General features: G+C 37.3%; 4 protein-coding genes across 5 annotated transcripts; 2 read left to right on the forward strand and 2 right to left on the reverse strand.

The window, feature by feature from the left end:
- Window positions 1–546: 546 nt before the first annotated feature.
- Window positions 547–8,474, forward strand: LOC100889962. The gene is made up of 5 exons (XM_003727550.3): window positions 547–1,342; window positions 3,748–3,921; window positions 4,957–5,021; window positions 6,456–6,600; window positions 8,116–8,474. The coding sequence occupies exons 1-5, from the start codon at window positions 566–568 to the stop codon at window positions 8,413–8,415; spliced, it is 1,461 nt and encodes a 486-aa protein (XP_003727598.2). The 5' UTR covers window positions 547–565; the 3' UTR covers window positions 8,416–8,474.
- A 6,313-nt stretch (window positions 8,475–14,787) lies between these two features.
- On the reverse strand, window positions 14,788–16,652 carry LOC115918789 (glycoprotein-N-acetylgalactosamine 3-beta-galactosyltransferase 1-like). Its single transcript, XM_030990644.1, has 2 exons — window positions 16,136–16,652; window positions 14,788–15,657 (listed from the first exon to the last, which is right to left on the reverse strand). The coding sequence occupies exons 1-2, from the start codon at window positions 16,613–16,615 to the stop codon at window positions 15,544–15,546; spliced, it is 594 nt and encodes a 197-aa protein (XP_030846504.1). The 5' UTR covers window positions 16,616–16,652; the 3' UTR covers window positions 14,788–15,543.
- Window positions 16,653–22,412: 5,760 nt separating this feature from the next.
- LOC579824 (carbonyl reductase [NADPH] 1-like) lies at window positions 22,413–32,074 on the reverse strand. The gene is made up of 6 exons (XM_011684821.2): window positions 31,873–32,074; window positions 27,086–27,352; window positions 26,392–26,498; window positions 25,037–25,165; window positions 23,573–23,717; window positions 22,413–22,946 (listed from the first exon to the last, which is right to left on the reverse strand). Exons 1-6 carry the CDS (start codon window positions 31,903–31,905, stop codon window positions 22,740–22,742), a joined length of 888 nt encoding a protein of 295 aa, XP_011683123.2. The 5' UTR covers window positions 31,906–32,074; the 3' UTR covers window positions 22,413–22,739.
- A 4,396-nt stretch (window positions 32,075–36,470) lies between these two features.
- LOC763714 (elongator complex protein 2) lies at window positions 36,471–60,622 on the forward strand. Of its 2 annotated transcripts, none has more exons than XM_030990645.1 (18): window positions 36,471–36,619; window positions 38,400–38,576; window positions 39,350–39,644; window positions 40,615–40,746; window positions 41,820–41,957; window positions 42,715–42,810; window positions 44,419–44,522; window positions 45,880–46,026; window positions 46,833–46,985; window positions 47,830–47,928; window positions 48,663–48,752; window positions 50,181–50,340; window positions 50,908–51,038; window positions 52,572–52,752; window positions 54,516–54,637; window positions 56,160–56,308; window positions 58,742–58,843; window positions 59,275–60,622. In XM_030990645.1, the coding sequence occupies exons 1-18, from the start codon at window positions 36,494–36,496 to the stop codon at window positions 59,420–59,422; spliced, it is 2,550 nt and encodes an 849-aa protein (XP_030846505.1). In that variant the 5' UTR covers window positions 36,471–36,493; the 3' UTR covers window positions 59,423–60,622. The 2 variants fall into 2 exon arrangements, with proteins under 2 accessions (XP_030846505.1, XP_030846506.1); XM_030990646.1 differs by having other exon boundaries at window positions 39,353–39,644.
- Window positions 60,623–64,359: the final 3,737 nt, after the last annotated feature.

Genomic DNA, 64,359 nt, shown 5'->3' on the forward strand with positions numbered 1-64,359 from the left:
TTCCTTTTTTTTCCTCTCTTTTTTTTGGTAATATCAGGGGGGATGATTGTACAGGCCATCCCCCCCTACTTCAAACCAGGGGGGATGCAGCCCCCCCCCCCATCCCCCCCGGGATTTACGCCCCTGGGTGAATGGAATTAATTCATAACGAGGCACTTATTAAATATTTGAGCGTTGAATTTGATTATACATGTATTACGAAAATGACAATTATGTTTGCATGTATTTAACTCGTAAGAAAAAAAATAATGAGAACAGAAAAGATATCATAAATGGCTTTCCATAAGTTTTACTAGTCTATAGCAATAGACCTAAAAATTGATTGTGACTAATACTACTTACATGTTATAATGTAGAAAGCTTTAAAAGATATTCAATACTCCCATTTAATCTTAGATATCAATAAAATAAATTACTTTTATTTTATTTACTTTATTTATGTAAAATCTTCGTTGATTTTTGAAAAGATTTGTTTGTGCAAATAAACTATGGCATTGAATGTGAGACTAGCATACTCAGTAAAACAAATAAATAAATAATGAGGGTCACCGATCGATTTGACAAGATGGCTTACGGAAGATTTCGTGCAAAGTATCTTAAATTCAGCTATTTTAGCACAATAAGCTTTATAATTTTAATGAATGTTTCGATCACATATGAAGCTCTAAGTCCTGATTATTCAAATGTGACAGATTCGATTGAACCTGGCTATTTATTTGCCAAGTTTGCTTCAAAATTATCGGCGCTCAATTTTAGAGTATCCCGCCGCAGCAACCCCAACACACAGCCCGACGGCAGCCGTGTACAGTGCAAGAGCCAGCTCCGTGTGAACATTGCGAAAGAGATCGGACCATGGTCAAGTCGCCCGGAACAGGAGCGAGGCCGAGGCGGCGGTACCCGAGAAGCAGCTAGGGCCTCTGCAGGTCAGCCGACCAGTACCGTGGCGGTTATTCCTTCTTCTGTCTTCAATAATTCACAGTTTCGTCAAATGATCACGTCCCACTGCAAGAGCGAAATCGGATTTCCAGATTGCTATGGGCATAAAGGCAGCAGGATACTCCAGAAGGTTGTGGCAGACTACGAAAACTTTGCGAATGGATGGCTGCCTAATTGCAACATCACGAGAGAATGTGCAAATATGGCAGAGAGAGGGAGGACAGAAAAGTGGTTGAGATCAAGATGGACTCGTATATCTACCAACCGATCGATGAATCTGCCAGTCTGTTATGAAATGGATGATTTGAGAGAGGTATCGCCAGAACGAGTGGATTTTTGGTGGTTTGACTTCTGCTGCTTCACTGGAGCCATTTGTAATCCATTCACTCCTGCAGGGTGGGGCAAGGTAATACAGTTGTTTGTAGTGTGGAGGGTAGAAGCCCTCATAGTAACTCCAGGGAGCTCCGACGCAGTCCGTTGCATTTGGCGTCAGCGTCGGAGCTCCTTGGAGCTACTCATCGTACTAGTAGTTTGAATACACCCGACGGTGCCATGTATTTGTTTTAGCGAAGAAGAAGAAGAAGAAGCATTAATATACTGTAGGAAAACATTTTACGACACCCTCTAGCAAAGTCTAGCTCGGCTTTATTCTTCTAGTTATTCTATAAATGTTTGAATACCAATGGCAATGGTAGGGTGTCTGATCGCACACTTGGATTTGTGTGTTAAAACTCTCCCCAATATAAATTGCAAGCATCCCTATGCAGTCTACGTACATTGCCCACTAATGCAAAATTGGTCAACGTTTTATATTACCAAATTGTGATTCAAACCTTTTTTCACTCGTGATACTGAAGGCTATACACCTATGGGGAATGACATGTAAAAAAAACACCAGAATTAATTTAAAAAGTGGCACTTTAGTGACAATTGATGATGAAGGAGTAGGCTATATCTAGACTAGTCACTAGGACATGAGGCACCATGCCCTGTCTCTTTGGAAGCTCTCGCAATATAAATATAAATGTGAATAGCATTATCCCGAATAACATTTCAAACAAGTCTAAGAATCCCAAAAGGAACCGGTTATGTGTTAAATCTGAAATACATTGCCCTACGTGTTAGTGTCTGTGATATGGTGTAATATTGAAGCCCTAAAAAATTGTGCTTTAGAATTGTCATAAAGTGCCTCAAAAAGTAAAAGTCTTTGAGTAACCGGCTTTTCCTTACTCATTTTCCCCCATTAGACTAGTGTTATAAAAAATGTTACAAAAAATTAAATTTTGATTTCCAATCATAAATATCTTAATAATCAGGCAGGCGATCGGCTTGTAAAAGTCATAGAATTCCTGACTGACCTAAAGGTTTTTAATTATGATTGCAGCATAAGCTAAATCCAGGATTTTGTTTCAGAATCTGAGGCAATGTTACTGAGTCACTTTAAAGCTAGGTAAATACTGCATCCCTTTTGCAGCCAACATCAAATTCTGTAGAACTTTTCAGAAGTTTGCAGGAATTATGAATATGTCACCTGTGTCCTATCTATAAAATTAAATGTTCACATTGTCCTAGTGTTCAAATTATGCAAGAAACCGGTTTACTTTCTAGACTTCACTGTCAGACACTATTGAGTGACTGACTGACTTTATTTTTTCTTTTGTAATAAAATGTTTTTACATGTATACATAAAATGAGCTAAAAAGGGTCCATGAGCATTTGTCTACACCAATAACCCACTTCTTGTAATTGCCAAATTAAACTGATTGACTCTTTGCGCAGCACAAAATGTACACCATTTGATGCAAGGGTCTGAAAATCTGACTATTTACCAAAACATTGCAATCTCTTAAGTCGATTTGATAACTATCGATTGTTTTTTCCCAACAAAAAGACACTTTCAAGCCCTTTTGTTTTGAATTGAATTGAACAAAATATAATATATTTTGGGGCATGCTGCATGTCTAATATAGAACTTCACAGTATAAACAGCACTTGTTAAATCATTGAATTGAGATTAAAGATAAACTTTAGTACTGGTAATGCGATTGCATTGTGAAAGAAAAGGTGCGGAAAGGATCAGAAACAGTTAATCATGTAGCATGTAAGTATTGGTGTGCACTGCAAGGTTCTGGAGTCATCAAAATCATAATAAATTTAACCGAGTCTTGGTAAAGTAACAAGCACTCACATAGAAATCTATATATGGGACAACACACATGGTGTCGGGGCTAGTACTACCTTGATTTCCTTGACTTTCTATGCTCATTACTCAGCCAGTATACATTTTCTTCCAAAATTGTTTGGCACATGTCATTTATTTGTAATCTTGAACATTCAGTGTAAGTTTCGTTGGATTCTGTGAGAATTTTTTTTTTTGTTACCAGTACTGGAGTTTATCTTTAAATTATGTGACTACTTCATCTCACCTGTGATCTAAACTCTTATTCTGTTATCTGAAGTCCTTAGTCTAAATCCTAAACATATTTGGACTATTTTATTAAAAGTCTTTATCGAACAATGTCATATCTGTTATTAACAGATAACTAAATTCACTTTTTATTTGCTATATAAAATGTTTAACTCCAAAATCCAGGCAATTTGCCCTCAAATCTACGGTATGCTTTGAGTACCTACATACGGTACTTGTATACTTAATGTTTTTTTAATGTTATTCCGACAATGCTAGGAGCATCATCTTGATACTCAATGTTACTGCATGTGTAACGCACACTACTTTGGTTGAGGATAGCCTAATTGTACCTGTAAATAAACATATTTTGTTTTTCTTCTTTGAATATTTACCATCTACAGCTGCTGGTGGGGGACCCAGATTCAGCACATCAAGTATCTCAGCATTTGAGTATCCTACATAACTCTACATGCACTACAGAGGGCAGCAGAGCAGCTGGAGAGTTGGGTCTGGAGAGGTGTGTGATTGATACCATCACTGCTTGGAGTGTGCTGAGTGGACCAACCGTGGCAAAGGTATTGTCTGCAAAGATCCTTATCTGGCTAGACTCGCTCACTTCAGCAGTAGAGGTGTCGTAGACGAATGGATACGTCGCCGGACTGTCGATCACAAGGTCCGCGGTTCGAATCCCGTCACGGCACTAATGTCCTTTGGCAAGACATTGATCTACATTTGCCACACTCCGCCCAGGTGAGGTAAATGGGGAACGGTACAGTGGCGGATCCACTGGAGCAGAGGAAGCGCAGTTCGGAGTATGGAACCGCAAAGCCAAGTGGAATGTTACACATCCCATTGCTACGGTTTAGAACTCACAAATGCTTTTGAATAAATTGCAACAGTTTCGCCTCTTTTGTTTCACCTCCCTGTAAAGAGGCAGTGAATGATTTTTTTTCTTCCTTTCTTATATTTTTGGATATGATTGCAAAATGATTTTTGCTGTTGTTGAAACACAATGTTAATCTCCATCACTGTCGCCCATGTCAGGAGAAAAAAAATTTACTCTCTCAGAGAGGGCTAGATTTTTTAACGGATATCTAGTCTAGTATTCTTAACCTAGTAATTTTCATAGGGCATTAAGGCCTGTCATGAAGATGGACGAAAGATTGCAAGTGGTGTGAGGAAGATAAATAAGGTTTAATGAGACAAGGGCATTAGATCGGTGCTTCAGGAGTAGCCCTCTAAAGTAAAAAGCATGAGTGGTATTCTCGAAAGCAGACTAACTTTAGTCCATGGTTTAATCCACCGACTAAGTATGAAATGCCAAGTGTCCATATGAATATGTTTTTAAATAATTTAATCTGTCTCTAAATTAAAATAAAATGTAATAACATAATTAATAAACAACAATATAACTATGATATAATTATGTTATCATGGTAATTTAGGGACATATTAAATTATTCAAAAATATGTTCATATGGACACTTCGCATTCCATACTTAGTCGGTGGATTAAACAATGGACTAAAGTTAGTCTGCTTTCCAGAATACCACCCATGCTTTTAAAGTAGCCCTCCTAAATTTTATTTTATTTTCTGTCTGACCTTGCAGATGCAGTCCGACGCCGTGGCATCACTAGTCCGATGTAGCCCAGACATGTGGATGAGTCCTGTGAGGTAAGAATCTTAGAAGATTCTTTTGTTCAAAATCTTAGTTTAGTGTTGCTTTGTCGCTTTATGTCATTGAGTGTATAATATGTCCTCTGTTCAACATCTTAGTTTGGTGTGAAGAGGGTTGTGTTTGTAACCTTTAATATTTAGATACATGTAAGTGTACAGCAGTTATTCGGTTGAATAAGTTGAAGATCATAGAGCTTTGTAGTTGTACATGTACATGTATGTGTTGATTTTACATGACATTTTGAAATAACATTTGTGGCACATGAGCCGCTGTTCTTAACTAGGGCCTATATTTTTTAAAAATTACTAGTTGTCGAGTAATTACATTGGCTAATAGGTTTCATACATATGGCCCCAGGGGGCTACATGTACACCTGTACAAATATTGTGTAAACCATTCCATAACCCTCCAGATCTATAAAGTGCATGGCAAAATAGAAGTAACAGCTGTCAATTTCAAGGGTGTCAGCTTGTTTGCTTGTTTCTCCTTTTTATGTTTGCTCTTCTAGTACACCAATTGTATTCAAGCTCTGCCCTACCCCTGCCTGCAAGAACACCATGCAATTGAAAATACATAGCTGTTACCGCCTTCCTAGTTAGTTCAGAATCTGGCCTATTAAATTTTGATCTCCACCACACCAATGCAATGCGACCTCCCACTACTTACTTGCTGCCAGCTGAACGGCGTGATCTTTAAATTAGGACGCCCGGTGAAACTGGGGAGCATAATTATGAGTTTGTTGATACTTGATAATGCCATCTTCCACGGCTTGAATCAATGTGTAATGAATACAGAACCGGCCAGATTCTGGACTACTTGTGGGCAGCCAATGATTCATGTTTTGTTTGTAAACAAACATATTCATGTACTGTACATGTGTACCTCCATCAACTTGATTTTCTCAAAATATACATGGGGTAGGGAAATATTTACTTAAAGCAAGCACTTCTGTGTAAAGGACTATTGGATCAATACATCATAGTGTAGATTATTATGCTGTGCCCGTTACACCACTGCTGCTTTCTTTGCCCCACTGCACGGTTTTTTTGCTTGCAATACATGTGTTTTTTATAGACACCGATTGAGGGAAGGATTGCTTTGTGCAACAGAACGGCTCTGCAAAATTATCAGTCTTCCAGTTTTGTATTCCTATCCCCATGGGGATTACTAATCATTTCTGAATAACTATAATCTGAATATCTATAAACAATTTTATAAAATTACTGAGGCTCTCATTACAAGTTTTCATGGACTTTCTGAATGCTTGCTTGCTGTGAAAATCACTGTATTATGCAAGATCAGAAAGTCTTTGATTGCAAAGTACCGGATACTGTTCTAGTTATATATTACCTATAAATGGGTTTTTATTTTGTAAATAGGCATGGGTTTGGAATATTGATAGAGAATTTCTACTGTCCTTGATTTTCCAGTACCTTTGAAGCGATACTGAACAAGCTGACGGCATCAGAGATCCAGACCCTCCATGTCATGTTTGATGCCCATATCACGGCACAGAAGGGCTCAACTTCACAGCAGATAATGAACTCCCATTCCAGTGGTAGTTCTCCTACCATGGTATGTATTTTGTAAACCGAAAGCACCTTTTAAAGATACTACATGTATGTCCCTTTTGCAGCCAACATCAAATTCTGTAGAACTTTACAGGAAATATGAATATGTCATGTACAGTATGTCCAATCTGAGAAACTTAAACATTTGCAGTGTTCAGTATTCAAATTATGCAAGGAAACCCACGAACCTTGTATACTTCACTGTCAGACACTATTAAGTGACTGCCTGACATCTTTTTTCTTTGGTAATAACATATAATGAGCTGTAACAGGTACATGAGCATTTGTCTACATCAATAACCCACTACTTGTAAAGGCCAAAATTAAACTGATTGAAAATCATTGAATCTTTGTGCAGCACAAAACCAATGACCATTCTGTAAAAGGGTCTGAAAATCAGACTATTACTTACTTGTAGGTGATTGCAATAACTTAAGTCAATTCGAGAACTAATGGTCTATTTTTTTTCCCCCACTAAAAGCCATTTTCAAGCCAATTTCAAGCCCTTTCATTTTGAGGGAAGTACTAAATTAGTACTGGTACTGTATTTCAAATGCCGTTGGAATTTAACCTTTTTTTGGGGGGGGGGGGGGGCCTGCAAAAGGGACACATGACCTTTAACACTAACAGCAAAAATGTTAGAAGCTTGAAAAGACGTGTCCGGAATGCAAATGATGTACGTAATAGTAGTGTTTGTAAATTAAAAGTAATATTAAGCCTCATCAATGTAGTACATGCATGTACATGTACACCTGTATGCTCTATATTTAAGTGATGTGGTTGTACATGTACACATGTACCTCTATTCAATAAATATATGATTATATCAAATTATGCACTTTGCATTCTAGACATGTATTTTCATGCCACTACATTTGCTCCTGCAACAATTGCTCTGGACTTTTTTTTGTCAAAGGCATAGGGTTGGGGTAATGATTGCAATTGTGTTTTAGAATAGGTTTAGGGTTAAGCTGTTGGTTGTAAGACTTAGGCCTACAAAAAAAGATGTTGTATTGCCCTTTATGTTAGGTTTAGGTCGGAAATCTTATTTATTTTTTTTCCCCCTCTTTGGGCTGATATATTTTTTTTTTTTTACTTGAATACTTTTTAATTTTATTCATTAAACATTTGTTTTGTTTTTAAACCCGACCATAGATTCCAAAAATTGTGGGTCGGTCGCAAAGGGCAATACAACATCTTTTTTTGTTAAGCCTTAGGGTTAAGTATAGAGTTGGGTCCAGGGATAGAGTTAAGAGTTATATTAGTAAGGAAATAGATGCAGAGCAGTTTTGATTTGATTTGATTTGATTTTCTTCTGCATTCATGTAAGCATACAGTTTTTCGATAACAATAATAATATAAAGTACAATAAGTATTTTTCTGACAATGAATCATAAATAAGCAAGTATATATTGTTGCAGTTGTTGCAGTAGCAAGTGTCATACAACTTAAGGCGTATCTGGTCAACTTTTATCACTACCATAAATATAAACCTCATCTTTTGATCATGTCACTACAGAAGCGGCATGAGTTTGAGATGACCCCCAGGGTGGTGTCTGGCATCGTTGTAGTGATCATCCTCATCTTCCTAAGCATCCTGGTCGGGGCGTGGGCAGTGTACCAGAAGGTCCAGTCCTGGCGACACCCCAGGAACCACATCCAGTACGCCCCCATTGTCATGCAGGATGACTTCCCTGATGGTGTGGGGAGCCAGGAGGAGATGGAGACCATTCATTCCTGGAGTAGGGTGGAGGACCTAGGACCAGACTCTGATACAGAGGCAGGCCGTTGGGGTCGTGAAGGGGGTGGGGCGGGGTAAGGATGAATCCTGGGGGGTGTTTCACAAAGATCCTAAGTCAAACTTAACTCTAAGTTGGACTTAAAAGTTATGGAGAGCCATTTGTAGCCTTACAATATAATGTATTCAAAAGCAAAAAATCAAAGTATTTTAGACTTTTTATAAATTCCACTTCAAGAACATGAAATCTCCTTGATAATAGAAAATATGTATGATTTGAATCAATATTTTATGCCGTTTAAAATAACTTGAACAAAATATTGTCAAATATGCTAACAGCTTTCCATAATTGTTGAGTCCAACTTAGGATCTTTGTGAAACACCCCCCCCCCCCCCCCCCCCCCCTGGAGTGTAATCTGGGCTTGAAGGGACTTGGTAACATTGTTCAGATGAGAGAAAAATGGTGCTGAGGTAGTGACTTCAATGTTGGATGTACATTTAAAGATAATCTGAAAGTTTGAGTGAAAACGGCAGACCATTACTAATGATAGAAATTGGGAAAAACTGATCTGATGGATTCCTTAATTCTCCCAACTACATGTATAATATTACACTTTAATTACATTTTAGGTGAATGTAAATCGTCACAAAGCAATGAATTGGTTCTATATACCATTCCAGACATTTAAGTGTTGACAGATTTTTAAAAGCCTGTCTTACATGTATGTCTTATTTTCATGGAAAAACGGTTGGGAGAATTTAGTGTCAGAGGGTGTCGCACAGTGACGCCTTCAAAGAAAACCATAAACATCTCTGTGGTTTGAGAATTATTTCAGTTTTCTTTGCAAGTTAGAAAAATTAGAATAGTAGGAGGAATATAATAAGTAACATTTCTTACAAATATTGCGCAGTTTTTTCATCAACCTTCAACAATGTTACCGAGTCACTTTAAATGCATGAAAAGTTGCAATTAATCACAGCACCATTTCTCGAAACCATTTGTAATTATAAGTTTACCGGCATCTTACTGAAATGTGTGTAATAGAGAGAATTAGAAAGCATGCAATAAATGGGATGCGTGTTATGTATACATGTACTTACAACAATTTTGAAACAATGCCCACCTATTAGGGCCCTGCTCTATATTTACTTGCGATCGATTCAAATTGGTCACATTTTGACATCGATCTCAGTGCTCTTCTTAACAGAAATGGGGTTTCAGATTTGCAATTCATTTGTGAACAATTTACATCTAGTGAATTAGTGATCAATCTGGATCAAATGTTTTTTTCTAAGGCAAATACCAGAACTCAAATGAAACAGTTGAATATATGTTTTTGATGGAGATAATATAATAGTGACTTTTTTATGATAGTGGGTTCTTGTATGGCATGTCTGTCAGACTTGACACTCCTGGCGCTCCCGATTATAACCCTGGCTTTAGCACGGCTGCCATTACGGCGCTCTAGCATTTCAAGGAATTAATTCCTGCCAGGTACCCATTTACATCACCTGGGTTGAGCGTGGCAAATGTAGATCAATGTCTTGCCGAAGGACATTAGTGCCGCGGCGGGACTCAAACCGCAGACCTTGTGATCGCGAGTCCGGTGACATATCCACTCGAACATGACACCTCTACATAGTCTCTCATGCCTGTCGTACAGTGATGCTGACATATCAGCTAACGTTGTACATGTTCTTCTGGGTAGAGAGTGGCAGATGCAGATGTTTTGGCGAAGGTTGTTAGTTATTGACTAAATTTGAACCATCGATCTCTTGACTGAATTTTAAGAGAATGAACCACTATACCATGCAAAAAGTATGGCTCACTGTAACTTTTTATGTTTTTATAGTTTTGTTTAATTGCAACTTTTCATGCAAGAGGCATCCTGTAAATATACAACATTATATCGTGATGAATGCACGTTTGTACATTTTTTAAAGAATGTTTCACACTTCTGTTAATGTTAACCCTTATTATTACAAAATTATCAGCAACATTTTTATGAAAGAAAATTCATAAATGAAGTAATACAGTTAATAACTCTGCATCAGTCAAATGTGCTGGACTGAAAAAAAATAATTCTAAAGATTTGACTGAGGAAGTGTAAATGACACGTTTTCCATAGCCCCCCCCCCCCCCCCAAAAAAAAAAAATTTGGCTTTAGGGAAAATTAACTTGTGTGACTTTGATTTATGCAGAGTTAACTGTACAGTGTTGCAATTTGATAAGTATCCAGCATAACATTTTGGCAAACCTGGAGCACCTGCAAGTTTGCGAAAGTTTTGATGAGTTCAAAATGTCTGGTATGACTTGACAGTATGGTGTGAAATCCTGCTGGAGTATTTTTACGAATATTTATATTATATTGACCGGGCTTGAGGGGTATATCAGTAATATTGACCAAGCTAAAATCATATTGCCCCGAGCCGAAGACGAGGGCAATATGGTCATATGGTCTGAGCGCGGTCAATATTCCTGATGTACCCCAAAAGAAGCCCTGTCAATATAATTATTATTACCTAAACAAGCCTGCATTTTTTTTACAAATTATTGATATACAACTTTGGTATCAAGCATGATTTTTACTCCCGTCTGCATGCCGGTCCATCTGATTTCAGGTTATTCAGGCAGGTATGTAATTGTGACGTAACAATGATTGTTTCCGCGCGTACACTTTAACGCCTACACAATACAAGCGCACTGACAAGAAAGAATGAAATATGGCTCAATATTGCCCTCTGATTTAGTACAGTGGTCTACAAGGGGAACCTCGAAGAGGGCGATATGGCAAATATTCACCGCTCCGGTTTGATATTCGGAGCAGCATGCAAAATACGACTTTTTATTTAGGAGCTGAAATGCCTTGTATAGGTAATAATAGTTTGTATTACTCTGATTTTTTTATCACATTTGAATATGGAATCACTAAGCTGTATCCCTTCTCAGGTCATGTAAAAATTCAATATTTCAAGGAGGTTCTGTGGATTTTGAGTAAGTATATTTATGAATATTCAAAACAGAAAAATCTTTTGAAGGCGATTTTTGTTTTCATTCAATGTGCATTCCCAAAGGGTATTATATCATGAGTTATCTCAGAGGTTTTGAATTCAACGGGTTAAAGTCAATTAGGCTGAAGTACTTAAGGTTATTAAGCTATGCATTCCATCTTCATTATCTATTGATTCGGATGATATCCCATCAACCAAAAGCAATGAAGTAATTTAAAGGATATCTAAAAACCATTGTATTAAATTGTTTATTTATATATTATTCATGTATATATTATATTTATATGTACATTGTATATATACATTGTATATAGGCCTATGTAGAAAAAGATAAAAGTGCAATATTATCATGTCTTGTGAGAACATGTTTTGAATATTTTTTGTAGGCAAGACCTTTACAAGTTATAAGTTAATTAGTTTATCAAGATCACAATGAATTATGGAAAAAATATAATTCAATTATCCATTTACTGATATGATTTAGCAAGTTCCATAGGTAAATTATGTAAATTCCAAAATCACAGTTTTGTTTGAACAAAGTTTGTATATGAAACATCTTGACACTAAGAAAAATATTTGTCATTATGACTATTGTTCTCACCCTAGAAAAGATTCATGTTACTTAAATTTGTTATAACAATTCTTGCCTAAACGTGGACATGATTTGTTGTGTAAAATAATGATTATGCGAACCGAGATTCATTCAGATAGCTCGAAAGCAGAGAGTATTCCATGGAAATGCTGCATATTTGTTTACTAAATTTGTATTTTTTATAAACATCTATTACATCCATTGGTGTAATGAAAGTTACAGCACAAGGGTCCCCCTTTTTTTTTGGGGGGGGGGGGGGGGTGCAGGTTTGAAGACTTACCAAGCCAGTGAAAAACATTTTTTGATAGGGGTCAAATCATACTCATGACTTAATATCAACATGGTTTGATTTTTTTTAATTGATTTGATTTATTTCTGCATTTTTTCCAAATAAAATATAACTGAATAACAAAGAACATATAAATGTAAGGTATAATACAACATAAACAAACAATATTTTTTTTCATGTCAAAATGTTTTTTTTTTACATAATATATGTATATATAATAACGAAACTTATTATTTCCATAACATATCATCATAAATTTAAAGTATTATCCAAACTATTCTGTTGGAAAAGTGCAGGATACCGTAATCATAAGCAAAGTTGTCAAGGATGGCGGCCTAAAACAAAAACAAAAACCAAAAATCTTAAGGTAAAACTTAAAATGAAAAAAAAAATGATGGTGATACCATGTACATCCCCCACATAAAACGGCCCCCTCCCCGCACCCCCCCCCCTAAAAAAAGAAAAAAGAAAAGGAGAAGACAAACAAAGAACAAAAAATACCCAAGAACAACAAAATCACAGAAAAAAAACAACAGGATACTGCCAGGCAATCAGGTACATGTAGTCTACAGTTTTCAGTTATTGGTGTTATTCATTTCCGTATTCCAGAAACTAGTGAATTTGACTAATGTCTTGCTACATGTAGGTGAAACATTGTTATGTACACAATTGAATGGTTACTGTATATTATGTTTAGGAATTAGGATATTGAAAACAAGTTTCAAACATCATTATTTGCTTGATCATATAGTACTATATTAATATCTGTATAAACATGTGTAATATTTAATTTATATCAGTATTATAATTTGATGAATTGTGTTAAAAAGGCTAGCTTCAGTTTATAGTATTCAATTTGTTGCTCGTGTTTTCTTAAGTGCAAAATATTATCCTAATAACTTTATAAGGTAAACTTATTGTAGGAAAAAGGACAATCTATCGTGTACATTTATCAGACATATATAAGAAAAATGATTTATGTAAATGATTATTTACAGTTGTTTGTGTACCAATTTGAAATTGTGTACTAGTTGATTGCAGTACTTATTTTATAGACAATTTACACAAGTTAAATGTACATGTACAAGGTATTAAATTTGTAATGCACTCGTGGTTTTTTTAGAACAAATAAAAAGACAATCTGCCGTGAAAAAAAGTAAAAATACTGTTGGCATCAGCTATCATTTATTTGATTGTACTTAATGCGCCATCTAGTGCAACAGTCATGACAATTTCTTTTGCATTGTGCAACTATCGTGAATACACTACACTTCATGTACAGTTAACAACTCAATTATTCATACCCCTTGTGAATTGGATGTTTTGTGTGCTTTTCGTAACTTAAGAATGAAAGGTGGACTAGTTGACTTATAGCCTTTGTTGAATACCTTTAGATATGAGCTGTAATATGTCACATTCTCATGAATGAGACAAATAACATTTTCCTCATACTTAAACAAAAATTACAAAACTTGGTAAGGGTACAAATAATTAAGTTGCTAACTGTATATCCAGACGCTGTGTGCCCTGACAGGGAACAAAGTTTACGAGTAATACCTCATAAATCTTATGAGATTTATGTAATTATTATAAAGGACTACTCTTCAAATTACAGTAGTAATATAAGTGCTAATTGATGAATATCTGTTCGTTCAATATGAAGGCAAAAGACCTACATCATAAAGTATGTTCATGCACAACATTATTAGAATAGTCCAGAGTTTGGTGTTATCCCAGGGGGGGGGGGGGAGGGGGTGGGGTGGGTTAGCGGTCATGGCCCTCTGTCTCCCACACTTCTGCCCCTGCTGTGTGTAAAATTGTAGTCATTAAAATAATTAGTCTCTGATGATTGCCTTGTTTGAGTTGAATCCATCTTATCTTATCTTTCATGACAGTTGGACCCTATTATATGCATCAGTCACACAAACGATAGACACAACGATTCACACCGACAACAGACTGATCAAGAATTGCATTAATTAAAAATAATAGTGATAACGTTGTATCATGACAATTTGCAAGTGGATAACACTCCTAGCTTTTTTTAGGAAATTCCTCTTTGGTTATAAAACAAGATGATAATCCTGATGATAAATCACTTCTTTATTATAGATCATGCACAAAAAACCAGGCCCGTCAACACAGTGGGTTAGGCGGCAGGTTATAATCAATAATATATACGATAGTACAGTACAATAACAATAACAATACAAATTACATTGAAATGATATATGTGTTAACAAGGAGCACCGGGATATATATGAAGTTATGTATGTTCATTTTTTTATCTCCCACTTTTACTCAAACCTATTTCTCTAATTTGTCTATGCTAATTATCATTTTTTTTTCACCGAGCGTTTTATCGTATTATAGGATGATAACGCGGATCCTAATCAAATTATTGGTTGAGAGCGTACACGTGGCTAGGCATTTATTTAGCCTAACACGTGACCAGTCATTGGTACATCAACTTATAAAACAAATGATACACATCATTTTGTTCGGGCATTAGTAAAATTACCCATAATATGGCGACTACTGCTTTGTTGGGCAAGCACAAAACAAAAGAATATACGCCATGTTGTGACCCAGTGAAACCAAGTTGGCCAAATTCTGTATGCATGGCTCTGTCATTGCTAAGTGTCCCTTTATAAAGGGACACTATCATACAGCCGTCAATGAAGATCGAAAATGACTGCTACTACTAAATTATTACCCCAGCGTTAGCCGAGCTACTTTGACAAGGCGCTCTGGCATTCTAAGAACGTCCTTCTACCAGGAATGGCCATTTACACCACCTGGGTGGAGAGTGGCAAATTTAGATTTCCTGTCTTGCCAAAGGGTGGCGCAGAGGAACTCAAAACCGCGAATCATGTGATTTAAAGACACATGTAGAAGTCAGCTCTCATGTGGAATTCGACACCTTTCGGGGTTTACCAAATAACAGGAGTTGTCAATCACCAGGATTAGCATTTAGTTTTATGACCAACAGGCTTAATGTAATGCTCTGCTTTTTCCCATATGGGAAAGTAATTATGTGACATTTGCATCATCCGAAGACTCTCCAAGAGACTTGGGGTATTTCTTGATTGGCCTACGTGTTTGCTGTGCGCAGACATGTTCACCCATTAATGGTATTTCTACCAAGTCTGGTGCCAGGGAATTATGACCTTCTGCACATGGAAACTGACGAGTGACTCTATTTAAGATCAGGTGATGTATCCGCTAAACCACGACACCTCTGGATTACAATACATCAGTTGTATAGATCCAGTTAGGATATATAAAATGAGGTTCATGTAAGTATGAGGCCTGTTTATCCATCGAGTAGGCCTACTTTAACATTGTGTATAAGGAAGTCGTAGACGAGCATGTCCCCCGGATTGACATAATGGATGCTTATGAGTGATTCTGAACAACAGTCTTGCCCCTGGAGGAAATTTAAAAGATAACAAAGAATTCATTTTATGATGATTATCATCATCTTCATCATCATCATCATTTTCATCATTGTTATTGTCATTATTATATTATCATTCAAATCGTTATTTTTACTATCATTACTATTATTTTATTAGTAGTAGTATCATCATCATCATCATTATTATCATTTGTATTGTTATCATTATTACCATCATTAATATCGACGTTACTAAGAATATAATTATTTATCATTTTCATAAGCTTTATCTTTACGGTTATCACTATTGTTGTTATTATTATTATTATTATTATTATTATTATTATCATTATTGTCTAGTAATAATGGTAATATCAAAAACAGTAGTAGAAGTAGTAGTAGTAGTAGTAGTAGTAGTAGCAGTAGTAGTAGTAGTAGTAGCAGTTATAGTAGCCCTGGTCCGTGTAGTAACAATATGGCAACAAACATGTACATGTAACATACATACCCTTGTGATGTTGTACTTGGAATATTCATGAAGCCATGTGAGAGGACTCATACCGTCATCCAAAAAATAATGCAGATATATTGGAAGAAAGCGAAATCGTCCATACCGATCGCGATGGTCTTTCGAACGAACACCGAGGCTTTCCATACACATTCCTAGACACAAATCCTCCGGCCAGTCCAGGTGGCTGTCTGGACATTGCCCGGTCCGGTCCTGGAGTCCTACTTCCACAAACCTTCTGAGTGCTTCCCTGCTCATCGCATACCCAGCTCCGCCGCTCATGTAATCCATCTGCCTTGATTCAACCTTAAAATACGGTAGTGTCTTATTAAAACTGAATCCAAAAAAGACCGGTTCCGAGGGATCCTGCCGTGATAAAAACGCCATCAAATTCTCCACGACGACGTACGTGTCATCATCGGCTTTGAAAAACCAATCAGCATCGTTGAAATGTTGCGTGTAAATGTACTCTAAGGACATCCTAGTTTTGTTCCACAAGGCATTTCGACCTTCGGCCACTTCTAGACCGATGACGTTGCCGGGAAAACTGGTACTCTTTTGAGAGCTCATGAAAAGCGTCTGAGAACACTTTTTTGCCCAAGTTCTGGCAACCATCGTCGCTTTTGTTTTCAATGTTTTGGGGGAGGTCAAGACCCAGCACAGCAGGCGGACCTTACGCAGGCGTGTCCGTTGTGTAACATCTGGAGGATGATAATTAACCAAAGTTAACACATTAAAGATACTTTGTTCCTTTTGCAGCCAACATCAATTTTTGTAGAATTTTGCAAGAATGATATATATGTCATTTAATTCCTTTCTGTGAAATTTAAACGTTAGCAGTGTCCTAATATTTAAATTAATATGCACGGAAACCCGATTACTTGCTAGACTTCACTGTCAGACACTTTTGAGTGACTGACTGGCTTTTTCTTCTTTGGGAATAACATACATAAAATGATCTGTAATCTTTGCGCAGCATAAAACGTACGACCATTCGGTACAATGTTCTGAAAACCAGACTATTACTTACTGGCTCTATAGCTGTTAAGTCGATTCGACAACTAATAATCGTTATTTTCCCACTTAAAGACATTTTCAAGCCCCCTATTTTATAGGGAAGTTCTAAATTAGTATTATCTTTCAAATGCCGTGGAAAAAAAGCCTAATGGAATACCTCGTCATCACGAGGTCCCCAGGAAAGAAACATCTGTACATTTGAATGTTAGTGAACAGGTCGTTTAAGAGGACGAAGATGTGATCTGAAACTTTTGATGAACCTATTTACTTACCTGACAACTTCTTTTCAGCAATACCGTTCGACTCAGAATCCGTCACGGTCGTTCTCGGAGCTGCTTTTAAGGCGTGTAAAGATAAAGGGACGGCATTTTTTTGAATTACTGCTTGGTTCCTGGTGGTCAAAGTCGAATGGGGATGTCTCTGGAAGGCGAAGATTTGTTGGTTCATCATAGTCAAGGTAAACAACATAAATATAGCACCGGATATGAAAGCCAAAAAGACTCTGAGCTGTGAAAAACCCATGTCTCTTGTAATTCCCTCCGATCCACTTTGAGGAGTCACTAATCTTCTACTTGCGAATCCGTATGATAATGTTCATCAACACCTTTTCTTTTGCTCAAACGCGCTTGAAAACAACCAATACATAGTCACATAACATTTAATGTAGAAACACGAAAATCAAAACGGCCTAATACGTGATTTTATCACACCCAGAAGAAATGGTGGTCGGCTATCTGATCTGATCCCAAAACAGAAATTTGAATCCCTGCCAAATTGTTTAGTCGTTTTCAAGTATCGACACGGCATGAAGCATTTAAAATCATCAATCGGAAGAGGACAAACACTTGTAGATCACGAATCACAGCTTCTACGTAGTAGATGTACGTGCATGTATACCGCCTATAATACCATCGAACAAGGAAGGCCTCTTGCCCAACGATCGATACCAATATAATGTTCAAATCATTCATCTCTTCTACGTCACCAAAGACATATATGCGATCGTATATCTCGTACCGTTTAGTAACGATTGTGTATCAATGACGATTCGCAAGAGTTCATTTACAGATGCAAAGTTTGCTCCCGAAGCCCAACTGAAAACATACGATGTCAAAAGATGGCATAATTAGGGTGATGCGCTTCACATTTCGTACCTTATAAAACAGAGCCCAGTGAACACGCTCAGGATCACTGTTGCTCACAGCTGTCATCCACACGTTAAAAACTGAAGCATCTTCTTTGCGGCGTTTAATACAGCACCATATCTAAACAAGAATTGTTAACAACTATTAGTAGAGTGAACAAGAATAATATGTTCACAAATTTAGTTTAAACTGAAGCTCAGTCGAAATCGTTAACAGCTGAAATAATACTGACTGTTGACTTACGGCGGCAACAGGTGGTGATGTACATAAATACTGTATTATTGCAACGTAAAAGCGTGTGGGGTCATCATTGCAGACCGACAGCGCGTGATATCAAAGAATATAAGAAATATATCATTAAACAAAAACTGGTCACTTGACAAGTTTCGTTCATTATCCGATGCTGTGCAGTGCATATTCACAAATGCACTCGCAAAATTATATTTTTTTTGGATTATTTGTATACTCGACGTCAGATGTGTAGTACTTAAATGATTGGGTTATTGTTAATCTACCACGGCAACAGGTGGAAGATGTGTTTTATGTTTTTAGCACGTTTCTAGTCCTGAATCCTGACGTAACAAGACCCTAGCTGACGTCAAGAGAAAAGTAGGAGGGGGGGGGGGGGGCGTCACTAGACCTTTTTCAGTGGGGGTGTAAACTGTAAAGGCCACCAATTACCGACAAATATATTAATGCCAATGTCCCAATGTCTACAAATTTAATCCTATCCCCTGCTGGAAAGAACACACTCATTCACACTCATTCACAGTGTGAATCACAGTGTGCTCCACAATGTTAAATCGGGGCGTTTTCACATTGTGGTCGATTCGTTTCACACTGTGGTTCACAGTGTGGATAACCGGAAAAGGAAATTTTCACACTGTGAATGAGTGTGTTCTTTCCAGCAGGGTCAACCCGGAACCAGGAGCTAAATTATTTTTTAGTTATTCCCCCCCCCTCCCGCGCAAAGCGCGGAAGCTTTAACGTTTCATTAAATCATTACAGAAAGAAGACGATTCGTTGTACTATTGTTACTCTTAATCCTTGTCTAGGGTCAGTTCCCCCCCCCCCCCCCCCCCCCCCCCCCCTCCCGCGCGAAGCGCCGAAGCTTCGACGATTCAATAAATTATTAGAGAAAGAAAACGATTCGTTGTACCGTTCTCAACTCTAAATCCTTGTCTGAATTACCCCCCCCCCCCTCTCGCGTGAAGAGCGGAAGCTTTGACGTTTCATTCAATTATCCGAGAAAGGAGACGATTCGTTGCACCGACTCTTAATCCTTGTCTGTATTCAGTCCCCCCCCCCCCTTGTCAGAGCTTAAATACCAGAGCTAAAATGTCAGAAGTTAAAATGCCAGAGGTAAAAATGGGGGGGTGGGGGGGGGGGGGGTAAGAGCACTATTTTTTGTGTGTGTGCACTATTCGTGAGTTAATATTTAGCAGCAAATCATCCAGCCGGTGAATAAGCGGGGGGGGGGGGCAGAAGATGACAATAAATGACATGTGATGGCGCTGCCCATCGACTAAAACAGTTATCAAAGGGATATGACAGGTTAGGAGGCGTCATAACTACTTAGCCAGGGTGTTGTGCTTGATCTTGGCAAAGAGGGCTTCGTGAAATACGTAGCGGACGAGAAGCTTACGCTGATTTTAGTCAAGAAGTTGGACGATTTCGGGAAATGGGCCCCTGATGCGATATACTCCCCTTACCCGTCATAAACAGCTGAATCTCAACAGTCCGCAGACATATCGCAAACATTACATGTTGCTAGACCGGGCAAGCCATTTTGTTGTCCTTCCAAGCAACAATCAATGCCAACAACCCGCACCCAGACAATCGGAACACGGTACGGAAGGTGTTCCAATCATCTTTTTTGTCCTGTCTTTTACCCTCCTCTCTTCCCTTTCTCCATTTTCATGCTTGTTCTCTTTCGTTTCATTCCCCCACTCGATTGGTAGGTGGGCATATGCAGGGGCGACGATTTCTTTTCATGACCGGGGGGGGGGGAGAGACGAAATCCGTTTTTTAAAGTTTTTTTTTATAAGAATGTTTTGCGAGGGAGCGTAGTGAACGAGCGAGAATTTTTTACAATTGTATTGGTCTAAACGCTGCACTCTTGGGCCCTCCAGAGCCTAACAATTTGTTGCAGTCATTATTCAGTATTTGCTATACATTTTTGTTGCGTTTTTTTTTATATTTCCCCGTCTAAAAAAATTGAGGGGGGACGTGTCCTCCCGTCCCCCCCCCCCCCCGGGATCGCCGCCCCTGGGCATATGTCGTTCATGGAACTTGTATCCATATTCGAGAGAAGAATTGAAAGGAAAGCATCGAAACTGTTCAAAGCACCAACCTCCATACAATAATAACTCAGAAATTTCATTATAATTGAATTTAATGTTTATTTCCATTCTAAATACAAATTTGAAAAATAATGATATAAAAGAAAACGAAACAAAAAACAACGTACGTAAACAAAATAGCTACATTAAAACAATATACATAACATGTATAAAATGATAAATAACAAAATTGCGTTGTAGGTTTTGTTAACCAAATATATTGGCTTACATAACTACATATTTGTTAACAGAACTCCAAGAACTAACAAACATGGCAGCATTATGTTACATTTCACATTCTGAATACATACATGTACATGCACAAAGGCGTTTAAAAGAGGTTTCAAGGGCAATTCAACTTTTGTAATAAGTTCATTTGTATGAAAGTATAAAAGTTTAATGGCGGAAATTTGAAGTTAATTGGTCGTATAACTAGAAAGTTATGACTTTTTGAATGAGGAGATCACTTAGTCTATGCGGACCCCAAATTCGCAATTTAAAGGGATCCGGTAACTTTGTCTCAGATTCTGAGAAAAAAATCGTGGATTTAGCTCATGCTGCAATGATAATTATAAACCTTTAGGTCAGTCAGGAACCCCATGACTTTTACAAACCGATCGCCTGTCTGATTATCAAGATATTTATGATAGGAATTACAAATTTTGAAAACCGTTTGCCAAACGGTTTTCATAACACTACAGTCTATTGGGGAAAATGAGTATGGTAAAACCGGTCACTCAAAGATATTTTACTTTTTTCGGGCACTTTTTTTTCACAGACACTGATAACACGGAGGGCCGTGTATCTCAGATTTAACATTGTTAAACGGCCCCTTTAATTAGCAGGTGGATTTTTTTTTTTTTTTGGGGGGGGGGGTCATGCTCAGTGCCTTCTCCCTTGAGATACTACTCAAAATATATCACGAATATGATATTGTTATAGTTCCTGTGAAATTAAAAGGCCATCTTCAGTCATACAATTTTTTGACACAATTATGTGTTGATTTAAATTGGAAAGTTGTTTGGTACTCCATCAAAAAATAAATTATAGATTCGGTCAAGTTGAAGTGCCCTTACAGATAGTGATTTCAACTTTTAAATAACTTTCACATTTTTTCCGGTTTCATTGAAACTTTCACCAATCTGCTTTCTTCATTCAATTTGATGTACTTTTTTTTCAAAAAAATTGAAAAATATGGAAAAGCAACATTATCAATTTTTCTTTTTTGGCAAATTTCTACTTGTATTGCCCTTTTACACGAGTCTAGAAGAACACGAAGTAAAACTTTGTAACACCCATTATAAGAAATTTATTTCCACATCTCGACCGAATTCAAACGTTTCTAAAAATTGGATGTTTAAGCAATACTGAGCTAGAGGCGCGGTCATCTATCCTTGACATTGATCATCAATGTTGAAGGGGAGAGGGGGGGGGGGTAAATTTGAAAATCGCGCCGAAAATTTCGGAACGACTCAGCCAGCCGCTTTGTTTCCTCAAAAACTGGAAAAAAGTTTTTGAGGAAACATTTCTCAAGGGGGGGGGGGGGGGGGGGGGGGGTAAGGTAACCCTTTTTTTTAATAACAAAAAATTGAGGGGGGGGGGGGGTTAAACCCCAAATCAAAACAAGTTGAATACCAGAACGAGTGAGGGCTTGGGAGAACGGCCGAAGTGCAATTGAAACTCACTATTTTGCTCTTCTCCAACACAAAAAACGACGTCGAGCTGAAAGACTATCCTTTTCTGACAAAAGTACAGACTAGAAAGAGCATACTATTTTTGTATATAATACTTTTTTAAAGGTTACCCAATGATTCCCGGGCACCCAAATGTTGGTAAGAAACGCATTTTTGAGAAAAATTCACTTTAACATGCAAAAATGCTTATTAAATTATTCTATGCACGCAAGTCACGAGATTGAGCTGATGATACAACGTTTCCATATGCGCAGCTAGGGAAGCGGCGATTTACGGTACACAGCTGATCTGTGATGGTGCGAAAGGGGATGTTGCGGTAGTTTTTCTAACACAGTATGGCTTCACCTGTTTAGAAAATTACAGATCTTTTTACTAAAAGCATCTCGTTGTATAATCTCACAGATTTTTACATCTTAATGCTTACATCAGTATGAAGAAAATCATAAACTTTTCTTCGCAATAGGAACTTTCCTTTTGGCCCCTTTGCCCCAGAGCGGAGGAGAGCGAGAAAAACAGGTGTATCCGCGCCCTCTGCGGTAGTAACCCTGTTACCTCCAAAGTGATCTTCAGGCAAGTGAGCAGTCATATCGGTGTATACAAAGCCTGGACAGCACTGCAAAATTAGAGGAAGTATATTTTTTTGAATTAGAAACAAAACTCCCAGAGACAGAAACATAAATCTGCAAGGATACTGATGTTTCGAATGCGAATGAGAAAAAGAAAGAATTAACCAAATTAACCGTAAGATGACAATGAACCTGTCTTTAGTCCATATTAAATGGAGTGACTTGCAAAAACAACATGTATTATTTTTTTGAATGAAAATGAGAATTCTTTACGCTATGATTCTTTCACAATCCCTTGAAAAAACAATATGTGGCCATGTATGTGGCAGATTTTCTTGGGGCGGAGGAAGGGGGGGGGGGTAGAAAATTAGGAGTAAAATTGTAATCACTCTAGAAATTTGATCCAAGAAGAAGTAGGCCCATAAATCATAAAGAGTTAAAATTAGTGACAGACAAAGTGACCTGAAAGAAGGGAGAAGAAACGGGAACAAAGAAATCGGGTAAATGGAAATTAGGGCCTGCTCCAACTTTCCCTCCTATTGGCTATAGCTAGCATTTCCTCCATCTAGTTAAGATCGTGGTCCCCCCCCCCCCGCACCCATGTCTATGCTCTCTCAATGTATATCGTCACATGCTATGAGTTATGAACATAATATTCTTGCTGAAGACATACCGCATTGATAAATATACCCCGCCTCGATTTATCTTGTGACAGTTTCGCAGCTTGTATCTTGGACAATGCTATCACGCCTACTTTGGCGATCCCATCGGCCTCATCTGGCCATCCGTTTTTTGCAATGGTCCCTTCTTTGCAGAATCTGTAAATATTATTGTGCAAGTCGGAAATTGTGTAACATTTGCAACATTTCGTACGATTAGTGAAGTATAATTAATTTTTAAAAAAGTATTCATACATATTGACAGACAGACATGGCGCATTATAAATGTTCACTATTATTATTATTATTATTGAAGCTATTCAATTTTGTTGTTCTTGTTTTCTTAAATTCCACAAGGATTTTGTGCGTTCTTCATGTCATGCTTTTTCTCTATCTATCTCTCTCTCTCTCTCTCTCTCTCTCTCTCTATTTCTTTCTGCTCTCCCTCCAATACATATGCGGCTCATATTTCTTTCGTTTTCACTTCACTCAATTTGTCTTTTCTTCGTCAAAATAATCTGTAACTTTACGTTGTTTATAGTCATAAGGAGTTTCTATGAATGCTGTCTTTGTTGGCCTTTTGTTTGTATAAGTACTTAACATTTCTCACTTATCATTTTTCTGAGGGGTCTACAATTTAAAAGCCCTGCTTTTCAGCAGACCCGCCTCTCTATTTCTACATAACATAGATCAATTTTATTTGCAATTTATCTACTTTTTCTTCTTCAAAGGTATTAGTTTTTCATTGATTTTGTTAATGTCAAATAACATAATATTCTTTTATTAGGATGCTATTTGTATCTTAATTAGAAGCGAAATTAATAATAGTAATAATATTAATAATGACCGGGGTAATAGTATATATCTGTAAAGCGCTTAGAGACATTTGTATTTAGCGCTATATAAGTGGAATATTAGTATTATTATTATTATTATTATTATTATTATTATTAGTATTATTAATAACAATAATATCAATAATAATGCTAAAAGTGGTAATTATAATAATAAAAATAATATTGCTAGTAAACATAATGATGATAATAATAATTATAGAATGATAATAATCAAAACGATAATATTAATAATAATGAAGAGAAAAAGAAGATTGGTGAAGATGATAATGATTGTGACAAAGAAGCAAAGTTTAGACCGAATCGAGGAGTAAAAATGGGGTCTAACAAAAGATAATAATATGAAAAAAGATATTATGATCATGTTAATGTTTTACCCAGGGAAGCCTTCTTAATATAAATACTGCTTTCCTGAGGGCCCCGTATTTACTATTACCAAGTATTACCATGGTATTTAAATACACACTTAATTCACAATGCCCTAGAGGGACAAATGTGGATAAAATACATTGTCCAGTGACAGATGTGGGCACCGGGCAAGCATCGAATTTAGACCCTCTCGAATGAGAATAAGGATCCTTCACCAACATACTACATTCCATCCAAATATACCGCTGAACTCACTTTAGAAATTCATTGATCAGATCCACAACATCTTGTTCGTCTTTAGCTTTTCGAAATCGATTCCTGATGTCATCATTGAACTGGTTCCTGAACACCATATATCCTGTCGTGCCTGCGACATGAACGATCCTACAATGAGAAAATGGTGATTATCGTGTCACTCTTTGGTAACAAATTAATTTGTTTGCTGTATTTGCTATTTTTTGCTACTTTTGCTTGTTTCACGTTGTACATCATCTTATGTCAAGGTCTTCTTGCCCACCTACTTATTGTTACGTCCTTCACCATTACAACCACTGCAATCAAATTTAGTTTTATTTACGGCAACCTATAATCTACAAGATAAGCTTTTTAATAGGTTCCTCACATTTCACCCTGTATAACCCTCAATACATTCAATACAATTAATTTCGACGTCTTTTCAAAGACTTAATTATATAATGTGACACTTTCAGTATATTTCATATTATGTTCTAATCTTGTCAATTACGTGAATTCTTTTTTGTGAAATGTGAAACAAATAAACTTGAAACTTGAATAAGTCGATCCAGAAGGGCCTGTATATAGGGGGACTTCCTACTGAGAAAACCTCCATGAAAAACCTCTTTCTGGCACGGAAATGAGCTCCCCCCCCCCCCCTCCGACTTCAGATATTTGAATGGCCCATCAGATGCGTTAGTAGATATATGTCCTCGTATTTTGGTGGTCCCTTTGCATTGAGAAAATGAATTAAAAATATCTGGGGGTAGAATCAAATTGAATTGAATTGAACTGACCAAATTTTACATGCCACTTTTGGCACTTAAAAGCTAATGCATCCAGATAAATTCGCTCGCCGAATTAACCCCTAGAATCCCGAAGAATTTACGACCCGAGCTGTACCGCTACTCATATTCAACCAATCTCTCATAATGATCCTTATAATTGTGGGGGGGGGGGGGTGGAAGGGTTCAATCGTTTAGAAAATTGCCCTCTCCCTTGATCAAGACTTAATTAAATCCCGGGGGGATACTCAGATTTGGTTTGGACGAGGGTGTGCCGCTCAAGCCTTGAAAAACCCCTACCAATTATTAAGGATCGTTTAGGGGCATTTTTCTCGAAAGAAAAACCCCTTTTCGGGTGTTTTTCGGGTGTTCGCATGTTTGCATGGCAAACACGCGGAAATTTTGCAAATGTTTGACATTTTGAAAAATGGGACCCATGTTTAGGGATTTTTTGTGAAAAAAATGATCCATTAGAGCGGCACACCCCCGTATGTCCTAATATGTATATACCCCCCCCCCCCTGGAATTAAACTCTATTTATTTATGAAACCCTTTGATTTCCTACCCCTATTTTGTCGGCGAAAAACTTACCTTCCACCAGACCGAACCAGGGGGATGAGACTTTGGGAGATGGCTAGAACTCCGAAGAAATTTGTCTTCATAACCCAGAGTGATTTTCCGTACAGGGGAAAGTGATTCTGAAAAAGAAAATTATGTTACGTAAAGTTCAAGATTAGGTGTACTTCTTTCATGTACTGTTCGCCGGCATTACAGCCAGAAGTGGGAGAGGACATCTGATTTCGTCAGTCGAATATTTTCAGCGGACCTCGAAAATTGCGTGAAAAGCACGAATCCAACGTTATTCTTGTTGAAATTCATATTTCTATCCATGCATACTATTAAACTTCATATTATGTTTTGATCAACAATGACGTACCTTCCCATTTCGTCATAAAATGAAGTTCTCTGGAATCACATTTTGGTGGTAATGAAAGTTTTTTGTGAACTTCACAAACATTTTAAGAAGATACATGCATCTACATTGCAGTGATTGATTTATATTCTTTAACATTAAGGGTTTTCTATTATGTATTTCATTTTCGGATCCATGATTGTAAAGAGGGGGGTATTTTGATTTCAAATTTCTGACAAGTGCTCTCAATCAAAACAAAAATCACGTATGTGATGGTATTTATGTACCACTTTAAATCATTTGCGATAGAGAAGCAAAACTTTCTCATTTATTTCTAATTAGAACATGTACAAGAATCGTGATTCTACATACAGGTGTACCAATACCGGCATTGTTGACTAGAACATCAATTCCACCATGTTCCTTTTCCAGATGATCCCGAAACTTATCAATGCTTGATTGATCAGTGACGTCAAGAAGATGGAACTTGGGATCGAGTCCCTCTTTCTGGAGGAGCTCAACAGCGGCTCGACCACGCCCAATATTGCGCGCAGTCAAGTAAACAACGCCATCTTGTCCAAAATGGCGGCATAGAGCTCGAACGATCTCCAAACCAATACCCTTGTTAGCTCCTGTAACCTGAATTAAACAGATAATGAATTATAATTCCAATAGTTCATCAGTATTTTAGGAGTCAAAATGTTGTATTTTGAGCAAAGAACTTAGGCCTATATACATTCAGTTTGCGGTTTCACCATGTGGGTAGTCGAGTCCTGACGAACAGTGTTCGGATAATATGTCGAGTCTCTCTCTCTCTCTCCCTCTCTCTTTCTATATTACTAGAAATGCTGATAATTTTCACTTGCCACTTATACATTGCTTATGGAGTACTATACCTCGTGAAATACGTGAATTGAAATCAGTTAACACTTTTAAAAGTAAATACAAACAATATTTGATGGACCTATTTTGATATTAGCTACAGATTTCAACGGTTGTTTGATTCATTTTACTTTACATGTAATTGTTTTTTGTTTAACTTGTTAATAGAGCTTAAATTAAAGGTACTATGTCCCATTTGCAGGCCCAAAAAATGAAAAAGTTAAATTCCAACTGCATTTGAAAGAAAATACTAATTTAGAACTTCCCTAAAACAGGTGGGGCTTGAAAATGTCTTCAAGTGGGAAAATAACGACTATTAGTTGTCAAATCGACTTTAGGGCTATAGAGCCCAAAAGTAATAGTCTTGATTTTCAGACAATCGTACCGAATGGTCATACGTTTTATGCTGCTCAAAGATTCAATCAGTTTAATCTTGGCCATCACAAGAAGTGGGTTATTGATGTAGACAAATGCTCATGTACCCTTTACAACTCTTTTCATGTATGTTATTACCAAAGAAGAAAAAAAAGCCAGTCAGTCACTCAATAGTGTCTGACAGTGAAGTCTAGCAAGTAAACAGGTTTCTTTGCATAATTTGAATATGAGGACACCGCTAACGTTTAAATTTCACAGATAGGACATACATGACATATTCATAATTCCTGCAAAGTTCTACAGCATTTGAGGTTGGCTGCAAAAGGGACATAGTACCTTTAAATCATAAACCTTTTTACATTTTATTATGAATATGTGGTCAGCCGCATATAGGGGGGAAAGGGCGACCTTCTGGCTGAGGCTTCCAGCCTTAGCAATTTCATCACCTTGAAATTGATTGTGTGTATTTCTGTGTTTATCTATGTTAGTAATTGTGTGAAACATTGTATACTGCTTTTGTTTTACCCTGTATGTTTTTGTATTGCTTGGCAAAATAAATTTAATTGAATTATCTTCTCAATCATAACCTGGTTCGCCATGGACCGCCTTTTTCAAGACTCCACTCACAACAGAATACCGCCCCCCCCCCCCCCCCCCCTCTCTCTCTCTCTCTCTCTCTCCTTTTTTCTCTCTCTCTCTCTCCGTGAATTTTCTCTACTTCTCTCCCGGCAATATCAAGTAGTCTTCCATATTTGATGAAACCAAAAGAAAACTTCTCTCTCACTCCCTTTTCTATTCAATCCCCTTTCAAGCCAAAGAGTCCTTCTCAGGACTACCCGTGTACATGGTGAACCGGTAAACCTAAAGAATGGTATACACACCAGTACACAAAACTTAATAATTAATAATATAAACGGTGCTTATAAAGCGCTTACCACCGAAGGCTCTACAAATAACAATGATAAACAATTACATATCAAGCAAAACAAAAACAAAATGCAAACAAACCTGCAAATTACAATATATATGAAATATACGTAAATGCGAACAGAGTAAGTTAATCATCAAAAGCAATTTTGAATAAAGTGTGTTAAGACAAGTTTTGAATTGGTTAACAGTCTAACAGTTTTTGACATTTAAAGGCAGTTTGTTCCAAAGTTCAGCTCGTAATGATCATCGGAGTATGAAATAGTTTATGGTCGAGCCTAATGAGCATTATTAATCGAGCCGGTAATTTTTCATAATCGCCATCATCATCATCACCATCCTCATCATTATCGTCATCCTCGTCGTCGTCATCATCATCACCACCACCATCATCACTGTCACTGTAGCATTTAGTATACGCTCTCCATAATTATAGTAAAAATTATATACCTCATTTTAAGATTCTTTACTAATCCTGTCTTCTGATTGGTTGAAAATGCAGTCATGTTCTTAACCATGCCCGCTAATTGAAATTCATAGTCATTTTTCCCGGCTCTACCGGTTTATATCCATTTTTCATAGCACTTTTTCCATGGCTGTGAAACGTGACGTCATTTTGCTGCGATCCCCATTTTGGTTTACGTGTTACCGTATAAGTTTCTTTTGTGCGATGACCGATGCGCAATACCGTTAACGGTGTTTGAGTGCAATTCGATTTTGGTCGCTGCATTCAGTCGACGAATCTACCAATCCACGCAGCGCAGACGACCGATCGCCATTTTGTGTACTAGTCTCGATCGCATGTGTTAATATTCTTATTCTTATTCGATTCTTGGTGTTAATATTCATGACTTCAAAGAGATGGAAACCTAAATGGGTGAGTCAACATTTTCCTTTTTTTCGGTATATAAAATATATATTGACTGCTTTTAATATTCGAGGCATAGTTGTTTCTATAGGGTCTCGGGAAACTCACAACCTGCTATGACCCCGCGGCGCAAGCGCCTTGGGGTCATAGCAGGTTGTGAGTTTCCCTTGACCCTATAGAAACCACTATGCCTCTCAAAGCAGTCAATATATCCTTACTATTAACCAGCGTTTACAAAGCAAGTAAAGAATAACATAGATAATTGATAAAACAAGAAGTTTTCTCCATGATGTGGGCAACTTATTTTTACATGTTCTCCTTTAAAAACAACGTCATTTCTATCACAGATATTAAGAAAGTCGAACTTTTACTTATTATACGTATGTCTGTATTTTGCAGATTTCTGATATGACACACATACATGTTAAACTGGGAGGGTCGATCTCGATATCATTTATCATCAAAGCTTTTACAAATTCCCAAATGATTTCTCTTGTATTTTTTTACCAATTTTCCTCATAAGTATTAATTAGACGCGTTATACATGTGTAGCCAAAATATTCAAATTATGCAATGAAACCCGTTTACTTGCTAGACTTCACTGTCAGACACTATTGAGTGACTGCCTGGCTTTTTTTGGTAATAACATACATAAAATGAGCATTTGTCTACATCAATAACCCACTTCTTGTAATGGCCAACTTTAAACTGATTGAATCTTTGTGCAGCACAAAACATACGACCATTCAAAACAATGGTCTAAAAATCAGACTATTACTAACTGACTTGGCAACTTATAGTCGTTATTTTCCCGCTTGAAGACATTTTACCCCCCCCCCCTTTTTTTTTTGTTTAGGGACGTTCTAAATTAGTATAGTCTTACAAATGCCGTTGGAATTTAACCTTTTCACTCTTTTGGCCTGCAAATGGCACTTTCATCTATCGTCTTCCTAGCTTAAAGTGGCGTAATAGCGCAATCATGTGGAGTCTTTTTTCCAGACTCAACGTAATGGTTAATCAACAAAGAACTGTATGTGAATAATTGCACATATTAAAGTCGTAATATGTATATCTCCACTTGTTCTTTTACTTCTTCGTTATATTGTCAGACCCAGTCAAGTGTACAACCCTCGGAGGGTATATTCACGAGATTATTAGCAAAATGTATGGTCTGCCATTTCGATACAAGGGCTGTTATTGTCACGAAGTACTATAGACGTGTGACCATTTAAGAATATTGTTGTCCACAGAGTAAAAATTACAGCGATGAATTGTTGCATTCACCTTTTTCGAGATATTATGCACCGATGGTCAAAATACACTTTATGTACATTTCAAGTTCTAATGTATGTTTTAGATTTATTTATTATTTTTCTTTATTTCACATATTTAAAAAGAATGGCCCGTTCAATAAAAACAGGTTTTCAATGGAGTACTTTACAAAGGTACATATCAATAAAAAAAAATAAGATAAATAAAAACAATAACAAAAGACAAAATAAATTACAGGGTTATATATACACACAGCATGAAAAACAGAAATTAGTGTCTGCCACATTTCAGTTTTGCTATAGACAATGTGCCAGACACAATCATATGGACAGTGTCAATGAAAAATCTTTACAGATTGGGGAGGGGACATATACTAATGGCAAAGGCTCAAACCACCGGATACACAGACAATTGATAGAATAGTCGAGAGGGTGTGGGACATTCGAGAAGAGGTCATTGAAGGTCATCTCCTCGAAAATCTGTGATACCATTATATTGTGTCGCAATTAACTTCCACATAATCTATATCACACAGAGGCTGACAAAAAACAACAACAACAACAACAAAGCACTACACATTGAGATAATGAATATGACGACGTAGGTTATACTGTAACGGAAACAAGAAAATGTCTATAGGTAAGAATCTTCATGGTTCCACGAAACCGTCATAAGTACAAATTCGCCAACAACCCATTGAAATACGTGTATTTAATTCCACAAGCGTTTTAATGGATTGTCAGATACTTGTCATCAATACGACTGTTTCATGAACGACGAATAGGTATTCCTAAGACAGACTGTAAATACTATTTATTGTGAAATAATTGCTTACCACTGCCACTTTTGATGAGTGTTTTGATGCCATTTTGTGTTGTCCTCAGATTATAAGCTACAAGCGTGGCTCCTGCGGAAAAGAACAATTACTCTAATCATGTGATCTGACAATCGTTAATGCGATGTTCAAAACCAAGTTCTACCCGCTGATCATGGAGAAGGGTGTCAGTCTTCGACGGGTAATTGGGAAGGGGCAATATGGACCGTGCCTCCCACTGTTTTAGAACCCTCACCTAGTCTCACACTCCGTTTTTATTTCATTTTGTTTGGCAGTGCATTAGAAATTTGTTTTGTTAGATATTATTTTGTTCGTTCTGCCTTTTTTGCTTTGCTTTACTTTGCTTTGTTTTGCTTTGCTTTGCTTAATTTGCTTTGCTTTACTTTACTTTTGCTTTTTTGCTTTTGCTTTTGCTTTTGCTTTGCATGCTTTGCTTTGCTTTGCTTTGCTTAATTTGCTTTGCTTTACTTTGCTTTTGCTTTTTGCTTTTGCTTTGCTTTGCTTTGCTTAATTTGCTTTGCTTTACTTTGCTTTTGCTTTTTGCTTTTTGCTTTTGCTTTGCTTTACTTTTCTTTTTCTTAATTTGCTTTACTTTGCTTTTGCTTTTTGCTTTTGCTTTTGCTTTTGCTTTTGCTTTTGCTTTGCTTTGCTTTGCTCTGCTTTGCTTTGCTTTGCATGCTTTGTTTTGCAATTTGCTTTGCTTTGCCTTGCCTTGTCTAGTTGCATTGCCTCGTCTTGCCTTGTCTTGCTTGGCTTTGCTTGGCTTGGCTTGGTTTCGTTTTGTCTTACTATTATATTTTTCTCTTTTGTTGGTGATGTTTTGTGCTGATGGGCGTGTAACCTGCCACAGACCACTACCTCTCCTAGGATAGTGAGTTGATGAGCACATACCATATTACATCCTATCCTGTAAGAGAAAATAAGATTAAAACAAAATAATAATACGACCCCCTCCCCTCCCATATACTACACCTAAGTTCTGCTGTTGTTTTTTTAAAAGTTCAATTCAATTCAATTCAAAATTTATTCCAGACTCAGCTGCAAGAGCAGAGGTCCATATAAAATATTTACATGTAGATATATAAAACAATGCACAAAAATATGAGGGGAACATATAACAATGAACAAAAGTAAGAGGGGAACCATATAGATATAAGAGAAACAAAAACTAATCCACTTTAATCAACCTATAGCTCTCTGGCGCATGTGACAACAAGCTACTGAACCAGAACTTACACAAGTCTGAGGTTAATTCTCTGAATAAACTTTAAAATTAGATTTCTTACAACAGCTGGACATGCAGGTATATTCACATCTGCAAACATTTTGCTTGCACTAGAGTGCCTATGTATTCGTAAGAGCATCCTCATGGCATCACTATAAGCTACCGTGGGCTTCTTTATACTGCTCTTGTTATACCTACTCCATGTGCAGTATATAACGGTGTACAATATAAGCTCGAAATAATTCAACCTTACCTCTTACGAGAGCACATATGAAACTTTCTGCACAATGTATTACCCTGTACATAACGTTTACGACACTGTCTATAAATATCTCTATCATCACACGGGTCCTCAGTAAAATAATAGGTACTTAGTCTCTTTACAAACATCAAGTTTAGCACCGCACACAAATACAAGTCTGGAAATTGCAACTTACAATAAGTTTTTTACAATTCACAATCATAACGTGACTCTTTTTCGCATTATATTTAACACCATTGTCTATACCAAAACTGAAAACAAACATTGAGCAAGCTCTGAGAACCTTCAGTTGATGGACTAAAATAACAAGATCATCAGCAATTCAGCATACATTAAATGAATAACTTTGGTACTACGTACAAAACAGCCAGTACCACAGTTATTCAATTTTACAGATGATTCATCCATATACAAATTAATTAAGTATGGAGACAATATACCTCGAAGCCGAACACCATCACCATCATGATTGAAAGGTGCCAGGAAAACAATTACCCCATCTCACCATCATAGTCTGGTGACAATACCAATATATCAATATTCTATTTTAAATAAGAAGGAATGCCCCTGTTACTCATTTTGTAAAGTACCAATCCATGATTCACTCTACTCTCTTTAAAAAAAAGAGTGAATTTTCACTCTATTTTCACTTTCTTGGGAGTGACGTCCGTGATCACTTGTTTAGGAGTGAAAATCGATTGATTTTAGAGTGCTCTCTAAGAAGAAAAGAGTGAATGTTCATTCTATTTCCACTACATTTTCACTCTCCAGAGGAGTGACGTCCGTGATCACTTGATTTTTTTTAGAGAGTATCAAATGCTTTGGAGGCATCAAGAAAACACAAAAATATAGAGGAGTTTCTTCTACAATAACTAGCAATATTATCTCTTTTAGAGAAAAAAAACTACACATATCAGTTCCATGCTTCGCTTTAAAGCAAAACTGATTATCATTCATAGAAATATGAAGTTCTAACCAAGTCAATAATAATTTCTCCAATACTTTAGAAAGAACACTGGCCAATGCAATTGATATATAACTATCAAGGCGACCAGCTTTGTCCTTTTATACTGGAACCAAGATGACAAATATCATCCTATCTGGCAAAATACCATGAATTAGAAAACCAGAAAAATATACAGCAAGTCGAGACAACAATTTTGAACTTGCATACTTCAAATGTTCTGCAGACTGCAGTTATAGTATTTATACCACATGACTTATTGACGTCTAATTGCTCGATACCTTCCTAAATTTCCTCAGGGGCAACAATCATGTCATCATGAAAAGAAGCACTATTAACTTAACACGCTTGACACTTGACACAATTAAGCAGTTCTCTATAACTTAATGTTTTTTCCACTTTCAGCATCTCCTGTGACACCTTCATTGTTAGTAGGTACCGTAAACGTGATTTATTGTTATTCATGCATCTAATTTCTTTCCATAATTCCTGATAACTGTGATTTTGCAGTTTACTAGCTGTAAAATCTGCACGCATAGAGTCCTTGTTATTTTTAACAAAACGTAAAGCATATTTATCGAGCGGTATCTCTTTTCTTCATCTCAAATAGAGGGCACTGTTTGCAAGGGTGTCGATTTGTATCCTCAGTTGGGGGGGGGGGGGGGGGGGGGGGGAAATAGGTGCCAAAATATTTTTGGCAATGGATCAAAGCAACCAAGAGGTAGGACGTATGGCAGGTTGCACCCCCTAACTTCCAAGTTTTTAACTTTTTCAAGTCACCCTCAATAAAGATAACATTTTAGAGAATATGGGACCCGTGTGGGTCCCACATGCCCTTGCTACCTGGGTTATTATCCTCTCAAGCATTTAGGCAGGATTTTTTTTTTTTGGGGGGGGGGGGGGGTAGTGAGCACCTCCTAGGGGGTGGGTGCAGGAAGGGGGAGCTTGCTTTGACGTTTCATTAAATTATTAGAGAAAAAAGACGTTTCGTTGTACCATTCTCGACTCTTAATCCTTCCTGAATTCAGTTCCTCCCCCCCCCTTCCCGCGCGAAGCGCGGAAGCTTTGACGTTTCATTAAATTATTAGAGAAAGAAGACGATTCGTTGAACCATTCTCGACTCTTAATCCTTGTCTGAATTCAGTCCCCCCCCCTTTTTCGAGCGAAGCGCGGAAGCTTTGACGTTTCATTAAATTATGAGAGAAAGAAGACGATTCGTTGTACCATTCTCGACTCTTAATCCTTGTCTGAATTCAGTTCCCTTCCTCCCGCGCGGAGGGCGGAAGCTTTGACGTTTCATTAAATTATTAGAGAAAGAAGACCATTCTCGACTCTTAATCCTTGCTAAAATCAGCCCCCCCTTTTTTTTTCGCGCGAAGCGCGGAAGCTTTGACGTTTCATTAAATTATTAGAGAAAGGAAGATGATTCGTTGTACCGTTCTCGACTCTAAATCCTTTTTCTTCCTTTTTTCTTTCTCTCTCTTTTTTTTTTTTGGGGGGGGGGGGGGGGGGGCAACCACCCCCACCACACCTAGCTACGCGCCCAGTCTCCCATTCTCTTTTGCACTTTTGCACTTCGCGCTTAACATTTACTAAGCTCGTTGCTTTTTAACGCTGCGGCTTTGCATTTGACGCTCTTCATTTATATGATGCTGTTGATTGAATAAATTGAATAAATTCATCAATTCCTGATGAAGCCGTATGAGCGAGAATTCATATACGGTCGTCTCGTTTACCTCGTTTTCTATTTATAATGATAATAATAATTACAGCGCTTATATAGCGCCTAACACTTACTTATATATGTTTGTATTATGAAAATGAGATACCAAAATGTGTATATTGATTGTCATCTTGCGAGTAATAACCATTAACTACTCTCATCGGGCTCTCATCATTATTTTTTTTTAGTTTTGTTTTTATGATGAATTATTGGGGGGGGGGGGATGATTGTACAGGCCACCCCCCCCCCCCCCACCTGAAATATTGGGGGGGGGGGAAATATTCCCCCCCCCCCCCCATCCCCCCGGGATCGACACCCATGACTGTTTGATTTTACTAGCCTCCATATGAATACATCAATGAATGAATGAATTAATTAATTAAAAAAAAAAATACTTTTCCCCTCTAGGATTTGGCACATTTGGCTTACCATACAACGTCAAACGTGATGGGATCTCTACGAACTGAATATCACGCGATTGCGTGCAATCGCGTGCCAAATTGCGTTCAATGGGGGAAAAATGGCCAGATTGCCATCGGTACTTCAAACTCGGTAGCGATAACAAAAATTTCTGTAAGTTGATAACTTATTTCCTATTGAAAGTTTAATAATTTGAATGAAGGCCATTCGCATTCTCTTGAGCATTGCCCCACGTGTTGATTTTGGTGCTGTAAGTTTTATGTTGGGCGTGTGTGCGTTCGTATCGTGCGTGTATTGTGACGTGGGGTATGTTATGCTGTATTTTGCTGGGAGTCTATGCCAATACATTGACTTTGTACAGAGACTTTCATTTTATGAGGGATAAATCCTCGGGAGGATGGACAACCCATAAAAGTAGATGGTGAACTAGGGTTATTTTCTAGTTACACGGGATCCGTTTTTTGCATCACCAGGAGGAGCAGTTCGGTAACCCGCGATCCGCGCAAAGTGCCAATGAAAAAAAATTCCACAAAAATACAGTCGATCCTTATTTTTGAGGACGCATTTGTCTGCATTTACGAGGATATCCTTGATTATGAGGACGATCCTCATTCTCGGACTAGCGCCCCTACTGTCACTGATTGTGCCGTTTTCGTGCAAAAATAAAATATAATGTGATTTTTAGTGTACCCAATTTCATCAAAGCCAGTGTGCGCGCTATGGTCTTGCAACCAGCGGTGTGCATTATGCGCTTACGTTAGCTAAGTGATGAGCCGTAGCTACAAACAATCTACAATGTTCGCGGGCCCCACTGTCAAGTAGCCGATCAAGCATCCAAAAAAGGCCGTCATAAGCCCCAGTTTGTGCGCTGAATGTGATATGTGGGATTTTGTTGGGAAGACAAAACTTCCTTTCAAAAATTCAGTAAACACTTCAATTTTGAAAAAACTGCTTAATAATGCGCAATATGGATTAAGTGTATATATAATATGACAAAGTTCATGATAAAACGTACCCAAATTTGGACTTGCCGGGGTGAAAATCAGACAAAATTTCAGCTTTCTAGCGGTAGTAGCAACCAAAATCGCAGACGCAAGAAGCTGCAAGTATGTTGGAAATAGGTACGCACATAAGTTTGCCAAATAACGACATCACTTTTTTGTTAACATGATATCAATCCACCCTTTTCAATACCAATGCATCCAGCTCACAGACAAAAATTTAGCGCACCTTACGTACACTGTACGTAAACATAGATCGTGCGCAAGCGCATCCTCTAGTGCCGAATGACGGACGCTACCCAAAGTAGAAAAAAGCCTGGAAAGAAAAAAGTTCAAAATTCAGGGTTAGGGTTACGGTTGCCGTGAGGGTGAGGAATAGTGCGTAACTATCCTCTTTCCAGGCTTTTGTCTACTTTCGGCAGAATCTGGAGAATTACCAATGTGTCAAAATAGAATAATAAAAATCGCATAGTCCAAAAGGTTTTGAAGAGTTGTTTGAACTTCAAGAGCAAGCAATGGCAAAGCCAGGGAGGGGTTTGGAAAATTGAGGTCACAATTCAATTGTACTTTTGTAGTATTGTACAAAGCGTTTGTACTTTGTTTTCATCTGTGATTTTGGTTTTACTTGTAAACAATAAATGGAAGAAGGTTCTTTGAAATGAGAATCTAGTTTAATTTGATTGACACGATCGAGAAAAGTCAGAAACAACATTGGAAAGATTGGTATGTTTGTCACCACTCACAAGATTTTTTTCATTACATCTTGTCAGCATGAGATTCATTTATTCATTCATTTCTTTCTTTATATATATATAATTATTTTTAATTTCAGTTTATTTTATTTATAACACTTTTATTAGTAGTTACAGTGTATGTATCTATCATTTTGGATTTATTTGAGTTTATTTATTTTCCTTGTTTCTCTTTGTTAGGATGATGGGATGCTTCCAATGTCTTTCGTGCTAAGTGGTCACAAGGATCGAGTCAATTGTGTTAGGTGGATAGAATCCAGTGAATCAGACCATGGGCAAGTCCAGGACTTAGACCAGGAACTTGTATCTGGATCAACTGACGGTGCTCTTATTCTCTGGCGTGGGTCAGTTAGTGAGGTAAGAAGTAGAACAAAAGGATTAAAGGGAAAGTCTACCCTGATACTAACTGCTTTTGATGAATGTTTAGTACAGAAAAAATGGGGAGTGATGCCCTGAAGTTATATCATACTGTATGTCTAATAGAGTTGCTCGTAATTGAAATACAATGAAACCTGCATTTCAAGACCACTCAAGGGAAACATGAAAAGTGGTCCTTATAGGCAGATGGTTATAGGCAGTACAGGTTTGAATGAAAAAATATTCAAGGGAGACAACAAATATGGTCTTTGTATACAGGTGGTCACTAAAGCAGGTTTGACTGTACAAGTATAAATGAGCGCTGAGGATCAACTTTATGAGGGAGAAATCTTGGAAATGCGCCAGAATGGCCTCTATATGAAAACGCACCACATAGATTCCATTTTTACTTTGCTTTGATTATAAACCTTTAGGTCAGTCAGGAACCCGTGACTTTTACTAGCCAATCACCTGTCTGATTATCAAGATATTTATGATTGGAAATCGAAATCAAATTTTGCGTTTGCCAAACGGCTTTCATAACACCACAGTCTACTGGGGTAAACTAGTACGGTAAAACCGGTCACTTGATGATTTGTACTTTTTTTGAGGCACTTCTTGGTCATTTTGAAGGGCAATTTTTTTTTTAGGGCTTCCAGATTACACCATATCACAGACACTGATAACATGTAGGGCTGTGCATCTCAGATTTAACATTGTTAAACGATGCCTTTATTGACATTTATTGATCCTTCCTTCCTTCCTTCCTTCGGCAGCTTGCTCTATCAAGCGTCTTGTCTGGCCACACTGGATCTGTGACAGCAGTAGATGCCATTGCCATTCCAACCTCCTCTGATTCGGGCTTCACACGCAGGACTCTGATCGTCAGTGCATCCACTGACTCCACTGTCAGGATATGGGAGAGGAGAGAAAGAAAGGAGCAAGGAGGAACAGAAGGAGGAGGAGGAGGAGCAGAAGGAGAGCTTGTGTTTGTGGAGAAGCAGTGCATTTCATTTGGATCGGGCTTTGCTGTGGATGTGGCAATGACAGTCATCAGTAGCGGCAATGGTAGGTTCAATCATTGTTCAGGACTGATTTTTTAAAGCTGTCTCTACTAGTTTGGCCAGGGGGATTAGACCACCCTGCAAGGTCACTGACAGGTGGTTATCTCATCAAGTCAGCTCTCAATAAACATAGGAAAAAGAGGATCATGGGGGACCAAGGGGCACCGCTAAGGCATTGTTTTCTATACTTCTACTTCTACGGCGATACTCAGCAGGATCCATAAGTCAGGATGTAGTGCTAAGGAATAAACTATCTAGTTCTTGGTCTAGATGCTTGGTGGAAGCGCTCCCTTGAAGCCCTCCAGTGAAGTAGCGTCAAGAGGGAGCAAGGTCACTGACGGGTGGTTATCCTCTATATAGAGGGAGCAAGTACATCGTAGCTACAAGTAGTACAGTGGGGCTTTAAAGGGATCGTCCCTAAATTAACAATTTGAAGATGATGATAAAATAAGGCAGAAAATGCATTAGATCCAAGAGAATCACTGCTGAAGGCTTATTAGCATAAATCAGTGAGTATCATACATGTACATACATTTCCTACAGAGATTGATTTGATCACGATCAGTGCTATTATCAATTCCTTGATATGTAACAAGCCCTTCAGTTGATTAACCTTCTAATAAAAGTTGGTAGGATTTGTAATTTTCTATTTCTACATTTAAGGTTTTAAAAAGAATATATATTGATAGAAGCTAAGACAAACGTTCAAAGTTATACACATTTTTGTAAAAATAATGTTCCCAATTTGTACTTGTAGAGGGATTTCTATTCTTATAGAAAAATATGCAGCATCAAAAGCTATAATGCAACAAAACTGGACCTTTATGTGTATGCTGACTCATTCTTGTCATACCTTGTGTTTATTTAGGGCCCTCGAAAGTGTATAAATTCAACACTTCACAAAGCCTGCATTGTTTTGTCATACTGACTGATCATCTCAACATCAATTTCTTTTGATTTCACTTAATACACAGTTCCCCTGCTAGCTGTGGGTGGCGATGACTGCAAGGTGCACTTATACACAGAGATCAATGGTGTCTTCACCAGAGTACAGAGTCTTTCTGGTCACGAGGACTGGATTAGAGGACTGGATTTCACGCATGATGGTAAGAAATATTAAAATAAAAGTTTAGTTACAATGTGACCTGAGAGCGATGACATTTTTGGCCAAGTGTTAATGCCTCCTCTGGATTAGGGGACGGGGTTTACACCAGTGGCGGATCCACGGGGGGCCTGCCTCCCCCCCCCCCCCCCCCTCCCCCTTGAGAAAAAAAATCATGTAAAAACACGTGATTTTTACCTTTTTGGGGGGTTGGGCCCCCCCCCCCCCCTCTGGCGATCAAGGGGGGGGGGGGGGGGTGGGGGGTGCAAATTTTTAAATTTTCGAGGACCAAAAAAAAAATTGTACTCACTACTATGCGTGACATTTTCATGACTCGCTGTGCCAGTGCGCGGACGAGGGTACAGTGTATAGCGTACATATAGTGTACGTTTCGAAAAATCGCACACACACATGACGCGACGTGATAGCCGGCCTGCATGCATGCTACGACGTGCATGCGATATACGTACACGAGCCCTGCAAGGAGCTAGCTGAGGCCTCGAGGCGGTCAGCCAGTATGTAGTCTAGCAATTACTACCTTTTTTTTTCTCTTCCCAGTCTGGACCTGATGCTTGACAAAAATGGTTGCCATGCATGACAGCCTTTTCAGACCCTTGATGCGAGACTGTCACGCATAATGTGTGACACTTGGTAGCTCTGGATTGCATTGTTCAGTAAACCATTCTGAGGGGTGTTTCACATAAATCCTTAGCCGAACTTATCTCTAAGTTGGACTTAACAATTATGGAAAGCCGTTACCACCTTTGAAAATATTTTTTCTAAAATTATTTAAAAAGCTGAAAATGTTGATTCAAATCATTCATATTTTCAATTATCATGTGAAATTTCATGTTCTTGATGTGGAATTTATGAAAAGTCTAAAATACTTGAATTTTTGCTTTTGAATATATTTTATTTTAAGGCTACAAATGGCTCTCCATAATTTTTAAGTCCAACTTAGAGTTAAGTTCAACTTAGAATATTTGTGAAACACCCCCCTGTTCTGTATTGTTTTGCATTTACTATAAATGGAGTACCAGTAATAGATGGATTGTATTTTGCTTTGGTGGTGTTCAGATGATGGTGATATTCTCTTAGCGTCATGTGCCCAAGATTGCTTCATCAGGGTGTGGAGGATATCAGCAAGCAGACTCAAAGCTGCTCAAGATACAGAGATCCAACTCAAGAAGAATACCTTCACCGTGTTTCATCAAGGTAAGATTTCAGTAATCAGGCCTGATAATTACCCAATTTAAATCTGTTTCCTGATTTCTAAAAAAAAATCCAGATATTTGTTACCAGATTTTTTTCTTCCTGATTTTTAAAAATATTTTTTCCCCCGATTTTCCCCTTATTTCCTCTATTTTTCCCTATTTTTCCCCAATTTTCTTACTCAAAGGAGGGAATGTTGTTAGATGCTATTCCCCCCCCCCCCGATTCCTCTTCTTCTCTGTTTTTTTACTCAAGGGGGGTGTGGTTGAGGGGGAAAAAAAAATCTTTTTTTTAGTGCTCACTATCATACCTGAGTAATGCAGTGTTTACAGTTAAAAGGAGTGTCGTAGTCGAGTGGTTTAAGCACTTGACTTGAAATTCGAAGGTTGTGGTTCGATCCCCGACACGGCACTAATGTCCTTTGGCAAGGCATTAGTCTTCATTTGCTTCACTCGACCCAGGTGAGGAAAATGGGTACCTGGCAGGAATTAATTCCTTGAAATGCTGGAGCGCTGTAATGGCAGCTGGGCTACAGTCGGTGTAATAATTAATGCGCCTCGGAATAGAATTTCCGTAGAAATGCCTATAATTATTATTATCAATTATTAATGCAGTGTTTACAGATACATGTACAATTACAATGCTAGTTGCTACTCAGGCTTTTGCAATGCGATATTACTCAAATTACAATCAGGCTTGTGACATGCACTTAGACCAAGTACTCAACTTTATCATTAACCAATTTGTACAATCTATGTAGTTTCAGAGCAGAGGTATGCTGTGAGCCTGGAGTCTGTATTAGCTGGTCATGAGCAGTGGATCTATGCAGTACACTGGCAGAAGCCATCCAGGAATGGTACGTAAAGCTGCATGAAGACTTTATTATAGGGATAGTTGAGTTCTGTTTTCAGATCGCAAATGCCTTCAAATTGCATGGATATTGCTCTTATTCTTATCTATGACGCTGCTAGTGCCCTTTTATAACCTAAAATTGCAAAGAAGGTAATTTTAGACCCCAAAATGTGTGAAATTTAGCCAATACAATCATACCAATTCAGCTCCACTTTCAAAAAAATATGGTGACCATTAATTAATTAATTAATTAATAATAATAACAATACATGGGCTTGCTGATTGTGCGTAATATAACCAACACGAAAAAGCCAACAAAAAAGCCAACATCAGCATTGGCTGAAATACAATGTAAAAGGCGCTATTTTGTTTTTTCAACGGCTTTCAACAGCTGGTTCAAATTATCTGATATTTGTGGTGGTACACAAGTATTAGAAATCGTTATATTTATGGACATTTCAGCCCTCTCTGAACCGTTTTTGATCAAACAAAGATGATTTTGTCATTCAAATAGTATGTTCTTTCAAATTTGACAGTCAGTTTTTCATTATCTCACAAAACACAAAAAAATATTTTGTGTAGCACCCTCTGCAACAGAACTCAACTATCCCTTTAACTGATGTATGCTACGTCACTGTGAGAATTTTACCAACCATGACACAAAACAGAGTAAGTGCCCTGTGTCTTAGATGGAGATCAATCTCACAAAAACCTACTTTTACAACAAAATGGATTGGCTTGAACCCATTGCTTATAAGAACCAGTTGGTCCCTGTATTATACGTACATTAGAATGAAAGAATTCAGCAGTCAAGAGGCAAAGTTATTAAATAAACTGTTGTTTACCAGTATTTTTATTTTCTGTGTGGATTTCTTAAAGGGACTTGGTAACATTGTTCAGATGAGAGATAATGGTGCTAAGGTAGTGACTTCAATGCTAGATGTACAATTAAAGATAATCTGAAAATTTGAGTGAAAACGGACCATTATTCATGGTACATATTGGGAAAAACTGATCTGATCGATTCCTTAATTCTCCCAACTATATTATTACAATTTAATTACATTTTAGGTGAATAGAAATCGTCACAAAGCAATAAAATGGCTCTACATTCCATTCCAGACATTTAAGTGTTGACAGATTTTTTTATAGCCTGTTTTATGTCTTTTTTTCATGGAAAAAACGGTTAGGAAAATTCAAAAATGGTTGGGAGAATTTACTGTTAATCACTGTTAGAGGGTGTCATACATCGACTCCTTCAAAGAAAACCATAGATATCTCTGTGGTTTGAGAATTTTTTCACAATTTTTTGCATGTCAGAGGGTTAGTACAGTAGAAGAAATATAGTAAGTAACATTTTATACAAAAATTAAGCAATTTTTTCATCAACCTTCAACAATGTTACCAAGTCACTTTAAGATGCAACCACCTAATTGATGCATTTAGCTTACACATTGTGAATTTACTCTATGGAAATGGTAACCGAACCGAAAACACAGTCAAACAAAACAAGTTTTTAAAAAACAAGACTTGAGATGTCAGCTCAAATCCTTCCTGTACTCAATGAAATATTTCAATCTATTTGGTTGGTTATCTCTATTCTTACTTTTAGGAAATGGTAAATATCACCAGCCTTTGTGCCTATTGTCAGCCTCGATGGACAAGACCATGATTATCTGGAGGTTTGATGACCAAAATGCAATGTGGATTGACGAGGTGAGAATAAACTTTTGGTTCCATGAAGGCAGTTCATGGGTCATCAGTGGATGTTTATTTCCTCTCCTTTTAAATATTTGATTTTTCATATATGCTGTTTCACAACATCTTCCAAAATTTGTTTGCAATTGAATTGTTTACATGTATTTGTATGCAGGTACCTAATCTTATACATGACACTCGAATGACTGTTTGTACATATATATGTGTTACATTTAATTTCTTGTGTATAGTCCAAGAACACCTTGTATCAAACAATCAGGAAAGAATGTTACAAGAAAATGTTCTAATCTCCTATGGATAAACATGTGATGCTGCAAGCCGCAGTGAATTATTTTTATAAGGATTTACATGTACAGTAAGCATAATATGCTTGACATTTCTGCATCCTATAAAACACAGTGAGTACGTGTAGGAAAATTTGTTGTGTGCAGCTCCATCCCTGCTTCCCAATTATCTAGTATAAACCCACAAAAAAAATAAAAAAATAATAGAAACAGAATCCTTCACTTCCTGAGTCATGTGTGAACAAGCCATAATTTGATTTTGATTTGATTTATTTATTTCTGTTTGATTTTCTTTTTCTTTTGCATTTTTACAAATATATAACAAACAAACCATTGCAAATTTTACACATTTCAAAATAATATAATGTCGAATAAAGTAAGGCTGACTGTGACTAATCAACAACAAAAATTAAACAGGAGGGTTGACAAAATAAGTAAAGCTTGATAGCATGACTACCCTCAATGGATACATAATTATATGGATATGGAGGAACAAATGTTGGTAAAAGGGGAAAGAGAGAGAGAGAGAGAAAAGAAAAAGAAAGAAAGAGGGGTTGTGCATCAAGATTTACAGATGTATGTGGTACAATGTAGTTGGATTTCAATTTGATATATGAAGATAAAAAAGAAGATGCACATTTTAATATTAGGTGGCCAACTTGGGATATAGTGTAGAATGAGAAGACTCTGTCATTGGCCAAATAGGCCCCTTTGTTCTGCAAATCAAACTCTCTTGACCATTAAAAAAGCAAAAAAAAAATACTTTGGTGATAGGTCCTTTTCATGCTCTGCTCCACGTTTGCGGAATTCTCTTCCAGCCTCCATTTGTTGCATCTCTGATATTACTTTTTTTTTTTTTAAACTAAAAGCGAATCTAATGGAAAAGGCATATTCAACCTACCAGTAGTTCTTAAATTGTTACCTTACCTTATTATCTTATGTGTGATCAATTCACTTGTGTTCTCTTGTCATTTCTCTGTTTAGTTTTACTTGCATCAATATTGTAAAGCACTTTGATATACAAGTATATAAAGTAGAAGTTATTATTATTATTATTTAACCTTGGACAGGTTCGAGTGGGAGAAGTAGGAGGTAATACCCTGGGGCTGTATGGCTGTCAGTTTAGCCCGGATGGTGAGGCTATCCTATCACATGGCTACCAGGGTGCTTTCCATCTCTGGACCAAGGAGGCGCCCAAGGCATCAGGGGAAGGACAGGTAAGTCTGATGGAACACTTTGTAGTAAAACATACATGTACAATTTGTACCATTACCTTTATCCCCCAAAGAACGACTCCGAAGGATCGCAAGAAAACTTTCCATTTCTGGACCATGATGGCACCCAAGACATCATGGAAAGCAGAGGTTAAGTTGGATAGAACAATTAATGATGGTGCAGTTTAAACTATAGCCCCTAGAACAACTGTGCTAGGAGTGTCATTTTTGACAGACATGGCACATTATGAATGTTCACTACTATTATTAGAATTACGTTGTTAAGATTAAAAAGAACACTTTCTATCTGTTTTATAAATACATGTACAGTCCAGTGCCACAACTTCTCCCAGGTTGCTTAATAGAGCCTTTAATAACCTATATTGGCTGTCGATGCTGATGTCGGGAACAAAGATGCTGCTAAGGTACCGTCTTTTGGTCTCTGGCATCCTTTGTATACCTTTTTGAGAAAGTGCTTTGCAGATCGCATTCCTTGAATTTTTGATGATTTTTTCGTCAAAAATAAAACCAAAATATTCCTCATGACCAGTTTGAAGAATATCCATGCAGCATTTGAAAGATTCTTGTTATTGCAATGATTAATGCTTATGTCAAAGTATTGTCAACAATTACAATCAATATTAAAAAAAGTGTATGGGCAATTAGTGACGTACTCTTCACCAACAAGTGCGCTAATTTGCAGGTAAAAAAATAAAGCCCTGCTGGCATGGGGATTCAGAGAGCTTTATGGAATGTTTATAATTGAGGTCATCCTTCCAAAATTTTTCTGAATTCTTTTCTTGCTTCAGGGTCCAAGCTCGTGGAGTCCGTCAGAGGTGGTCAGCGGTCACTACTCAGGCGTCCAGGACCTAGCTTGGAACCCTGATGGGAATTTCTTGTTGAGTGTAGGCCTGGACCAGACCACTAGGCTACATGCAGTGTGGAGGCGAGACGGCAAGGAGGTATGAGATCCATGTTGTTGATTCTAGCTTGTAGGACGACGATCCGAGATTTGCTCCAGCATATATTTTAGATGCATGGCCTGTCTGATTATCAAGATATTTATGATTGGAAATAAAACTTTCATTTTTGTTTTCCTAATGTTTTTTTTTACACTACAGTCTACTTGGGAAAATGAGTATGGTAAAACCGGTCACTCAAAGATTTTTACTTTTTTGAGGCTCTTCATGATGATTTTGAAGCTCAATTTTTGTGGGGCTTCAATATTACACAATAACACAGATATTACACAGATAACACGTAGGCCATGCATATCAGATTTAACATGGTTAAACGATGCCTTTAAGGTTAGGTTTAGAGTGAGGGCTAGCCCCCAACTCCAACCTAACCTTACTTTCTAAGTGCTAACCCTACATATTTGACAAGAAAAAGCCCCTAGCATATCTTGCAGGCCTGATAAAAACCCGATTTAAATCGGTTTCCTGATTTTTTTTTTTTTAAATGTTTTTTTTCTTCTTCCCTATTTTATCCTGATTTTCCCGATTTCCCCCTTATTTTCTCTTTTCTTCCCTATTTTGCCCTATTTTTCTTAAAATTTTCCCTATTTTTCCCCACTTTTCTTACTCGAAAGGGGGGAATGTTGTTAGATGCCATTTTTCCCCCGCTAATCCTCATCTTCTTTTTTACTCAAGGGGGAAAAACAAAAAAACCTATATTTTTTTAGTGCTCACTATCACCCCTGAACCCTGTTCCATCATTGTTGTAGTTTTGGTGGGTTAGTTACTGTATAATGTATTGTGATCATTATAGCTTCTTAATATGCATTCAATTTGTCTCCCTCTCCAGTCATGGCATGAGATAGCTCGTCCACAGATCCATGGTTACGACATGCATTGCTTAGCTATGATTGGACCTCACTCATTTGTTTCAGGAGCTGATGAAAAGGTACCTAGATAGGCTCGTCAGATATGGCGCAGTAAACTGCCCCCAAAATTTTGCTGCGTTTTTTTTAACGTGTATAAAATGAAAGGCAACTGTAAAAAAGAACTTGCGCATATCAACTTTAGCTGATGTGTTTATAGCTCTGTGTTATACGATACGGAAATGGGGTAGTGTATTTACACTTTAAGTTATCATAAAAAAAACACAGTTTTACCGCATAATATCTGAACGTGCCACTGGATAATAACATAGTGCTGTCAAACGAAACACTTTTTGATTTGATTTGATTTGATTTATTGGTTTCTTAAGTATAAGAAAGTTGCGAATTTCGTAAGGGGTCTAGATTGGCCAGCTTCATACCACGAAAAATACATAAATCTCAATATTTTGCAAGTTCTGGTTTCTTATTGCAAAGAATGTGCAGTCAATAACAATTTTTAACAAAGGTTTCAAAAATATGTGTCAAAGCATTCAAAACGGAGAAATATCAACCCAAAGAGGGAGAATTTTTTTTTTTTTTTTTTTGTTTGTTGAGAATTCTGACTGTGTAGAACAGGTGAATATGCATGTGACACCTGTTCTACACATTTTTACATAATAGTGGTGAAGGGATGTTCCTTTGTTTACCACAGCAATTGTTGAAGGCAGAATGAGAAATTGTATACATGTATTTTGTCCTCTTTCTTTGTCCGTGATGTTCATAGTGTCTTTATCTTTGTCTCCATACTTTTGAATAGGTTCTCAGAGTTTTTGAGGCACCAACCAACTTTCTTAACAACTTGACCAAGATATCTGGGGTTGACACATCATCAGTTAAGGCATTACAGGTATGAAGATTACCCCATCCCCCAACAGACACACACACACAAATGCACCCACACCCACACTGGTCCACACACACCAGCCCACACATCACCCCTACCCCACCCCACCCCACCCACACATTGTTGAATTAAAATGCCTCTATTTATGTAGTTTTACTGACGACACCGCATCATTCCAAATTGACATGGATAGCAAGATTTTGTTAAATAGTCTGATTTTCAGACCCTTGTACCGAAAGGTTGTACGTTTTGTGCTACACAAAGATTCAATCAGTTTAATTCTGGCCATTACAAGAAGTGGGTTATTGATGTAGACAACTGCTCATGTACCTGTTACAGCTCATTTTATGTATGTTATTACCACCAAAAAAAAAGAAATTGGTCAGTTACTGAATAGTGTCTGACAGTACAGTCTAGAAAGTTATTTTTTTTCTTCATAATTTGAATACAAGGACACTGCTAATGTGACATTTCACAGATTGGACATATGTGACATATTTGTAATTCATGTAAATTTCTAGAGAATTTGATGTTGGCTGCAAAAGGGATACAGTACCTTTAAACAATGAATTTGACCATTGCTTTAATATCTTTATATTTGCAAGATTATTGTGAGAGAAAAAAACCAAACCAACATACTTTTCATTTTATTTCAAAACTTCATGGATAATGAAATGACATAGATGTGATCTAACAATAGTTTAGGACTCCAATAGGACTGGAATTTGGAAATGGATCCTCAGATGTAGCATTCGTAATTCACTGTTAGTCCTATTATATTACTCAACCCAGGTGATGTAAATGGGTACCTGGCAGGAATTAAATCTTTGAAATGCTAGAGCGCCGTTTAATGGCAGCACAGCTAAAGCCGGGGTAATAATCTCCAAAGTTTGGAAGCGCATAGTGATTGTAATAAGCGCTATATAAAAACTGAGTATTATTATTATTATTTACTTCTTGTTTACCATCGTTTGAGTCGATTGGCACCTTAGGCAAATAAAGGGGTAAATCTAAACCTCCTTTTTTCCCCTCTGTAATCCGGGCCTTTGAGTGGCTCTCTTGAGACAATTTAAATAAGGTTTATTACAAACAGAATCAGGGGGGTGTTTCACAAAGATTTTAAGTCAAACTTAACTCTAAGTTGGACTTAGAAATTATGGAGAGCCATTTGTAGCCTTAAATAAAATATATTCAAAAGCAAAAACTCAAGTATTTTAGACTTTTCATAAATTCCACATCAAGAAAATGAAACCTTGTATGATAATAGAAAATATGAATGATTTGAATCAACATTGTCATGCCTCTAAAATAACTTTAACAAAATATTTTCAAAGATGCTAACGGCTTTCCATAATTGTTAAGTCCAACTTAGAGATAAGTTCAACTTAGGATCTTTGTGAAACACCCCCCTGGGACTCATTCCCTTTGCAGGAGACCAAGAATCTAGCGGAGGGTGCCAGTGTACCAGCTTTGGGACTGTCTAACAAGGCTGTTTACCAGGGAGAGGGGGGTATGCCTAGCGTGGACAGAGAGATCCATCATCCTAGCGAGCAGTACACTGAGATTTACTTTGCACCGGTTGCTTTGGAGAGTAAGTGTTACTTTTTTCATGTATATATAGTTGTCACTCTCCACCCAGGGAAGTTAAAGCGGGTACCTGGTAGGAGGAAATTCTTTGTATGCTTGAGCACCTTTTAGTGGTAGCCAGACTAAAGTTGGGTAGTAATGTGATTGTAGTGGCCTCAGAAAGAATGGTATTATTACAGATGAGGCTACCATGGATAAACAACACACAACATCAAGAATTATAATATAATAATAATAATAATACATAAGATTTATAAGGCACCAAATCCACTTGACAGTCAAATGCTCAAGGCGCAGCTTGTGCAAAAGATGAAATACATGATACATAATATATACAAAAGTGCAATAGGAAAGGTACAGACATGAAAGATAATGGTAATCAATTATAAGCTAAATTAAACAGATATTTCTTAAGATTGTTTTTTAACACTTCAGCAGAACTGCTATTCTTAATCCATTGAGGGAGAGTATTCCACAATGATAATAGTAATACTGATAGTAATCATGATAATGATAATGATGAGGATGAAAATGATCAGAATAATGATAATGATCCTGATTTGCCTAACAGGCCCTCCAACTGAAGATCACCTGCTACAAAACACCCTGTGGCCAGAGACTCAGAAGCTGTATGGACATGGTAATGAAATCTTCAGCGTTGCTGCTCATCCCTCAGGAAACATCATTGCATCAGCATGCAAGGTAAAGGGTCTGACCAGGGGGTGTTTCACAAAGATTCTAAGTCAAACTTATCTCTAAGTTAGACTTACAAATTATGAAGAGCCATTTGTAGCCTTAGAATACAATATTTTAAAAAGCAAAAATTCAAGTATTTCAGACTTTTCATAAATTCCACATCAAGAACATGAAATCTTCAATGATTATAGAAAATACGAATGATTTGAATCAACATTCTATGCCTTTTAAAATGACTTTTACATACTATTTTCTAAGATGCTAATGGCTTTTCATAATTGTTAAGTCCAACTTAGAGATAAGTTCAACTTAGGATCTTTGTGAAGAACCCCCCTGACCTCAACGATAACAATATGAATCCCTTGCCTATGGGAACCAGATGACTCCTGTATAAGCCAGTTCGTAAAAAACTTTGGAGCTCATGACCCCAAAATATCCACAGATCTTTTACATGATGGCTACTTCCCACTTGTGCATTTTAGAATAATCACTGCCAAAGTGATGGAGGTGCTTCATGAATACCTTGTGTTTGCCTCTAGAGAAGAATACATCCACCTGTGTATCAGATAAATGTACTGTCAGTGCATAAATGAATACTGATTACATAACTGTCATGAGCATGATACCAGTATTTGCCTCAACAGGTTTTACAATTTGGGAACAATTACCTTAATCTGCCCATGCGCAGATAGTATTTATGACTGGCTTATAAATTGAGCCTTAGATGCAAATGAGAGGATTCAGTAGTCTACAAGTTGAGGTATAGACCAGTTTTGGAATCGCCCCCCTCTCAAAAAGTGAAATGGAAGCTCTTAATACCAATCATGTGAAAGAATATGTTCCTACTAATACGTGATGATACAAAATTTGCCAGGAAACCGCCTGCTAATTGATATATTGGGTAAATTATCATATCGATCCAGCCTGGAAAGAGATCACGAATGCACTTTTGGGTCATATACATGTATTTCTGCTTTTTTTTTGCGAATTTAGGTTGAAGTATTACCATCTAAACCTCTGCAGGCAATATTTAAACAATATTGAATACCGGTAGATACTTTGCACCCAAATCCCTTCTTGAACCGCAATTTTACTACTACCGGTCTTTATCTTTAAATCATTCTAATACCATGTAGCTCCCCTGTTGTTTATGTGGGAAATGAATAGACTTGTTTACTAAATTTATGCATACTTTTTCATCAAAAATTTTTCTTGACAACTAAAAAAAAAAAATTGCCATATGCTCAACTGACATAGCAACAACCAAATTATGCCAATCCCCTCCGTAGAGATGCCATTAATAAAAGCAGGAAAATGAAATGGCTGGTAACAAGGGGTTACGGAGAGGAACCTAGTTACATGAATTGAAATACATTTAATTTAGTAAACAGGTGTATTGTATTAAATAGGTCATACCTCAAAGATTTATGGCAATGAAGTATGTATCTCTAACCATTTTGAATCAAACCACACCTCTACCCAAATTTGGTTATTGTGTAATTTTTGATTTATTTTTTTTAATTCCTGTAATTTCTGTAGGCAGCGAAGCCAGAGCACGCAGCCATCATCTTGTGGGATACATCGTCATGGCAACAGAGAGGTCAACTGATGGCTCACTCCCTGACGGTCACTCAGCTTGCGTTCTCTCATGATGGCTGCTTTCTGCTCGGAGTGTCCAGGGACAGGACTTGGTCTCTCTTTGAAGAAGTCCAGAGCGCAGGTGGGAAGACTAGAGAGATGGCCATTCTTAAAGGCATCGTTTAACAATTTTAAAGGGATAGTTGAGTTCTGTTTTCAGACCGCAAATGCCTTCAAAGTGCATGGTTATTGCTCTTATTCTTATCTATGAAATTTATAGTGCCCTTTTAGAACCTAAAATTGCTATGAAGGTAATTTGATACCCCAAAATGTGTGAAATTTAGCCAATACGATCATACCAATTCAGCTCCACTTTAAAAAAAACATGGTGACCGTTAATTAATTATTTAATTAAAAATAACAATACTTGAGCCGGCTAATTGTGGGTAATATAAGCAACACGAAAAGGCCAACAAAAAAACCAACATCGGCATTTGCTGAAATACAACGTAAAAGGCGTTATTTCATTTTTTTTCAACGGTTTTTTCAAATTTGTCAAAGTATCTAATATTTGTGGTGGTATATAAGTATCAGAAATCGTTATATTTCAGTCGTCTCTGAACCGATTTTGATCAAACAAAGATGATGTTTTCGTTTAAATATTATGTTCTTTCAAATTTGACACTCAGTTTTTCATTATCTCACAAAAAAATTATTTTGTGTAGCGCCCTCTGCAACAGAACTCAACTATCCCTTTAAATTTTAGATGCACGGCCCTACGTGTTACCAGTGTCTGTGATATGGTAGTATATTTTAGCCCTAGACAAATTGCTCTTCAAAATGATCAAGCATTGCCTCCAAAATAAAATCTTTGAGTGACCGGTTTTTCCATACTCATTTTCCCCAATAGACTGTAGTGTTTTTAAAACTGTTAGGAAAACGTTAAATTTGTTTTCGATTAAATATCTTGATAATCAGACAGGCGATCGGCTTGTAAAAGTCATGGGGTTCCTGACTGACCTAAAGGTTTAAAATTATGATTGCAGCATGAATCCGGGATTTTGTTTCAGAATCTGAGACAAAGTTACCGAATCCCTTTCATGACAATCATCCCATATTTTGTATTAATAGCTTTTGATTCAGAGACTTAAAATATATACCAGATACACGAATAGGAAGGGCAAAAGCTATTGCACACACTGCACACAATGCTAGGAATTTCGAAGAAAAAAATGAGCTTTATAATCCTTAAGTTGGCAGCACATTGAGGGGGTTCAAAATCGTTGGGTCATTATTTTTTTATTTTTTTTATTATTAGTGTGCTTTAAACACCTTGAGCGGTGGATGTGAATGCTATAAAAACATCTAATATCATTATCATCATAAATTTTGATGATGCTCAGGATGATAATTATGATGATGATAATGGTTATTATTGATTTTATCAACATTATAATTATTATCATTATAATAATAATAATAATAATACTCAGTTTTTATGTAGCGCTTATTAGAATCACTAAGCGCTTCCAAACTTGGAGATTATTACCCCGGCTTTAGCTGTGCTGCCATCGCGGCGCTCTAGCATTTCAAAGAATGAATTCCTGCCAGGTACCCATTTACATCACCTGGGTTGAGTGTGGCAAATGTAGATCAATGTCTTGCCAAAGGACATTAGTGCCTTGGCGGGTCTCGAACCGCGGACCTTGTGATCGACAGTCCTGCGACTTAACCACTCGACCACGGCACATCTACATTATCATTGTTATTATTACCATTATTTGTATTATTAGAAGTAGTATTATCATTGTCAATGTTGTTGCCGTTATTATTATTAACAGGGATTCGCATTATAATTTTGGCCCACCAAATTAAACCCTCTTTGATTCTCACTGATTTCAATAGATAATCCGTATAGGCTGATAGCACACACCGATAAGAAGACATCAGTACATTCGCGTATCATCTGGGCATGCTCTTGGTCACATGATAGTCAATTTTTTGCTACATCCTCCAGAGATAAGAAGGTAAGCTTGATCATTTTTATTTTAAATTATTTTGCTTTTATGTAGCGGCTAATCGTTCCTATGTGGAGGAATGGTTGATATATTTGGTAAATTATCATATCTATCTGGACTGGGTAGATATCGCATAGTCCCATATACATTCCAGAACCTTGCAGTACACACCAATACTTATATGCTAGATGATCAACCTTTTCTGATTGATTCCACAACGTTTCTTTCACAATGTAATCGCATGACCAGAACTGGTCTATACCTTTAACCCTATTTAACCCCCCCCCCCCTCAACATTTTTCGCTATAATTTTTTAATGCAAGAAAACATTGCACTGAAATTTTGTGACTTTTTTCTTTCGAGTCTTGTGCATCTTTTGAAAGAAATTTTTCGAAAATCGGACCCACCATTACAAAGTCATGTGTCCTTTTGTCTTTGCATGTCAGCCTGAAAATCGCTCATTTTTGTGCTTTGTGTACAAAACATATTGAAATCTCATTTTTCAAATAAAGAGATAAAATATTGGTTATTTGGTCTTGTTTATAGTTTAGGTGTTTATTTTGGGGTCAAAATAGTTGAATTATAGTTGGAAATGAAATAAAACAACAAAAACAATAACATACATAAGTTAAAAAACAAAGAAATACATAAGAAATTATCAAAACAATAGATAACATAAGGAATAACCCTGGTTTTTCAATTTTTTGTGTTGTATTATTATTCCTAATGGTCTAACAAATATACATGTATGTAGTGAGAAAGAATGCTTAAATATGAATTATGTCTGATTTATGGGCAGAAATGTGAATTTTATGACCTTATTTGCATAAATTACCATAAATATGCAAATGAGTGAATTTTTCAAAAAATTGAAATTACCATAGTATTCTATACACTTCACTTGACATGTATGCAAATTTTCGCGGCGATCAGGCGTTTCACGGCCAAGATCATAGGGGGGGGGGGGGGGGGGGGGCCTTAGAAGCCCCCCCTTGGGCTATGCAGTTTCAAAATAGCCCAACTAAATAGGGTTAAAGAGAAGGTCAAGGAGTTGAGCAATTATATTTCAGCCTCAGCTTGCAGCCTTGGTGAAATATAACATCAGATTTGGAAGACCAAATAATCCAGAATTTTGTAAAAATCTAGATGGAGCAAAATGGTTTACTGGTAGTAATGTTATATAGTACTGTGGAGCAGGAGTCATTCATGCAGTGAGTAAAAGCATACCTGCCAACCTTTCACAGCAAGTATTAGTAATCTTGAAAGGAAACATTAGGATTACTGTCTATTCTTGATATTTTTACACGAATTTGTTTTCAGAAGAAGTTAGGATATCATAACATTAGTTTTGAGGGCCAAAATATAGCAATTAGTAGGCGGTTTTCCGGCAAAATTTGTGTCATCACATATGAATCAAAACATATTCTTTCACATGATTGGCAATAAGAGCTTCCATTTCATTTTTTGAGATTGGGGCGTTTTTCAAAACTGGTCTATACCTTTAAATATTTTTTTTCTTCTTCTTTTTCAGGTCATTGTGTGGGGTAAGAAGACAAGCGTGGATGAGGACCAAGGTGACGCCGGTCCTCTTGGACAGTACGGAGCTATGTCCAAGCCGCTGGACGTTGGTGATTCTGCCACAGCTATAGACTTTGCCAGACAACTCACAACAAATGGAAGGTAAATAAAGAATTAGTTATGGAGCCATTGTATTGGAATTACTAAAATGTTATAATGATAATATTGATGATAATAATATTGGATATTTTTATAGGGCTCATATCCACCACGCAAGGTGTTTAAGGCACTCCGGCTCAGGTCGGCTACTGATTTCGGTGAAATTCAAGAAATTCCTTCCTACCGGTACCCATTTAGCACCTGGGTGGAGAGTGGCAAATCGTCGGTGGGGTGACAAAACCTTGTATCTTAATTTTCTGAGATTTTGATTTTTTTGCATAATTTTGTATGTAATGGCCTACGACACCACCTCATAAATCCATGGAACGCCTCCTTCTCGGTTTTTTCACAAATTCCACACAAACACCCTTAAACTAAATCTCGTAACTTTAACCCCCTTTGAAGCTGCACTGACAAAACCTCGTAACATAAGATACGTAATTCCTTTTCCTCGTATAACTCACACACGGCCTATCAGTACCGAAGTTAATGTATACAAATCCTTGTAACTTATTCAACCAAATCCTGGTAACTCATCCAGAGTTGAAATTAAGAACTTGTATCTCAATTTGAATACAAACTAAAAACTTGTATCAATGTAGATAAACGCAAAAACTTTGTAACTCACTTTCAAATATAAAATCAATTATTTTACTGTATTTCAACAATGACATTAAAAATTGTATAAATATTCCAGTTTTAAAAAGAAAGAACGGTGTCACAGCACTAAATTTGTTGAGACAGGAAAGTTTTTTCGCTCTCCTGAAAATTCATGATTTTTGAGATACAAGGTTTTGTCACCCCACCGACGGAATGTAGATTAATGTCTTGCCAAAGGATATTCATTGGTGTTGAGGCAGCACTTGACAAAGTCTGAGTGATGATATGACTTCTTAAAATTGGTTGTATGACGCATGCTCCTGCAACCATTGCTCAGCCATCAATTTCCTGCTCTTACCATACTTCAAACTTCATTCGTGGATTAACCATTAACTAATAGTGTGTTTAGGTTAACCCTATTTAGCCCGGGCTATTTTGAAACTGCATAGCCCGGGGGGGGGGGGGCGTCTAAGGCCACAAATCACAAAAATGAGCGATTTTCGGGCTGACATGTAAAGACAAAAGGACACGTTACTTTGTAATGGTAGGTCCGATTTTCGAAAAATTTCTTTCAAAAGATGCAAAAGACTCAAAAGAAAAAAGTCACAAAATTTCAGTGCAAGATTTTCTTGCGTTAAAAAATTATCGCGAAAAATGTAGAGGCGGGGGGGGGGGGGGGGGGGGGGCTTCTAAAGCCCCCCCCCCCCCCCGGCTAGATAGGGTTAAGTGCTAAGCCTGGCGCCTCCCCCGCATTCGTGTTCCCAAAATCCAATGGCTTCTATTGGTAAATCAATAATGATAAATCAAAATCGACTTTAGCAACTGTCCACCAAAAAATTGTTGAGTGCAAATTTGACAATTGTAATTAAAGTAAACCTATCTTAGTAGTTTTTAATTGTGCAGCTGTGATTGTTCTATGTAATCATATTTGACTTTGGGTCTTACATGTAGTGTGTTTAGGTATATTGTAACCCAGTCATGTCCAATGGCTTCTATTGGTAAATCAATAATGATAAATTGAAATCGATTTTAGCAACTGTCCACCAAAAAATTGTTGAGTGCAAATTTGACAATTGTAATTAAAGTAAATCTATCTTAGTAGTTTTTTACTAGTGCAGCTGTGATTGTTCTATGTAATCATATTTGACTTTTGGTCTTAGAGTGTGTTTAGGTATATTGTTAGACAGTCATGTAGAAAATCACACGCACAGCTCACAGAAATGGGATATGGGACTACACACTCATGTGGCATGAGTTTTTGGTCTAAACCTCTCAGCTATTTCTTGATGTATATTCAAAATATAAAGGCATTTGAAGAGCAATCATTTTTAGGGGACATATTCACTATGGCATTCTTCCAAACTGATATTAAAAAAAGCTCACAAATTAATTATATACTTTACCGGAACTCAAGCGTGTTAAAGATAAAGTTGAGTTCTGGTCATGCAATTGCGTTGTTAAAGAAACAGTGTGGAATCGATCATAAAAGGTTGCTCATCTAGCATAGGCCTATAAGTATTGGTGTGTACTGCTAGGTTCTGGAATCATCAAAATGATAAGAAATTTGGCCAAGTCTTGGTAAAATTACAAGCACCTGTACACCAAAAGATAAATATGGGGCTACACGAACATGTGTCATAAAAATCTGTCCCGATATTTACGTTGTTTAATGCCATATTTAGAATATGAAAGCATTTCAAGAGCCATGCTTTTCGGGGAACATTTTTTATCTGATGTTCTTCCACACTTGCATAGTAACAATGATAACGCTAACAAATTATTTTTCACCTCTTCCGAGAACTCAACCTTCTAGTACTTAAATGTTTATTTTGACAGCTACATCCTGGCTGTTGGTGTAGAATCAGGATCAATATCAGTCCATTCATGGCATCCTTCCCAGCCAACTGCATGGACGTGTCTCGTATCCTTACCTAAACAGTGAGTAGAATATACCAGGGGTCAGTTCTCTATTTTTTATGAAAGCATGTAGGACTTGCATTTGTGGTGAATTCATAATAATAATAATAATAAAAACGTTACTTATAAAGCGCTTACCACCGAAGTCTCTAAGCGCTACAACAAACAAAGTAGACTGATAAACAATTACAGTGTGTACATATTAAACAAAACAAAATAGTGCAAATAAACCTACAGATTACAATACATGTGAAATACACATCAATTTGAACAGGATAAGTTAATGAATGCAAAAGCAATCTTAAATGTATGTGTCTTAAGACAAGTTTTAGATAAAAGGACTTGATAAAAGTGTAAAAAGATTCCTCTATAGTATTAATATTTGTGTACTCCAATCAAATTCACTTTTGGAGAGTGTTATATTTATAATTGGTTTGATTATTTTTTTCCAGCTCGGGTCACACCATGACTGTTAAACGATTGAGCTGGAGACCAACAAGTAGAAGTCAACCTGGTGAATCCAGTCAGAACCGGTTCCAACTGGCTAGCTGCAGTTCAGACGGGAGTGTGCGGATACACATGTTCGATAGCCTGTCGTGACATTATTCCTCCTCCTTGAAAGCGTAGAAACTGAAGGGCTACAAGTTTATAGACACTATTTTGACATTATTGTGGCACTATGGGCCATGGCTTTCACGAGCATAATAGCGCCATGTGAGTTGGTCAGCAGTAGATTTAGTACTTACATTTTAATAGTATATCCCCCCCCACACACACACACACACAATCGGTATGTTTCCATCAGCTCAAGATTGCCAAATAGCCTGCTATTTCTGATTTAGGAAATAAGCCAGAAGTCACAAATCCCGTCTTCATCAGCTTGAGAAATTAGCTCGAGATATTTTGCCCAGCGGTCGCGAATAGTGCGAGTCTTCAGGCTGGTGAAGTCGGGATATTTTGCAAACCAGCTAAATATATCTTGGGAATGTTTCCCGAGCAAATTGCCCGCTATTTGCCGTGCGCCTTCACCTGCCAAATAGCCTGCTATTACATGATCAGGCTTATATCCAGGCTCAGAAATAGCGGGCTATTTGGCAATCTCGAGCTGATGATGAGGACAGGCGTTTGGATGTTTTATTTCCCTCATGGCCTTTGACACCTTCCATTCTTCAGCATCCACCTGGGTGAAGTCAGGGGGCAATTTCATAAAACGTTTAATCTATAACAAATGCTTAATTTCTATGATAAATTTGCTCTCGTCCAATAAGATGCCTTGATTTCAGTAGCTTATAACAGTAGCTTGTAACTTGTTATTGATATCAAGTTTTATGAAACCGGGTCCAGATGCTCTTGTTCCGTCAAACATGGGGTTCTGAGCCATCGTCAATCTGGAGATTCTGATCATTCCTCTCTGAAGCCATAATAATAAATAAATAATAATAAATCAACTTTGTTTGAATTAGTTGTGCCATACCATCTCAATGTACCCATCCTTATCACCTGTAATATCTCAGTTGCGCCAATGAAACCTATACCTGACTGAACAATGAAGTACCCTGGTACATTATTATCTATATGAGGCTTCCAATGGTACAATAAATCAGTGTATTCAATATCTTTAGCGTAGTTTCCGGATGACTGACCAATATTGTTTTTGTATTGCTTAGTCATCCGGGAACTTCAACCATCGATATCGATATCACGCACAAAATAGCCATATTTACCGAGGTAACTCAAATTTTGTTATTTCGCTAGCCTGATAAAGATAATAATAATAATATTATGTGGCTTTGTTTTCGTGTGATACAAGAATATATTGCTCTCGCTCTGACAATATTGGATATATTCTTGTATCACACTCAAAGCCATCCAATATTATAAAAATACCCCAAATGGCCTGGGATTATTTGGTTTGGAGTCGGTCCGATGTCGCTCTCGTTGGTGTTACTGAGGTATATGATTTTTGTCATTCCTAAGAGTTAGATGAGATTTTCATTCTCCTTTCTGTCATGTAGAGAGGTCTTGTCCTTCCGTCTAATCATCTTCATCTCAGCCTGTGCTACACTTGTGACTGACAGCGTGTTCACACACAATTTTTTTATCCCGAAACTCTATAAAGAAACGTCGTATAAAGAATCATCGTATAAATGTCAGGGTGTCCACACACAAGAAACGTCTTATAAAGAATCATCGTACAAATTCCAGGGTGTCCACACACACCAGAAAGTAATTCCGAAACTCTACAGCGAAACGTTGTATAAGTGCGCAGTTTTACTACTGCTGTCATGAAATGAATGCGGAAATGAGAGGTCAGGTCTCCTTTCGCGTGCGGTCACGTAAAACTCCGCCCAGTTATACCATTATACCATCTAGTTTAACTAGTTATACTAGTTACATCCACACACAGCACATTCCGTAATTAGGCGTGATTCTCTATTGACTTCTAGTTCAAAATGATGCCCAAACCCGCGTGATATAGCCCGGGCTATGATGAATTTGTTGTGTGTGGACACGGGGTGGTAAACATCTTTCATGAGTGTTTAATCTAATTATAAGCTAAGGTACCCATTCTTTGAGTAGGAGTCTTGCACTAGAATATTCCCTGATTCACTCTCAAAATTAAGTTGTGCATGTACTGTCCTGATTCATTTAAATTCCAAAAAGGCCACCAAAACTACCTTTGAATGAATGAAAAAGTACAGCTAGTGAAATGTTTTAAACATAAAGTATATACGATTATGAGTGTTTTAATATAGTCACATGTTTTGCAACAGGTTTTTTATTTTTCCTTTTTCCTTTTTAATCTAGAATAAATTACAAACTGGACAAGGCCTAAAAGCACAAACTAATTACTTTTTTTCCCGTAAGGGGGGGGGGGGGGGGGGGGGGGGGGGGGCTCGTTAAAAAAAAATTGTTCTTGGCACCTTCCCCCCCCCCCCCCCCCCCCACCCCCTCACTCTGTCAGAGAATTTCTGGATCCATCCTTGATTGATATCACCATATATGGAAAAAATTCCTGTGGCAATGTGGTCACGATGTTTGAATTCATAGTTGAAATACATGTACCGTATAGTGAAACCCGCTTTAGTGACCACCTGTATGTAAAGACCACCTGTCTTTAAACACCTTGAGAGGTCTTTATATACAGGTATATTAAATGTTCCTTGTCATCATGATTCTGTGTGATTCATTGTGATTCAGTTATTTTGTGTCATGAAACCGCTATGAATCCAGGCCTGATAAAACCCAATTTTAATCGGTTTCCCAATTGTTTTTTTTTTTTCTCCGATTTTTCTTTTTTTTTTTTACCCAATTTTTTATGCCTCCGCCACCGAAGGTGGTGCCGGAGGCATCATGTTTTCGGGTTGTCCGTCCGTACGTCCGTCCGTACGTCCGTCCGTACGTCCCGTTTGACCGTTATCACAATATCTCAAGAACCATTTAAGATTTAAACTTAAGACTCGGGAATAGTATTTATCACCATAGGAAGACGATCTGATTAGATTTTGGAGTACGTAGGTCAAAGGTCACAGGTCACAGAGGTCAACTTATGAAATTCCTTGTATTGAGTTTGTTAGCGCGATATCTCAAGAACCATTTGAGATTTAAACTTCAAACTTAAGGATAGTATGTATCACCATAGGAAGACGATCTGAGTAGATTTTGGAGCACGTATGTCAAAGGTCAAGGGTCACATAGGTCAACTTATGAAATTCCATACATTGAGATTGTTATCATGATATCTCAAGAACCACTGGAGATTTAAACTTCAAACTTGGTGATAGTGTGTATCACTATAGGAAAACAATCTGATTACATTTTGGGTCACGAGGTCAAAGGTCAAAGGTCACAGGGCTCATTATGTATGCAAAAACAGCTTGTGATCGCGTTATCTGAACAACCGATTGATGGATTCCTGCCAAACTTTGGTCATGTATGTACTTTGCAGAGTTGATGAACTGATTAGATTTTGGGGTCACGAGGTCAAAGGTCAAAGGTCACAGGGCTCATTATGTATGCAAAAACAGCTTGTGATCGCGTTATCTGAAGAACCGATTGATGGATTCCTGCCAAACTTTGGTCATGTATGTATCTTGCAAAGCCAATGAACTGATTAGATTTTGGGGTCACGAGGTCAAAGGTCACAGCGCACATTGTGTATGCAAAAACAGCTCGTGATCGCCTTATCTCAAGAACCGATTGATGGATTCCTGCCAAACTTAGGTCATGTATGTTACTTGCAGAGCTGATGAACTGATTAGATTTTGGGGTCATGAGGTAAAGGTCAAGGTCATGCGGCTCATTATGTATGCAAAAATAGCTTGTGATCGTATTATCATTAGAACAGAATGATGGATTCCTGCCAAACTTAGATCATTTATGTATCTTGCAGAGCCAATGAATGGTTCATAAGATCAAAGGTCATGGGCTCATTATGTATGCAAAAATAGCTTGTGGACGCATTCTCATTAGAACTGACAGATGGATTACTATTTAACTCAGGAAATCTTGCAGAGCCAATGAACTGAGTAGATTTTAGGGTCATGAGGTCAAAGATCAAAGGGTCATATATGTACATGTATATGAGAAATTGCTTGTAATCACGATATTCTGAGAACATGTTAATGGATTACAATTGAACTTGAATTTGAAAAATTTCTTCCGTTTCGGTTTGTAAAATTGCTCTATGACGGAGGCATCATTTTCGACTGCGCGCGGTCGAATTCCATCTAGTTTTCTACTTTTTTTTTCTCCATATGTTCTCTATTCTTCCCTATTTTTCCCTATTATTTCCCAATTTTTTTTACTCAAAAGGGGGGAATGTTGTTAGATGCCATTTTCCCCCCGAATCCTCTTCCTTTTTTTTACTCAAGGGGGGCGTGGTTGAGGGGGAATTTTTTTTTTTATATTTTTTTTAGTGCTTACTATCAGTCTTCCCTGGAATCTGAACTTGGGGAATCTGTGAATGGTCCATGTATACACACATTTCTTGCTCTAAACTATTTATGATCAATGAATCATGATGTCTCCTTTGCTTCTCCAGACAATAAATAATTTTTCATGTAAAAGAACTTAATTTCCTGTAGCAGTATATATTATTTCAACGTTAATGTATTAAGAAAACTAATACAAGTGCAAAGCTCATAACAATACTTTTTAGCAAAATTGATGATCAAGGTAGATGTCATATAGCAAAAACGTGTTCAACCATTTTAATAAAAACATTCAAAATACATATAATAGGTTTTTCAATGATAATACATGAATGTCAAAATTTGAAATAGATTTAGTATAAAACAAAATAATTGTTAAATGAAATGGTGAGAGTATCCACGGAGAAGCATACGTTTGTGAGCAGAGGTTCCCTGTATTAAAGTTTTTTTTTTTTTAAAGGGTAAGAAAATACGAATGATTACTGATTACCTACAGAATGTGTACACATACACCCAACACACACACACACACCATCACATATGCACACACACACAAGCATACATAGTTAATAGACAGATAAAAGGTGGAAGGAGGGGTAGGAG

This window comes from Strongylocentrotus purpuratus, unplaced genomic scaffold (assembly GCF_000002235.5).
Source record: "Strongylocentrotus purpuratus isolate Spur 01 unplaced genomic scaffold, Spur_5.0 spur5_scaffold_19, whole genome shotgun sequence".
NCBI classification, from domain to species: Eukaryota; Metazoa; Echinodermata; class Echinoidea; order Camarodonta; family Strongylocentrotidae; genus Strongylocentrotus; species Strongylocentrotus purpuratus.

Coding starts and splice junctions, on each gene's coding strand:
- LOC100889962 (XM_003727550.3), top strand. CDS start 566: ATGGCTTACGGAAGATTTCGTGCAAAGTATCTTAAATTCAGCTATTTT. Junction 1,343..3,747: donor CTCCTGCAGGGTGGGGCAAG/GTAATACAGTTG, acceptor TACCATCTACAG/CTGCTGGTGGGGGACCCAGA. Junction 6,601..8,115: donor GTGGTAGTTCTCCTACCATG/GTATGTATTTTG, acceptor ATGTCACTACAG/AAGCGGCATGAGTTTGAGAT.
- LOC115918789 (XM_030990644.1), bottom strand. CDS start 16,615: ATGTCCTTAGAGTACATTTACACGCAACATTTCAACGATGCTGATTGG. Junction 15,658..16,135: donor CCAAGTACAACATCACAAGG/GTATGTATGTTA, acceptor AATTTCCTCCAG/GGGCAAGACTGTTGTTCAGA.
- LOC579824 (XM_011684821.2), bottom strand. CDS start 31,905: ATGGCATCAAAACACTCATCAAAAGTGGCAGTG. Junction 27,353..31,872: donor ACTCATCAAAAGTGGCAGTG/GTAAGCAATTAT, acceptor TGTTTAATTCAG/GTTACAGGAGCTAACAAGGG. Junction 25,166..26,391: donor CTGGTTCGGTCTGGTGGAAG/GTAAGTTTTTCG, acceptor TTCTCATTGTAG/GATCGTTCATGTCGCAGGCA.
- LOC763714 (XM_030990645.1), top strand. CDS start 36,494: ATGGGATCTCTACGAACTGAATATCACGCGATTGCGTGCAATCGCGTG. Junction 40,747..41,819: donor ACTGGATTTCACGCATGATG/GTAAGAAATATT, acceptor GGTGGTGTTCAG/ATGATGGTGATATTCTCTTA. Junction 52,753..54,515: donor TGAAGAAGTCCAGAGCGCAG/GTGGGAAGACTA, acceptor TGATTTCAATAG/ATAATCCGTATAGGCTGATA.